Here is a 72,089-nt window from a genome sequence, read left to right as displayed (position 1 = left end):
GAGACTGCTACTTGAACGTGGAATGCCAGTGAAAGCACTCATCCAGGAGGTGGCAACACGTTGGAACTCAACCTTCTACATGCTTGAGCGTCTGTATGAGCAGTATACGGTACTCGATCACTATTTCTTGACAGAGGCTACATCTCAGAAGGAGGACCTGCGGATGAGTAAGGCGCAATGGGCCATAGTTAAAAGCCTGACAGACATGCTTCGTCCTTTTGAGTTCTTCACGCGTGCAGTCAGCCAGGAGGACTGTAATTTGGGAAAAGCTATCCCATTGTTGTGCATACTGGAGCACCAACTGATGGCGGTTTCTTCTGAGTTTCAAAAAGATGAAAAAAAAAAAACCCATTTCATTTTGTCTGAGAAATTATTACATCGCCTACGTGGTGATGAACGTCTTAAAAACATCAACTCAGATCAGCATTACATTTGTGCTACTATTCTGGATCCACGCTACAAAAAGGCGCTGGCAGACAACGCATTCTTTCCTTTCGCTGATGCAGATGTTCAAAAGTACAAACATTGGTTAGCCTGGTCAGCCAAGAGGTTTGAAAAAGAACGGCAGGTTATTGAAGGAGAAGCCAGTACATCAGCATCAGAATCAGCAGGCCATCCGCAGTCACAAGAATCCACTTCTGCACCTGTGGCTGGGGCACAAGTGACCTCTCAGCCGTTAAAGACACCGGCAACTGGATCATCTGCACCACACACAATGACAACACTAACAGTGGCTGGGGAGGAGGATTGGCTAAGTTTGATGGGGTATGGTTCTCGAAAAAATGTCACAGCCAGCACAGCAAAAAGTAAGCAAAGTGGAGGAACAGTTGATGACCTTGAGTCGATGGTGCAGGACTATCTGAATGACTCAACAGTGGTCTTTCTTAATGAGGAGCCATTGCAGTATTGGCATGGCAAAAAACAATTGTGGCCACAGCTCTACAACCTGGCTATAAACTATTTGTCTTGCCCACTCGCAAGTGTGTCTTCTGAACGTGTTTTCAGTGCTGCTGGTGGCATTGTAACTCCCAAACGGAGCCGCCTCTCGCCCAAAAATGTGGAGCGGCTGACAATGATCAAGATGAATCAGCACCTCATACCACCAGATTACAAAGTACGAGAAAGCACGCCGCATGAAGACGAGGAGGACAGCAACGTAGATGAGGGGATTTTTTCTCTGTTCGGTGCCACTGACCTCATCCAGCCTGAATTCGCAGAGTATGATGACGAAATCTTGTTCTTATTCCCTGACACCGAGCCCTGAAAATGAGACAATCAATCAAGAACTTTCTTTTTCGTCCTTATTCACTTTTATTCCTGTGTGCTTTGTGTCTCTCTTTCTTTGTTTTGCACAGTTAATTTAATTCAAACTTTAATCACCTAATCCCAAAAACAAGACCATCATCAGAACTGTCTTCACTTGTTTGCTTATTGATTTGAAGGTGCCGCAGTCTACATTCCTCAGGTTCACAAGTTCTGAAGAACATGCTCCTCTATCCTCCTCCTCCAGACTGCGATTTCCCTCCAAGCAGAGTGCTGGATTACGCACAATGAAGAAAGACTCAGCACTTGTGGGGGTGTTGTACTTCTTTGCGGGTGAGTTGACGGTTTTGGGCCCATTGCTGTGAAGCTCTAATAATGGACAAAAGTGTTTTGGACCAAATATGAGGTGGAAATTTCTTGCCGTTTTTGCTGACTTGCTTGCCTTTGAGGTGCTCTTTGGCGGGGTTCCGGGGGTTTGTGTGTAATTTTTGGTGTCTGTCGAAGCACTGCTGCGACAGTCTAATCTTGATTGCATTTGCTTTTCAGGAAATCCGTGGTGGAAAACAGGAGTTATGATGATTGATGATGATGACGACCTAGCTGCACAGCGCCGCGTTTGGACCGAAGGCCGAGAGACATTGTAAGTATGAGATTTAGCTTTTCCGCTGTTTGGGGGTGTTGTGTCGGGTGTTTTTTTGCGGGTGGGTTGGCGGGTCTTGCCTGGGGCATTCCTGGGAAGGTCTAATACCGGATACAAGTGTTTTGGACAAAATCCATAAGGAACAGCCTTTTTTTTGCCATTTCTTCAGACATCTTGCTCAATGTAGCGTTTTGGGGGGCTTCCTGCTGTTCGTGGGTGGGTTGCGGCCGGGGTCTCTGTCGAAGCACTGCTGCGACAGTCTAATCTTGATTGCATTTGCTTTTCAGGAAATCCGTGGTGGAAAACAGGAGTTATGATGATTGATGATGACCTAGCTGCACAGCGCGTTACTTTGGACCGAAGGCCGAGAGATATTGTAAGTATGAGATTTAGCTTTTTCGCTGTTTGGGGGTGTTGTCGCGTGTTTTTTTGCGGGTGGGTTGGCGGGTCTTGGCTGGGGCATTCCTGGGAAGGTCTAATGCCGGATAGAAGTGTTTTGGACAAAATCCTTAAGGAAAAGCCTTTTTTTTGCCATTTCTTCAGACATCTTGCTCAATGTAGCGTTTTGGGGGGCTTCCTGCTGTTCGTGGGTGGGTTGCGGCCGGGGTCTCTGTCGAAGCACTGCTGCGACAGTCTAATCTTGATTGCATTTGCTTTTCAGGAAATCCGTGGTGGAAAACAGGAGTTATGATGATTGATGATGACCTAGCTGCACAGCGCGTTACTTTGGACCGAAGGCCGAGAGATATTGTAAGTATGAGATTTAGCTTTTTCGCTGTTTGGGGGTGTTGTCGCGTGTTTTTTTGCGGGTGGGTTGGCGGGTCTTGCCTGGGGCATTCCTGGGAAGGTCTAATACCGGCTAGAAGTTTGTTGGACAAAATCCATAAGGAAACACCAGTTTTGGCACTTTTTGTAAGTTAGGGTTCGTTAGGGTTAGCCCTAGCAGCAGGATTGCATGTGTTTAGGGGGGTTCTATTGCAACGCGGTTCTGTTGTTGTAGAGCACTGTTGGAGCGATGCTGGCTATGGATACTTTTGCTTGCAGGCAAGTGGTTTGAATACAATCCACGGTCTGTATTTGGGTCTACTGTTACTTTCAAAGTACGTTTTGTAACCATTTTTCTGCTAGGCATCGTTTTTGGAGATATGATTGGGTTCTTCTACATTTTTGCGACTGGCTTTAGTAAGGGTCTTGGTGGGAGCATTGCTGGGAAGGTCAAATTTTGTTCTAAAACACAGTAGTACACCCACCTTGAGGGGAAAGATCCGCTATAATATTTTGGCCATACTTATTGATCCTTAAAAAGGTGACTCAGACAGAGCACGCAATTTCAAAAATATTGTACTGTCTATTAGGGAAATCAAAGTGTCACTTTTTGAACCACACAGCGTACATACCTTTTATTTATTTATCAGTGGTATAGTAATAGCACTTCCTGTTTTCCGTTCAATAATTACAGGCCGGGTTTCAGTCAACATCCGCCAGGCAGGCAGTGGACAGGGTGTCTCTTCTGTCAGTGGTCACCACCACATTGATGGACGAAGCGTCAGCTGGAATGGAGGAGTGCCGCCAATAAGAGGAATTGTTTGCTGCATGCAACTTACTTACCAATTTCAACAGGACAACTCCAACAACATACGCAATACAGATACAGTATCCATTGTTGTCTTTTATTCTATGAGTGTGACTGCATGTGCTTACCTTTAGTTTGTAACCAAAGCTTGTCTGTAAACTTTGTATCTTCAATTATTGTTTGTCCATGCTCTGCTTTTTTTTTCTTCTCTCAACAAAACCTACCCAAAAAGAAACCCCCATTCCCATCCATTTTACAAACCCTAACCCTCTTCCCCCGGGCTGTGTTGTTTTGCTTGATGTCTGACTAAAATGACATCAATAATTCCACACACTTGCTGGGGAGGATAAGGTGATAGCAGCAACAGGCTGGTGAAGGAATACGAGGATATCTTCTAGACTTACTCAGCTTCAGTACTATATCTTCTAGTAGTAGTAGCCAATGTCAAATAAATTCAACGCAAGTACTAGTTATACTTGCAATACTTTACCATTTGTTAGGCTACATTATGGCACTGTTCTAGTGTACTGTCACCTGCTATTTTCTCGATCGTACCGTAACCGTTGTAATGCTACAGTAAGGAGTACAAACAAGGTTTCGTTTTCTTTTTTCCCATAGGCATGCAACTGCCACTGTGTCACACCACTAGTACCACCGCAATGAGGAAATGTCACCCGCCCAGGAATGACAACGTTAATCCCCATTTCACCTGGAGCCAGCCCTGGGCCTAGCCCTAATTTCTAACACAAATTACAGGTAAGATAAGCGTTTGTTGGGAGGTAGTATAATGGAGTATTATTTCGGAGTAGACAAGAGATTGACGGTTGTACTACTAAAGTCCTACGACTGTTCAGGAAAACAAAGTTACTGTTACACCCCCGCCCCCCACCCACCAGACTGAAAAGCAGTAAAAAACAGGTATGGTCAGATAAAGTTGAAAAATATATTTATTTATCCCTAACAAAATAATCTCCCTCACCCACCCTAACCCCAACGATTGTCTCTGAAACGTCCCAAAACGATCCCAACTCCCAAATCCCACCCCCCAAAAGTCTATAAAAAAAGGGCAAGGGACACTCCACTACTGGAGGGTGCTGGTGCATGATGCGGCATGGGCATCATACTCCTTGCGGAGGGTGGCAAGCTCGGAGCGGAGGCCCTTAACCAAGGTCTTATACCTCAGGACCTCCTGCTCCAGGTTGGACATGCGGACTCGTAGGCGGCGTTGGCGTTCCTTGCAGCTCCTGTGGGGGGCAGCTGGTATTTCGGTTGCTTGGCGGTGGCGGTCGGCTTTCTTAGCCCGGCTCGGTCCCGCTGGCTTAGTCACGGAGGAGGATGCAGTGGTCACAGTCGAAGATGTTGCCCCGCTCGACTGCGTGTCCTCCTCCTCCTCCAGGGCCACCAGCCGCCGATACTCGGCGACTGTGGCCTCCAGCCTCCGTTGCCGGGCCAATCTAGCCTGCTCCCTCCTTGTTGTTGATTTGGAAGGAGCAACTATATGAAGAAAGAAAGACATAGTCTGTAACCAATGCTCCTTATTAATAACACAAAGTGATTGAGCCGAAAGTTGGGTCACAGAGTACAAGTAGCAAATTGAAAGCACAGTACATAACTATTGAGGACAGTATCTATGTAACCTCCCACTTCTGCATCCTTGCTCTAACAGTAGTGGTAGTTTAATGAACTAATTCTACGACCACTATGGACTTCCATTACAGTCGACTATGACAGTACACCAGTCTTATTCTTCTTCTTCTCTCTTGTTTAGGGAAATGGGTACGTTATCTTATGCAAGCCGGCAGAATGACATGGACACAGCACAGTGAAGTTGCACCCGAGAAAAAAAGTTGCACACCATGATGATGGAGACAGACTTGCGTTACTGTACCGGTCCAGTACATGCAGGTGGTGAAGCTATTACTTTTCTATTACGGGTGGCACTGAGAATACTCTGTTACAAGGGCTACTGCTTAATTAATTTACCTTTCACCCTACAGTGCAAATGAGTACTAGAAAAGGAAACTGAAGAAGCTAACTAATTTGATTATCTATCACTTCACATGGGACGTATTTAATGACAGATGAGATGACTTTAGGTGCTTTGCTTAATATTGAGTGAACAGTGATACACCCACACATGAATGACGTACTACAAGTAAACTAAAGTTATTAAGAGAGGTACGGAGTGTCCACCGTAATAACCAGATATATGCTGTGAATGCAAACGCAATACAAAGTACTGCTACTATTCATGGTAGTATTGGACACATTTACAATTTCTTTTCCTTGCCTTCCCTGCACTGGGACGGACGTGCGGGTGCGGTGGTACATGCTCTTCAAGGTAACACTTACTTCACCTGGCGACCATCTACTCTCTCTAGATACACATGTGCTATGTAAGAGTCAGAGAATACCATGCTCCAGGCATCCATTCAGTCAAAGTATACGCACACATACAGTTTCTGTTTCACCCACCCAGGCTGCTGTCCTTCCACCCATCCTTGCTTCATCATTGACCCAGCCATGCACCATACCATATTCTTTCCTTCCCAGCCACCTCTGGGTCCAAGCAAACACATATCGTTCTTCTTTGCCAGCCATCATACAAGTTCGCGTCCCACTTACTTACACCCTTCTTTCGCTTTTCGTTCATCCCATCCATCACGTTCGTCTAAGAACTTATTGGGATTCTTCTCACCAAAAACTTCACAGCTAAGTCGAAGTACATTTCGAGGAGGCTACTACCTGGTTGATTTGTAATTGTAATACACCCGTTCAGAAAGCACACTATGCAGTCTTCAATCTCAATAAGTAAGGAATATATAGCTTACCTGTTTCCGCCACCACCGTTTGATCCCCCACAGGAACGGCCACCAGCTCTTCTAACGCCGCCTCCTCCCCAGAGGCCTCCGAGTCCAAGTCCAACACAGCCACCTCCGCGCTGGCCCCGTCACCAGATGTTACACCTACAAAGTACATTTAAGAATGTTAGAATACACCACTCACTACTATATAATATTTGGTCTAGGAGAAATGTTAAAAAAACAGAATACAATGTAATAATTTGTGACTGTCTACTCCATAGTAAAAATGTCCCATTTTCCAGGGAAGGCTGTTGTCTTGCTGCACTTTTATGCACAACTGATGAATGCTTGCTTTTGATTTTTAACACGCACCACTTTTTCTCCTAACAGACAGAAGCTTGACTCCTGAGTCCTAAGAACACGACCAGGATCAAGTTCAAACTAGGTGAGAGTTCGGCTCGACCACAAGAAATGTGTCCAATTAATCGTCAGCACTAACCACTTTTCCGTTTACAGTTAAATAGTTTTATGACAAAGTAGATTTTAATAAATGTGTTTACTTTTAATAAAGCTTTTACACTTAAATAGACTCTGTGGTTTTTGTTCCTCTAGACTAGAGTGGATGAGCTAAAGGTTTTGGAATTTTTGCAAGCATGAGTGCCTCTGACACTTCTTGACTGTGCTGTGACTCCGTACTACTCTCTTGTCCTGCGTACGATAATCTAGAGATCATTGGGGATCTATAATCGGTGACTTCGGGAGCTGAATGACTCTGCCACACTATCTAGTCAGTAAGGAGACAGTGCATAGAGGTATTGCTGAATATAATGGGAGTCCAATGGAATTGCCAAATGTCCAATCTTAGTTAGCTACACAGACAGACTAATAAGAATAGTCTAGTAATACCACAGGGAGTCATATTCGAGGCAGGATAAGAATTTATATCCAGTCTACAAGAAGATCAAAGACGATTTAGAAAAAATCGAATGAGGAACGCTAGGAAAAAATAGGTACTGTTTATTAAAATGTAAACTTACTGGGGCCAGCAAAGGAGCCCTCGCCTGCCCGATCCTGGCCTGCATCCTCAGCACCCTCCTCCTGTGTCCTCTTGCCCTTGGGGGGAGCTGATGTACAACATGAAAGAAAGAAAAACCAGAAAACATGGATGAGATTTTTCAACCAAATCAAACATTTCAAAAGAACAATAACAACATATTTTGGAAAAATAGCAAATAGATAGACAACTATTCCACGGGATCTATCTCATGTGGTATACTACGTTATTCGTATTGCCTGATTTGCGGAACGTTGACTTAGAAAGTTCCTATGTAACTCAATAAACAGACTACTAAAGAGGTTTGCCTAGGCCTGGCACTGCAGGCAGCAGTGCGCAACACGTGACAGACAAAGTCCATCCTGCTTGCAGATCAGTGAATACTCAAACTATCAATCCACCCGCCACCACCGCCACTATTTCTTCTGATAGCCATGTGACTGTCTAAAGGAAGGACTGGACTTCAGTCTGTTGGGGCTGATTTATAAGTCCCTTGCGGAAGTTGCGGCTGATTTTCCTCCATTGTTGCGTGCCTTTTCTGACGCAGCGGCAGAACAAAAGACTCGCCATGGTGTTGGTGCGGCGTATATATTAAAAAAAAAAAACACATATGGGCATATGGGCGATGTATCACGTTGTAAAGCCCTGCGCCATCAGGGGGCGTTCCGGCGCAAGGGAGGGCGTACCTGCGCAGGAACGAATCCTAAAAGTGGCTGAGGGAAATCTACAAGATGTCAATCAGTCATTTTTAGGACAATGATGCATGACTCAAACCCTGCGCGCTTGAAGCCGACGTACGGCTTGATGCAGCATTGGGGAGATAGGGTACCCCAGAGCATTGCTGGAGCTGCGCCATCGTTGGCACGCAACTCCAGCAATGCGCTGCCTTTACGGCACAGATGCGTAAGGCTTCTGTGACGTTTTGGGCCAATGGGTGGTGGTGGCATGGCACACAATTACTGCCGCATCCCTGCTACTTTGCAGGGATGCGCCGGTAATTGAAAATATGACCCTTACTGTCTAGCATTACGCAGTTCTTTTCTTTACAGTACACTCATACATAATTTCTCAGGCCAATGAAATGCTTCTGAACACAACATACAAAACAAAGAAGCATAGTAGCAAGCAAGGCTACTGAGAAGGAGAGCAGTGCACCTGAAAATGAAATGCATAGAAGATTTTGAAATATAATTTACCTCAATGTAATCGGCAGCATTATTGCTCTTGGTAAAGAACAAAGATTTGCAAATAACAGAGCAGGATAAAACAGAGTAGTAAATGTACTACTACTACTACTCACCAAGCCCGGGGACCTCTACGCCGAGCGCGTCCAGCAAGTCCCGCTCCCGGTCCATGACATCGGTCCAGCGGTGGGTGGCCTGGTTATATGTGCGCCGGACCCCAGAGATCTTGTACATGGCCCGGCACACCTTCTCCCACCGCTGGCGGCGCTCCCGGATGCCATAGCCGGTCGCGATCTTGCCGCCTCCCAGGATCGTCTTGGGGAGGCGGCGCTGGACGTGGAAGATCAGTGCCGCCACTTCCTCCGCGCTGAAGATCTCCCTCGGGACCACTTGCTCCCCCCTTAAACGCCCGCACGGGAGCCGGGCACGGGGTGCGGGACCCTTCCCCTTCTCAGGGTGCTTCCCGGCTCCCTTTACCATGGTCTGGGCAGAAATAAACTTAAATGATAAAGAAGAAATAGAATAGTGAAGAAGAAAAGAAAAGAGTTTAAAAAAGTAGTTTAAAAGTAAATAAAAGCTGCAGAAAACACAAAAATATAGAGCTAGAAAAATAGAGGGTTAGATAATAAGTAAAATTAGATCAAAAAAACTTCAAACAAGCAAAGGATGGCAGAGATTGAGAGAGGATACAGAAAGCATGCCCAGAACCATAGCAATGAATGAGAAACAAGATGGCCGCGCCCGTTCACGACCGCGTGGGTAAGTTCGCGCGAGATTTTCCTTGCGAGTACGCGCGAAATTGTACTAGCGAGCAGCACACTTTGCGAGATTACACATAGCGGGCGGAAACGGAATTACGTCACGCCAACAAGATGGCCGCGCCCGTGTACGACCGATAGGGTAACTTGGCAAACGAATAGCTAGAAGCGCCTCGCGAACACGCGCAAGATCACGCGAACATACACGTCGCAACAAAAACAATTTTGTATTCGCACGTATTCGCGGCTTCCGAAATCGATCTCGCACGGATTCGCGCCCCAAATAACGCGCGAAATTGCAAAAAAAACGATTTTAGCTAAAATGAAAGCAATGAGCAGGTGCAAAAGTTCAAACTTAACATTAGTAACATTCAAGGTAGTGCTTCCTGATGGGCCCCTCCAGAGTTTGCAACAATTCTATGACCCTGCTATGACCCAAACAGCAGGCTCATAGAATAGCACCATAAAGGTCCTGTAAAAAAAAAATTTCACTGCAACAAAAAGCAAATTACAGATAAGGAAGGAAGCAGGTGCCAGCCAGACTGGAACTTTCAAAATTACTGACACATTAATGAAACACAAATTAATTGATGGCAGTTGAAGAAGGGCAGGTGTGCTTGCTTTTTTCAACCACCATAATCTACAGTGATAAATAAACCTAATAGGTGCCAGTGAGGATGTACTAGAGGGTGGCATGGGTGTCCCAGAGGGTGGCAGTGGTGAAACAGAGGGTGCTGTGAACCTGTGATGATAAACCAGACGTAGAAACAACATAGTCGCGGCCGTTGCAAGCCGAAAAGTAAGTTCGCAATTGCGAACTTGTCCCAAAATCGGCGCGAACACGCGCCAACACAAAAAACGGAAAAATCCGCAAATCCGCTAGAGTTCGCGGATCTTCGCGGATTGCGAATCCGTAAATCCGCAATTTCGCGTACGCGAGATCCGCTAGATCCGCCCATGCTTAGTCTTACTCACTCGCCAGTGTCTCTCTAATTGCTTGCAGGAAGATTTTTCCTGCCTTAATTCTGTAGAGTACCACTGTGCTGAAATTCGCCTTGGGGTCGAGCCAAGGTTATTTTTTATTGGAATTGTCAGGTCTAAGGCTTTCACAAAAGCCTTGTTAAAGGAGGCCAACATTTTTGATACTTCTAGTTCGTTTGTTTGTGGTTCCATATAGAACACTTTATCAAAGGCCTCAAACGAAAGATTGCGCCAGGGTCTATGGGCTAAATGTTTCCTGCTAGCAGTCTGAGGTATGATTTTTGAGCGAAGGCTAGGGATGGAAAACTTTATCATAGAGTGGTCCTTCCAGGTAAGGGGCCAAAGAGAGTCACAGGTCAGATGGTCAACGTTGGAGAAGATTAAGTCCAAAGTATGGCCCGCCAAGTGTGTTGGGCCCTTAACTCTTTGGGTAAGACCAAGCTGCTCCAGACCAGAAAGGAGTTTGTTTACCTCCTGTGTTGTGTGTGATTCACAATGAAAATTAATATCTCCCAGCATCAAGAATTTATTTGGCGCGAGGACGTGAATGGCTATATAGTCTACAAGTTTATCCGTGAAATCGGCTCTAGGGCCAGGGGGCCGGTAAACTAGGGCTCCATTCGAACTTTCCGTGGGTGATAAAGTAACTTTAAAAATGCCTATTTCTAAGCTCTCATTAATTAGCGTGGATAGCCAAGATATACTAAGATGGTTCTTAAAGGCGATGGCTATTCCACCTCCAGTTTTACCCACCCGATCGAGGTGAAGGAACTTATAGTTCTCTGGGATGGCTAAGTTAATGATGGGAAGGTTCGAGGAGTTCAGCCAAGTTTCCATAAGGAAACAAATCTCAGGGGAATGTGAGGTAATCAAGTCCCAAATATCGAAAGGGTGTTTGGCTAAGGAGCGCACATTACATAAGATGTAGGATGGGCACTCTATTGGATAAACTGTCAGAAGCCGAGATGGCGGTGAGTAGGATACAAACAGATCGCTCTGAAAAGAACAGTGTCTGCAAGCTACCGGGCCTTCCAGTGTACTAGGGAACTTCTTTAAACAGCTTATGTTTGAGCGTTGTTTGGCTAATTCTGCAACTCTAATGGTGTGTAATGTGTCAGAAGAATATGATATATGAGTAGGATAAGTAGATTCTACCTGATTTTGAGCAGGGTCAGTGGCCTCTGGGCTCGTGCGGGCGCGGACGGGTGCAGACGGGCTTGCCTTTGGCACGCACCGGCGCGCCCGCTACGCGCATCCGTTGTGTGGAAGCATGCCATCTTCTTTTATGTGACCGCTGAGCGCGGAAAAAGACTAGCCCGCCACCCTGTGCGACTCCCAAGATGGCCGCTCGATTCCCCCGGCAGCCTCCGTGGTCATGCGGCAACTCAGCGCCTAATCGGCTGAGTGGTAGAGGGTGAGTGCGGCAAAGATGAATGGCAGTTTGTAAAAAGGTGAGCAAATTGCAAAACAATACAGAGTTAAACGTACAGAGTACAGAGTACGACAGCTCCCGGCTTCGCCTCAGGAGTATTCTCAGGTCTCACCTAGAGATGTTAGGGTTGCCTAAATGGGTGTGATTGACTACATGGTCCATTGCTTCCTGAGAGGGTAGTCAGGAGGACCTGGAGCCTGTATTAATGGCCCGGATGCCTGCCAAAAAGAGGAAGGACAAGGGGCATAGGAAACCCGCTTCTGGGTCCAGAAGGAGGCTGAGGGCGACACCCCAGAACCCACAGAGGAGGACTTGTTGTACTGCGAATCCTACCTGAGCTGACCAACTGATAGACATAACGGGGTCCCACCAGTGAGGAACTCTGCAGAGCGCAGATAGAGTGCCCTACTCTGGTGAGCTTACAGCAGCAGGCTTACACCCAGTGCAGCTGACGGCACCGCTGTTGATCACCTGATCTATTAGGAGAATGGTCTCCTCTATAGCAAGCCTAAGGTTCCTGAGCCCTGTGCAATCCAATTGTTGATGGTCCTTCAGTGCTACAGGGACTTGCTACTGGAGCTGTGTTATGATGTTCTCCTGGTAGGCCATATAGGGCAGGAAAGGACCTTTGGAAGGCTTGTCACCCACTTTTATTGGCCCTGGATGAAGATTGCCTCAGATGAATTCTGCAGATCATGCCATACCTTCCAGGCCAGTGACAAGTCAGGAGGGAAATGCAAGTCTCTCCTGTAGCCATTTATTGTCATTGGCACTCCCTTCAAAAGGGTGTGCATCAACATTGTCGGGCCTCTGGACCCCTAGATAGCCCTGGGTAACAGGATCATCCTTGTGTTGGTGGACCATGCCACCCCATACCTGAGGGCTATTTCTTTGAGGACAGTGACTGCACCCGCAGTGGCCAGGGCACTGATGGGGATATTTTACCCGAGCGGGGTTCCCCAAAGAGGTAGTATCTGACTGGCGTACCAACTTCATATCTACATACATAAAGTCCATGTGGAAGGGTTGTGGGGTAACCTTTAAGTTTTCCAACCCTACCATCCCCAAAGTAACGGGATTGCTCAGAGGTTCAACAAGACTCTGAAAGGCATGAACATAGGCCTATCAGAGCCCTTGAGGTAATAGCGGAATGTCGTCTTGCATTGCCTTCTGTTTGCTTACAGGGAGTTACCAGAGAAGGGGATTGTATTCACCCTGTGTGAGAGACTCTGTGTCTGGTAAAGGAGGGTTTGGAGCATGCTTCTAGAAAAGCCCCCCAGGATGTGGTCAGCTACATGCTGGCACAATGTACCCAGAAGAAGGTCTTCTGAAAGTAGGCTAAGTAGAATCTAGAATCCAGCCAGGAGGCCACAATACAGTGGCATGACTAGAAAGCCACTCTGGTTGTGTTTCAGACTGTCCACAACGTTTGGGTGATGGAGCCTGTAGAGCCAAAGGCCCTACAAGACCACTGGTTTGAGCCCTGTGAGGTGAATGGATGCAAGACTGAGGTCACCTCAAGGAGGACCTCAAGACTCCCAGGAACACTTTAGGAGTTTCGCATGTCATTCATTTTAAACCCCACTTTGAGAGATCCAAGGTAACCATGTTGCTGGTCACGGATGTGGAGGAGGAGAATGAACTGGTCTCCAGCCTATTTTCTTTCACAAAGCAGGATGGGTCAGTGGTGGTAGTCAGCCTCTTCCCTACCCTGACCCTAGAGCAACAGAGGGACTGCCTGCAACTGTTGGTGCAAATTGCCTCTCTTTTCTCCCTTACCCCAGGACTAACTTCATGGTGTTCCCATGAAATGAATGCTGGGGACAGTATGCCTATGATGAGTAAAATCTATAGGCTATCTGATTGGGTGTAAACCAGGATAAAGGAGGAAGTCTAAAAAATGCTAGCGCTAGGGGTCATTGAGCCCTTATTTGGCCCAGTCCAGTGGTGTTGGTGTCCAAGGCAGCCCCTCCAGTTACCACCCCTGAATTTAGGTTCTGCTTGGATTAACGGGAATTCAGTGCGGCCACCAAGTCTGATAATGAGCTCATAGATCAGTTGGGAGCTGCTGAGTTTCTCAGCATTTTGACTTAACATCTGGGTACTGGCAGATTGCCTTGACCCAGGGAGCCAACGAGGGGTCTGTGTTCTAGAGCGCAGAAGGTCACTTTTAGTTCCAGGTGATGCCCTCTGGTTTGAAGAGCGCCCCTACCACCTTTCAGAGGTTGGTCAAGCAGGTCCTGGCTGAACTGGAGAACTTCAGTGTCACCTACCTAGATGACATTGTGGTATTCTGTTCTATCTGGGAAGAACACCTGTGCTACCCTAGAATACGCTTCAGATTCTGCAGAGAGCATGCCTAGCTATCACTACCAGTCAGTTCCAGGTAGAGAATGGTTCAGTAGTCTGCACATTACCTCCAAGTGGGAGGAGGTAAGGTGTAGACCCTCTTGGCCAAAAGCTGCAGTACCTCCAGGCCAAAAGCCAAACCATTCTGGCTTTGGACACCCCTGCGCCAAAAAATAAAACACAAGATAGAGGTTAGGCCCTTCCTGGGCCTCACTGGGTACTACAAGAGGTTTGTTAAGAGGTATGGCACCATTTATGTCACCTTTACAGAACTGACCTACAAGAAACAGGCCAGACAGCTGATCTAAACTTTTAATACCCTAGAGAAGGTTATGTACACATCACCCATGCTCAAGGCCCCTGAAATCTGTAGGGAATTCATTGTGCAAACAGATGAATTAGAGTATGGCATAGGGATTGACCTCTCATAGCTCAATGAAGAGGGTCTGCATCAACCTGTAGTTTCATTAGCAGGAAGTTACTTCCCAGGGAACAGAGGTGGTGTGCAATAGAAAGGGAAGCCTTTGAAGTGGTCTGGGCATTGAAGAAGTTGAGAACATACCTGTTTGGTGCTCACATCCAGGTTCAGACACACCACAGACCTCTGAGATTGCTAATGCAGATGAAGGGTGATAATCCCAAACTGTTTAGGTGGTCGATTTCCCTACAGGGGATTGACTTTACACTGCAACACTGACCTGGAACAGACCACACCAATAGTGATGGTTTCTCCAGGTTTTTCCGCCTTAGTGATGGCAACTCCTAAGAGATTGGGTAGTCCTACCCACTTTCAGCTGGGGGAACACGTGTTAGACCTGACATCCTTGGTGTGATTCTACCCTAAATTTATACCTTCAATCCTCCTGTTTTGCTGACTGCGTTTTTGCTAGCTTCAGGACTCTGCACATTTTACCACTGCTAACCAGTGCTTGTGTTCTATGCTTTTAACATGTTAGAATTTGCTTACACCCAATTGGCTCATTTAATTTACCTGTAAGTCTCTAATAAAGTGGTACTGCATTAACTCAGGGCCTAAACATTAAATACTACTAGTGGGCCGGCAGAACAGATTGCATTACACAAATAAATAGCCCTTTATATAGGTCTCCTGCCTGCCATTGCAACCTGGTAATGTAGTTTTAAACTGACATTTCAGCCTGGCAAAATTAACCTTTTTCCAAGCTTACACCTTCCTTTTTAATACATATACCATTTCTTACATCAGGCAAATGAGGGAACACCCTCTTTAGGATACACTGGCCCAAAATGTACAAAAGTGGTCATGCAGGCATATGTGGCCCCTTCTGTAATACCAAAGTGGCCTGGGTCAGCAGAAAGCCGGGTGCACATGCCTAATGCAACAACGGGTCACTGGCACGGTACTAACCTATCTAACATTTTGCCTCTCATATGGGTACTCGGGTAACCCTCTTGTTCTTCAGAAATCTCAAAACATGTATATTTTTTGTTTGCAGTTAACAAGACAATTATCCTGTTAACTGGTATGTTGGTCATTGTCCACTAAACTAGCTTCTTGCAGTCGGGGAGTTCACCAAAAAACATAGATTCCTATACATGCACGGTGAGATTTTAAATAGATTCTTTGAGACTGTTGTAAGTTTTTCTAATAATATTTTCTGGAATCCCTTGAAGGATAACATGTTCCGTTAATTGGTACTGTTATCCAGTAAGTGTTTGTCATGAAATATTCATGTGGCAGCGTGCTTTGCAGATTTCTGTAAGAAGTGAGTTTATATTGTCTTCTGGCAAACTGAAAATGAATGTATGGTAATTGGTATGGAGCAGTCCAAATTTAGATTATTTGTTTCGAACCAGAAGGTCAGGGCACTCAGAGCCTGCACCAGTTAGTTTTATATTTAATAGTTTGGGCAAGAATGGTTGTGCAAAGAGCTGGGAACCTGACCTTCCTAGTCCCCACAATTTTGGAAAACCAAAACCACAAGGTACAGGATGACTCAGCACACACCTAAGGTCAAACAAAGTATGGGTGACAGGAAATACAATACAAAATCCTGATTAGTAATTAACGAGCAAGAAAGAATCTCCCAAATGAATAGAATGAGTCTTCAAGTTATTTGAAAAAATATCCTTCTTTTATTCCTTTATATAGTTTTTCTTCAACAGACTTTGTTCGTTTTAGAAACACAATACTGAGTTAATAGCCAACCCGGCGGGTTTTCGTCCCAACGGGACTTCTTCAAGGCTGTTTGTGTTTTTTCACTCCACAACAGTAGTGCACAACGTCAAATCATAGCACATCAAGTTGCATTGCTGCAAGTAAAATTCTTGGTGAAATTTAATAGCACGCCACTGTTATGAATTGTGAATGTTCGTGCATTGGCGGGTATTGGTCGCCCAACGTTCTTATTAAAAAGAGCACCACTCTCGTAAGTTGTGTGTGCTGTTACACCTAAAGGGTATAGTCGCCCCAAATTGGTGCAAGTGCAAATTAGCGTGTGGTCCGAAGTCCGGGTCTGAAGGATAGCTTGATTGCTCTTGCCCGGATTTTTCACTTAATCCTTGTTCAATTAAGCACTACTTTCAAACTAATGACCATTGCGGGCCCCCAAGGACTCCGGGGGGTGGGGGGTGCACATGGGGGTACCTATGGTACCCCCCAGCAGTTCCATGCACAGCATGGCAGGCACCGCACGGTGCCTGCCATGCTGTGCATGGAAGTGCACAGTATGCCTTCCTGCCATTGTGGCGGGCGGTGCTGAGTTCACAGCCCACCACAATGGTTGGAATGCTGGATGCACCCACCACTGTGGTGGGTGCATCCTAATGCTGGCCACGGGACCCCTGCCCTTATGGCGGGCGGTCCAGATTATCATCCTAATGGCCCCCATAGTTTTCTTCTGCAGATGTTCGTAAAATTGAGGTCCTTGGGCTGATGGTAAGTAAACTTCTAATTAGAATTTCTTACTGTTCTCTAGATGTGTGGATGTGACAGGACTTTATAATATTTTAAGAGATCCTTTGAGGTGTGCTCAGTCATCCTATATCAGTCATCCTGTGTTGAAAATTGTTGGTTGCCAATCACTATGCCTGTGCGTTAGACCTGACATCCTTGGCATGGTATTCTCCCAAATGTTTTGCCTGCTCTCCTTGATTTTTGGCCGAACTTATTTTTGTTGGCTTTAGGACTCTGTGCACTTTACATCTGCTAACCAGTGCTAAAGTGTTTGCGCTCGCTCCTTCAAATATGGTAAAATTGGACTATACCTAATAGGCACATTTAATTTACTTGTAAGTCCCTAGTAAATTGTACCCAGGGCCTGTAAACTAAAATGTATCAGGGGCCTGCAGCACTCATTGTGCCACTCTATAAAGTAGCCCTTTAAAACATGCCTCAGGCCTGCCACTGCAGCCTGTATTGGATTTTTAAACTGCCATTGCGACCTTGCAAAATAAACTGAAGGTAGGCCCTAACGGTTACTAGGACAGGGTGCATGGTACTCTAGAAGTAGGACATGTGGGTTGATGTTTTACATGTCCTGGCAGTGAAAGCCTCCTAACGTAATTTTTCACTGTTGTAAGGCCTATATTTCTGATTAACTAACACTGGTTTACCTTATTACATTTAATAAGTGCTAACTTTAGATTGGGAGCAGATAGAGAAGTACCAATTACACTCAAATGAATTATAATTGTAAATCTTCCCTAATAGTAAAGTCGGATTTTAAGTTACTATTCTCAAAAATCCACTTTTAGAAAGCTGACATTTTGGCACATAAACCAAATGTACCTTTCTGCCAGTGTCCAGGGTCACAAAACTGTGAATGGCTGTCCTGTGGTGTTTTGTGTATTCCTCACATACATAGTCACATTAAGGCCTTGGGCGATTCAGAGTGTCGCTGGTGTTGTAGGGTGCTCTATACAGGAGTTGCTGTCCACCTAAACTTGGGAACTGCTTAGAGTTCTCTGCTTTTTTTGCATAATTTATGCAGCACTCTGAGTCTGAAAGGGTTTTGGTTTGAAATACATATATGTAGTATGACAATGACACATATTTATTTTACATTATATTAATTGCAATTGTTTTATTATTTTTTATAAAACATATTTAGTATATTAAATAGCATATGTAAAAAAAACACACATATTTATATTTATAACAAAATACAAACACCAAGACTAAAACTCCCCAAAAAATACAAACAATTCAATACCAAAATATAATAATTGATTTCACGATTATATAAAATAGTTAAATATTAGAATCCCCATAAGCACATTTACAAAAGTATTTCAATCTGTCTGATTTGTGTATTTGTAAATTAATGTGTAGTATTTAGTAGTGTGTGTGTGTGTGTGTGTAATTAAGGCACTTCACCTTTTTCAAAGACAAAGCACTGCTTAGACAATCATTTATTAGGAGTCATTATTGCGTGCAGGCGAATGTGATTACTAGCACACACTACATTCCCCGAGTAGGCCTTGGACTGCTCTGCTTCATACCCTGACAGTGTCAAGAGCTAGAATGGGGTTCTTGATTCCCAGTGAGGAGAAATTATGGACCTATTACTTGCCTACCCTGAGACCTAGCGGAACGAATAACCACTTTTTTTTACACATTCCCTTTTCTGTGATCTACTTTCCTGTAAAAATGAATAGTTAATCAAAAGTTTGATACTTTTGACAATATAAGTGTTTTCAGCTAATATGGCTGCCTAGATTTGCGCAGCTCACACTCACATATAACTTTTTTATTTAATACCTGTTAAATATATGTCATAATTGTTATTCTCACAAATAGAAACATTCTACGGAGGATGGGCAAAACGTAAACTGTTCACTGAAAATGATTGTAACGGTCCATAGTCTGGAATATGCTTTTATTTACCCGTTTAGCTCACGCGATATTCCCTTGCTATTGAAAGTTATTGTATATATTTATAGTCTTTTCTGTCAAAAGAGGTCTTTTTCTTATTTCTTGGGTGCAGTAGTTTAGCCAAATTAAATAAATTACTCGAGGACGGATAAAATTATAACACTTGGTTTAATGCCTTTCGTCTAGACGAAGAAATACACTTATATAACTTTTGTTTTAGGAACATTATTGCAAATTCACCCGTAAAAGTTTACCGAAGAGAATCCGTTATAGCACGGCAGGGTGTGTTGCAACAAGCAGGTGTATGCGTATGCATCCTATCGGCTAAACTCGACTATGTTTCCTCTAAGCCAGCATTTCCTCTGGTGCTCCCCAGGGGTAACCTTCAAGTTCAGAGCACATGGTGGTTTCACAGATACGAGTTTTTTCCCGACTCCCATGAGAACGCCGTTCCTGATCTGACAGGCTATAATTATTGAATGCTGTCCGGGGAAAGCTGCTGCGTGCAGGGGGCCCACAGAGAGAGAGAGCGTCATTAACACGGGTCTATCGGTGCAGGAGTAGCTGACATTATTAATTAGCAAAGTGCAGCGCATCTTTTACAGTCTGACCCAAGACAACAAGTAAACATATGGTTCTTGCTCATTTCAAGGAAATTGTTAAGACTCATTAATTAATGCCAGAGAGATGTAATAAAGGGCCTTCGTGCTGTAAAATGAAGGTGTGGGGTGCGCGCCATGAAATTCAGTGGTTTGAAGCCAGTACGGCCGCTCAACCTTCCGAGGTCAGTTCAGAAGAACAGAAAGGTAGCAAAGTCAGGGGGCAGAGTGCCAGCGAGCTCTGAGAACGCTGCCCAGGCCTTGGGGTGATTTATCCTACGAGATGTTGCAGTATGAGATTCATTGCTTGTATTACACCATCCTGCTGAAAGTGGTTAATTGAAACCCCTCAATGGGCGGGGGTGAGTGGAGGATCAATCAGATTAAGTGTTCTGAGAAGGAAATGCTGTCATATCAGCTGATCCGAATATGTAATGACAGTTCAGACTACCCACAATATATTTGAAAGTTCCTTCCTGGACATCAAAATGTTTGAAATAATGTTTGAAAGGTGCATGAGTAAATCCATTTGATGGAGCAACCATCCTTAGGATTAAAAAATGTCGCCTCCTCCTTATGTTAGCAGGAATCGGCGTCACAGCGTTTCCTGTCGTTGCATCGAAATGTTGCAGCAGGGCCTTTTTGAAATTAAAGAAAGCTATGCCCTACCCCTCCCCCCACCAACACTTTTTCTCAAGGATTTTCTTTGACAACATTTTGTTTGTGACAGAACTGAGTTTGTGCTCCTTTGTTCAATTAGGAAATATGCAGAAAATGTGGTAACAATTATAAAAGCGTTACGTAATGTAGCTAAAGAAGCGTATGACTTAAATAATGCATTTTAATATAAGGCACATTATTAACAGAATTAAAAATATGGCCTAACCTTGTGTAATGAGAAGCCCCACTGAGCATACAACAAAGCCAGGCAGGCCCTGCCTTATCATCGTTGCAGCAGAATTGGAAGGGCTGAGGTTCCTGCTGCAAGCAGGAGGCTGACGGTTGGGTTGACTGAAGCTGAACTTCCAAGTCATGACCTGCCATTTCTCACTGAGGCTGGGGAGAGCTAGCATTCAAGTCACCCTTGATGCCATGCAGGGTTTCTCAATCGAATGGGCATAGTTGCCCGTTGGCTTGAGAGGCTAAATGCGTGGATTGCCGCAGGACCGCTGGCTCTCTCTGTGCACACCTTCCCTGATTACCAGGAACATGGATAGCATCAGTGTGACAAACACCGGTTGTCTTGGTGTCACCAGTCAACTTGTAGAAGGACTTAATATGAACGTGAAGGCAACATGTAGGCCCCATGATACATTAGACCAGGCGGATATATCAGACTCTCTCGCTCCCCGCACTGCCATGCAGGATGATCAACTCCTGACAAATCCTAAAGTGACCATCAGGGGACATGTCTGGAGCTCTGCAAAGGACAGAAACTTATAACCAGACATCTCTCTGAAGTTGCAGCAGAATCTTGTTAGTCACATGGGCGTCACTTTTAGTTATCGTGGTACCTAGTTAATTCCAAAATAGGCCGGAGAAAGATACCTAGACACTGTCATTTAATTTCATTGCTGGCGCAATGAATGGCTGAATGTTTGACCGAAGGTTAAACCTGCTTTTGTTTTAAAAGATATTTTAATATTCAGCTTTTTTCCATTTCTCACATGGGTACCTCTGTGTCATCAGGTTTCAGTGCTCAATTACAGGTCAACATGCTACATTGAAGTTGCAAATATTTGAAATGTTACTCAACATGTTCGCCCACAAATATGCTATGAGAAAAAAATGCTATTATTGTCCTCTGTATCAGGAAATTGTTTGACAGGAACTTGCTTTGAGATATGAGCATCAGTCATGCCAGCCTCTCACAGTCAGTGTGTGGAACAGAAAAAGCCCATGGCCTTTAGTTCTCATTTCTTTTAGTGCTTCCCTCTTTCTTAATTCCATGCTACGGCTTAAATTCATAGACATGTTCTATTATTTTTTTAATCACAAGCTCTCTAAATTATTGCTTGCAATTAAAATCAGGACATATATAAATCAATGTGCCTTTTTACTTTTAGTGTTGTCATTGATTTGAATGATGTTGATAACTTGGAAGCCTTGTTTCTGCTCATTGGCCATCCCTCATTTATATCCCATCACTCAGATCCTGCTCTGCCTAGAAACCTGCCATTGTTGGATTTGTTTTCCTCCTTACTTTTACATGCTCCAATCATGCCTTTTGTAACACTGTCCTACTGCCTCTCTCTTATGCTTAGCAACTAGGTGTGTGCTCCGCCGCTAACACATGGGTCCCCAATTTCCCATTGTGTGATACCCAGCCAGATGGAAATGGGTGGAAGCAGCCATTGCCAAAGATGCTCTGTTTGCACTGTCATTCGCTCTATTAATGCTAGAATACCAGAAGTTTAATTTTCTTTTTATGGGAGACAAGCTAGACACAGCTTTCCAATTTGAATAAAAACGCAAAAGTGTCTCGGATACCAAAAATGTTTCACTCACTCTTAAGGGCAGTTAAAATGACATAAGGATGTTAAAACAAGCATTAGAAATGCAATCGGGCTCGGATTTATTTGAGTTTGAGCTAATGGCATTGTAAATGCCAATGTCTTTTTGCCATGTGTTATGGAGTGTGTGCATGTGGTGTGTAGTGGAAGTATGTTGGTTGAATTGTAATTTTACCAATGGTGGCATGCTGTGCTTTATATGAATATGTTTAAAAGTAAAGTGTACCATACTGCGATTGCTTGGTGGAAAAGTGCACTGCCGGCTGGAGGTGTGTGTGCCTGGTGGAAGGGTGCACTGACGGCTGGTGGGTGTGTGCTTGGTAAAAGCGTGCACAGATGGATGATGGCTGTTGGTGTTTGTGCATGGTGAAAGCATTCATTGACGGCTGGGGGTGTGTTGTTGTGTGTGTTGTTTTCTGTGTGCTGGTGAGTGTGTGCTGGTGAGTCTGTGGGGGTGAGCCTGGGGAGTGAGTGTGGTGGTGAGTGTGTTGTGTTGAGTGGTGACAAGTGTGTGGTGTTGAGAGACTGAGGTGTGTGGTTTGTGTGTGCGTTATGTGTGTGTGGTGTATGTGTGTGTGGTGTTTTCTGCACACTCACACACTGCCCCGTAACATTCACACACTGCTCACCCGCACACTCCCAATGTCACCCTGCATAGTCACACACTGTCACATAGTCACACACTCAGCAGCACACAGCACTCAACAACACTCTGCCCTCAACAGCACTCTGCCCTCAACAGCACTCTGCAATCAACAGCACTCAACAGCACTCTGCCCTCAACAGTACACAGCACTCTGCCCTCAACAGCACACAGCACTCTGCCCTCAACAGCACACAGCACTCTGCCCTCAACAGCACACAGCACTCGGCCCTCAACAGCACACAGCACTCTGCCCTCAACAGCACACAGCACTCAACAGCACACAGCACTCAACAGCACACAGCACTCAACAGCACACAGCACTCTGCCCTCAACAGCACTCTGCCCTCAACAGCACTCTGCCCTCAACAGCACTCTGCCCTCAACAGCACTCTGCCCTCAACAGCACACAGCACTCAACAGCACACAGCACTCAACAGCACACAGCACTCAACAGGAGTCCTGCTTCTCTGACGTCACAAAAGGGTCAGGAGCCATGCTGCTCTGACATGAGAAGGAGGGGCAGGAGTCATGCTGCTCTGATGTCACAGAAGGGCCAGGAGTCATGCTGCTCTGATGTCACAAAAGGGCCAGGAGTCATGCTGCTCTGACGTCACAGAAGGGCCAAGAGTCATGCTGCTCTAATGTCACAGAAGAACCAGGAGTCCTGCTTCTTTGACGTCACAAAAGGGCCAGGAGTCATGCTGCTCTGACATCAGAGAAGGAGGGCCAGGAGCCATGCTGCTCTGACGTCGCAGAAGGGCCAGGGGTCATGCTGCTCTGGTGTCACAAAAGGGCCAGGAGTCATGCTGCTCTGACGTCACAGAAGGGCCAGGAGTCATGCTGCTTTGATGTCACAGAAGGACCAGGAGTCCTGCTTCTCTGGCGTCACAAAAGGGCCAGGAGCCATGCTGCTCTGACATGAGAAGGAGGGGCAGGAGTCATGCTGCTCTGATGTCACAGAAGGGCCAGGAGTCATGATGCTCTGATGTCACAAAAGGGCCAGGAGTCATGCTGCTCTGACGTCACAGAAGGGCCAAGAGTCATGCTGCTCTAATGTCACAGAAGAACCAGGAGTCCTGCTTCTCTGACGTCACAAAAGGGCCAGGAGTCATGCTGCTCTGACGCCACAGAAGGGCCAGGAGTCATGCTGCTCTGACGTCAGAGAAGGGAAGAACAGGGAGTCGGACTCGGTGGTCACGCGAATGGCTCTCACCCAATGAGACTATTACAGACAATCTTTCATTACAGATTTCATGCATTCCAATAGTGTTCATGCTAATTAATAATTGTGTCAAAAGTGATTCTGGAGCGCGGACTCCCCTGCCCTCGTGGCTGTTCTGATGGTATGCGCAGCCGGCCGCCTGTTGAATTTTGACCTTGCCCCTCGCACCCCCCTCACCCCGCCCCTAGCGCCGCCCTTTTCCCAGACCCTGAGCCCTGCCGCTGGGAGTCCCGTAGAATCTGGTTTTATAAGTTGGGACCACATTCCCGAGCTTCATCCCATGGTGACAAATTGTGGGGGCCCGCAGTGGGTCCCCTGGCAGCCTGCCCATGCCAGCGGGGTGGGGCAGAGCTCTGGGGGGAGTTAGGGCCTGCGCGGAGGCCCGCACACGCATTTTACCGCAAGCGCCTTTTCAAAGGCGGACACTGGTAGATAAACGCGGCGCTGTTACTCATTATCTCTTAACGAGACCCGAGGCCCCCGTAAAAAACACACCACATCTGGCTCTCTTCCCCGCGTGTCCATTCTTATTTTCTGTAAATGTCTTTTTTATTTATTTATTTCCATGTTCTGCCGGACCACATGTCGTGGGCTGCGTGCCAGCCGGCGCTCTCATGGGTTCCCACGCACTTATTACAGTACAGACACTTTCACAAGTACTAATAAGAGAAAAACTGCTTTCTGCACCATTCATTTGGCTTGCGAAATTACTCAAAGCGTTCGGCAGCAGCGCGGCAGCAGGCGAAACAAACTGATAAACTGCAAAAAATACATCATGCGGATATGCCTTGGGAAATGTGTTACGTATTTAACACATTTTTACAAATAAAACTCTGTATGTGAATACAGTTGTTGTTTAAATAAACGGTTCCAGGTATTTTTCACCATTTATGGAACATATTAATTTTGTATCCGACTCTGTGGTCTTTCTCATGGGAAAAGTTGAAAAAATAATGCGCTCTGTTACGCGTTCACTGGTGAAACCCAACGTGGTGCTCTAGGCGTCGCACATTAGTGTGCTTCGTTTGTTAGCTTTGTGCAAAACTTTAGTTTAAAACAGTTCTGTTTTCGTATTTTGCTGCTTACACGAGCAGCAAAAGTAATGTGCTCGATTTTTGCACGTGTGCAGAACTTTACGTAGCGTGTTAGTTTCCCCACAAACGGCCAGGCATATTGTTACATTCAAACGAAAAGTTCGTTCTAAACGGCTTTAGACATGCATTTGCTTCTTTCTGCGAACTTTCTGCGAAAGTACACTTTTGTTAGATTAGGGACGTTAGGCGCAAGGACAGGAGAGAGACCCACTGATTTATCCAGGATCACGCGCTTTTGGAGACGCAACACCCTGATTACAACTCGGGCCTCCTGGTTTAAAAGGTGATTTATGGGTTTGTTTTTTTGCAATCTTGCACGCATTTAGGTCAAGGGCATTAGAGCGATTTACATGAGCACAGATTCAATGTCGTCATGTTATGTTTTTAGGGCTCGGACCAGTTAAGTTTCATGAGGACACAACACTCACCTTTAAAGTTGCTGGGGACGGCCGCCGGTGCAATCTGCAGACTCCAGAGTTCACAGGAGAGGAGGGGCTGGGGCCGGGAGGAGCAGCTCATGCTCGCAGTCCGCAGTCGCAGGCTCCGCTCAGCTAGAAAGGAATTTGAAAAGGAGGACGTGGGGGGGGGGTCCCTCGTCGCCCCTGCCTACACCCAGAACACACAGGCCATGCTTCCCGACTCAGAGGGGGTGGGAGGGGCGCTGAGGAGAGAGGGAGGACATCTGCGAGCTTACCGTGTCACTGTTCTGTTGCATGCAATGGTGTACGCGCTCGCACCATCTGGCTTGCATTACACGGGCACTCTGACAGCTCGTAATTAAGATTAATCACTCTGCCATGCTCGTTCTCGCACACAAAATGCCACATCGGGCACGCGTACATTACTTACAGCCTATCACTTCAAGGCTACTACATACACAGCACAGGGAAGACGAATCACTGACCAGATGACAGAAAACGCTAAGGAATGTGTGGAATTCCTCTCACCAAGGCCCTAGGAGATACTTCTTCTTTTTTTTCTCCTTTAACATTAGTTCTCGAAACTCCTCCCAGTTTCACTGGGGAGGAGTCCGAGCCCTAAAAACGAGAACATTATGGGTAAAGCTCATCTATTCAGAAATCGTTAGAGTACAAATGAATATCTAAAGCAAGCATTCGCAAATCCAATAGGTCTCGCCCTTATAATAGAAGTACTAAACTATTGGCTTTGCCACTGCGTGTTTGTAAAAATGTTTTAAAAACCCAATAATAAATAAAAAATCAGTACACTAGAGGCAAATCAAATACCCACGAATGTAGCAAAATGCAAACCGGAGTGAATTCTCTCTCTTATTCTGAATTCTTATGATTAACATGGACGTACAAAATATTACAGACATGGAACAGAATGCCCATCAATTTAAATCGGTTCCGGAAATAAAAATAAATACCAAATGACAGGCAGTAAAACGAAAAGGACATTTAACAGAACTGCAGTTATTTAAAGTTTGACTCAGAAGTCCATTACTTGGACCATAAACCTGAAGTACATTGTTAAATTGGCTGTAGGGGAGGTCTTTACGGAAATTAGGTACTTGTCTAGTTGACTGTGGAGATTAAATAATATATACAACTGCAAATACAAATCACCGTAATGAGGGGGTGTTTCTATTTGTTCTTGATTTTCGAGACATAGAATCACCCCTTGAGGTAACTCATGATGCCTCAGTGTATGAAGTGCTCTGCATGGGCCCCTCTGCTTTGTAAATCACCACATGTGCAGTTACTCCTGTCATTGCAGACCTAATGCTAATTTCTTGCTTTGTTTATTCAGTGACTCATTCGTCTGTCTAGCTGGCCACCTAATCTTTCATAAAACCTATCTATAGAGCTGATTACAATGGCGGATGGACTTCAGTCCGTCCGCCAATGTATCGGGGAGTGGGACTGCCCGCCTATGAGGCAGCGGGCTGATTACAATGCGACCGCCTCCACATGGTAGCACTTCCCATATTTTACATTGGGGGGATGATGCTGGCTTCAGCACCCGCCGCAATGTAAAAACAGCACATTTCACACTTTCCTGCACTACGTGGCAGGCACCATGCGGAGCCTGTCACATGGTGCAGTGAAATGTTGGGGGGGCACCATAGGTGCCCTCTTCCCAAAGAAAGGGCCCAGGGTGAAGGGGGGCCGCTACGGGCTCACAATGTCTAGCCCCTCCAGCCTTTCCATGGCGGGTGAAGCACCATGGATAGGCTGGCGGGGATGGACTATCGTAATCCCCACGGCAGTGCCTGGTAGGCACCACCGCCATTTCAGGGATTGGGAGGCCTCCGCAGCACTGGTAAGCTCAATGAGCCCGTTGGATGCGTGGGTTCACCACCATCGTAATCAGCCCCTATCTCTCAGTCCACCTATCCATCCCTTCATTACCTCCTTCTCCGTTTTCCTCACCACACTAATGACATAATGAGCTTTAGCCTTCCACAGAAATTCCAAAAGTTAAAGTCAGCATACCAGCATCTCATTCCTCCAATATGGCTGACGCTGTCATCCACAAATGACATAAAAGGAATGGTCACCAAAGCAACAAGAAAGATGAAGACCCACAAAAAACAGAGCAGGAAGGGATGGGAAACTATACTGTGGCGAGGAAGACAAGCGCTTAGAGTAATGCAGATGACCGGTAAGTAACCCGGGTATTCGTTCATCTCATTCATTCAGCCATCCATTACAATACAAAATAACCCTAACAATAAGAGCTGTTTCTATGGTTGCAAACACATACTACCATGATAGGAATGTCAGGGCACGCCTGGATGTGAGAACATGCTGTGAGTAATGTGAAGAGGTCTCTGGTAGGGAGCAGGAGTATGTGATGCTACGAGTGGATGGTCTGCGCAAAAAGGTTATGACAGTCAATATAATTACATGGATTTGGTGAGATTGACGCAAAAAAAGAAACATTTGTGAGATGCAAAAAAAAAAAAGTATCAAATAAAAAGAGAAATTGGGATTAAAGGAGCAGGGTAGTGATGCCAGCACTGGTTGGTTTAACTGTAGTGACATTTCAACCAGGTGCAATTTGGCAATAATTATTTTCCTTTTGCCAAGAATCATTGTCATATAATTCAATTAATACATCTCAACCGAGGCCAACGCTGTTTTGATATTCCTGTTTAGCGGCATGTCGCACAACAGTGTGTTGAAACGTGCCAACTTAATTCAAGACACAGTTAAACAGATCGCAAGAACCATTAGAATTGTCTTTTTAAATTACAGATTTTGTCTGGGTGGGCGTAGCTGTCGGAAGTAATCGGTAGGAAACAATCAGTGTTATGAATGTGTTTTAGTTTCTTATTTCTTATGAACATATTTGCTTGAGAAATAAAATAGAGCTAATAAACGTGATGCATATAACACATTCTCTTTTTTTTACAGTACAGTATCACTCATCTGTTAAGTATGTATTACTGTGAGACCGGATTGCCATAATTAAGATCATGAATAAAATGCAAATTGGTAACCCCATGTGAATCATAAAAGAGACTTAGAACAATGGATAACAGAAGGTATGGCTCGTACCCAACGGGGACACTCCTTTTTACAGTGTGCATGTTTTTAGGAAGATCACGACTGCGTTGCTGCTCTCAGCTTGGTGGCACTGTTTACTTGAGCCTTTGCAAGCTCACTTACATTAGTATATCTTGCCTCTAGCACACTCGCGGGATTATTTGTTTACCATATTATAATTACTCATCAGATCAGCCCTCAGTGTTGGCAGTTGTGAGCACACGCCGCGACTTTGCCCGCTATGTGTGCTACCGTTGTGTGCCCATTTTGCCGTTCAGGGAAGGGAAGGGAGAAAAAAAGAGGCAGCAGTTTGCTGCCCTGACTCGGAGTTTGTATATGCCATAGGCACAGAGGACAGACTACATTCCGAGGCTGAAAGCGCTGACGGAATGTCCTTTTCAGGAAAGAGATAATTGTTATGGCTAGAGGTAGTGTTCTTGTACAAACATTGCAAAATGAACAATTAATGGACGCAATGCTAAATGTCAAACATTCACCCAGTACAGAGATTTTGGCCAAATTCCAATTTTATTTGCACCTCATGCCATTCCAATTTAGACCCAGCCATATACAAATCAGTCTTGACCATTCTCCCCATGGGAACAGTCCACCTGAACTTGCATTAAAACAATGGATTAAACTCAGATCTATTGACTATGGGTGAATGTTTGTATTGTTCAGCATTCCTTCCATCATCTGTTCTTTTTGCTGTTGTCGCCCTAATTGGGAAGGGTATGCCCAGATGTGGGTCCCGTGCTCACTGTGCCACTGGATTCAAGCTAGCCTAAATGATGATGAGGGGTGATAAACACTGAAACCAGTCCCAGGATGCTTGTTTCAGGTCCATGGATGACCTTACTTGCCAGTTTGGGCTGGATGTTTCCCATGAGGACCAGGATCAAGACTGATTTGCACATGCCTTGGTCCAAACTGTAGTGGTTTGGTGGGCAAAAAAAACGGATAAAACCCAGATATGTTGACCTGGGGGGAATGTTTGCATTGTTGAGAATTCTGTACATTATCTTTTTTTTTATTGTGTCCCTTTAAGTGGGAAGGGTATGCCCAGACATGGGTCCGATGCTCATTGCGCCACTGGATTCGAGCTAGCCTGGCTGATGAGGGGTTATACCCCGAAACCGGTCAGAGAATTCTTGTTTCCGGGCTAGGAAGGACCTGGCTTGGCAGATCGGCTGGACTGTTCCCATGAGGAGCAGGGGCAAAACTGATTGGCATATGGCTGGGTCCAAATTGGGGTGGCGTGTTGGGTGAAGAAAGATGTATTAAACCCAGATATTTTGACTGCGGGTGATATTTGCATTTTTCAACATTCCGTCCATCATCTGTTCTTTTTGCTTTTGTCACCCTGGGAAGGGTATGCCCAGACATGGGTTCCATGCTCACTGCACCACTGTATTCAAGATAGTCAAGCTGATAAAAGATGATGTCCCAAAACTGGTCTCAGGATGCTTATTTCCAGTCCAGGGAGGACCTGGGTTGGCTAATCGGGCTGGACTGCTCCCATGAGTAGGGTCAAGACTGATTTGTATATGGCTGGATCCAAACTAGGGTGATGTGGTGGGCAAAAATATGATGAGTTAAACCCAGAACTGTTGACTGGGGTTGAATGTTTGTATTGTTCAGCATTCCATCCATCATCTGTTCTTTTTGCTCTTGTACAAACATTGGCAAAGCTAATAGTGCTCGCCTGTGCCAATGCCTTTTGGGGATGCTGGTACTCAACCTTTTGACTTCTGTGGAAGCCCACTTAAGCATTGGTGAAATCCAAGGTCCCTCAGCCCCCAAAATCAATCTTGGAATTCAGGAACCCCCCCCATTGTGTCATAACTAGAATCCGCGACACTGGTTTAAGGAATTTCAATGATTTGATCCTCAAAGAATCTACAAAAAACAGAAACATGTATTCACCAAACAAATACACAACTGATTTAACATTTAATATAATTTACCATGTAAAGAAAAAAAAATGTTCATTTTAATGGAAGTTCGAGCTTTTCTATGTTCAATTGAGACGACACATCGTCCATTCTATATTTAGTTTGATGCATTTGCACTGCTCCACAAATCACTCCGAGGACACCAACTGAATTTTTAGACTCTAATTGCTAATTCCTTCAAATCTGCTTAGCATTTTACAGTTATACATTTTGCTTCTTTTTTTGCATACACGTTATTAATCTGTTTACATTATTTAATTTTCTAAAAAGTAGTGGACTCTCTTAGTGGGCATCATGGACCCCTCACAGGTTAAGATGCTATGCAGATAGCTTGTCCAAAATTGCAGAGTCATTTTGTAAAACCATTTAAACCTATGGGTCTTTATGCCTATACATACTAATGGAGTAGTATTGCCTAATAGTGATTAGCTTCTTAGCAAATCTCTATTTGATAATATTAAGGAATCGCTAAATCGTTGGTGATTCCTTACATACATAGCATTCTGCGATTACCAAATAGCTTTTAGGTAAAAATCGCTATTTGGGAATCGCAAAATGCTTTTTTGGTACATCTGACCCATATTATCTTATATAAAGAGACAAAGCAGGAAAGCTTGAGGACATTGTCCTGAATCAAATAAAGAAAGTGAATAAAGAAAGAACATATATTAAAAGAATGAAAGGCCAAAAAGATGAAAATATTTCAGGCAGAGAAAGCGTCTTTATAAAAAAAAATTGTTTTATAGCAAACTCACTCTTTCTTTTTCAAGTAATTACTCCTGCAATGTTGTCTGGCATTCCACAATATAAACAGACCTGAGTATCGGAAATGCTAATTTAAAATTCTGTTCTTAAATTAGCATGCAGTCCTCCTAAGGTAAACTGACAGAGTGTTGACTTATCACTGGAATGTACTTTTCCTGCTGAAAGCTACTTCTTTAGACATTTTGATATTCAGTGAAGGAATGAAGGTGACAGTAGTAAATTGTGATAAATAGACTACAGTACATTTATTTAATCTGGCATTTAACCCTATGCGCCTGAAACATCTATCAGTATATATCACCCCAAACATCCCTAATTTCCACTTAAAACTCTGAAAAATCTGTCCCTTGGCTGATTTCCCTTGGTAAGTGGCATCTACATCCACAACTATTTCAATCTCTCCTTTAACGCGAGAAGATGTAACATAATAATAATAATAATAATGAGGCTATTTGTGAAGCTCTTGGTCGTGCCTAACGGTGGGTCCCAGCGCAGCGGGAGAGTGACCAGATCAAGAGATATAATGCCATATGGAGGCAGAGGTCTGCCCAGCACCTTGTGACTCTGGGCAATAGCTTGCTTAATCTTCCCGACGGCCCCCAGCGCTGGAAAAATTATGGGTAGCTGTGCGCTTTACAAATACAGGATTATCATTACGTTATGTGCCTTTTAGAGAGTGACACAGATGGGGGAGGTGGTGTTGTCAGGATTGGAGGGGTGCATCTGTCTCCTACTACCCTTGTACTTCAAAGTGGGTTGTCTCAGTGCACCCACAAATGACTTCAAGCTAGTCTATTATCAGCCCTCGAAGCCAGGGCAGGGGAAGGAAGGAAATTCCAGAACCAGATGTAGGAGGAAGTCTAGACGTTTCTCCCACTTTAAAACGGGCAGCGAGTATAATTATTTAACTCTCAGACTAACTCTTCAGACCTGTAGAAGACTCAGAAGAAGGACTGCTCTGGTGCCCTGCTGCTGAAAGGACTGTCCTACTGCCCTGCTGCAAGAAGCACTGCCCTGCTGCCCTGCTGCCCTGATGCCCTGCTGCCTGATGAAGAAAGACTGAACCTGCTCCTTGAAGGCAGCTCCATCGGATTAACTCCAAGGGCTGTCTGACTCGCTTCCTGTTCTGAGCTTGAGGCATAACAAGCTCGAGAGCCCCACCATGCATCTACCCAGCTTCTCAGACTCAACTGTCCTAGACCCTGCATTGGCATTAGAGTTTACTCCTCCTGGCCAACTGTCTGTTCCCTCAGAGATGACACAGTGTGATGCATCTCGATGCAGGCCCTCACTTTGCAGCCTCTTGTAGCTCCTCTTCGGCAGCCTCATCGAAATGATGCAGTGCGACGCTACTCAACACTCACATTGCAGCTACCGATTGGTGGCCCCACTGGAACCAACACAACTTGATGCAGCACGACACAGGATCTTGCAGCTAGAGGCTGCATAATGCCTTACTACTTAGCGGTAATCCTCATTACTCCGGGTCCCGTTGTCCTCGTCCCATTGTTAACAAAGTGGAGATAATTATCTCCTGACAGAAAAAAGAGCAGAGGAATGCTGGGACCCTAAACCCAGCCCCTTCCACTGGGAGTACATAGCAGTACTTACCCAGCATTCCACCTGAACCACCAAGCCCCCAACAGGAAGGCCGGCCGTATGAGAGGGAGGGCAGGGCATAATGAATGGGACGAGGACAACGGGACCCAGAGTAATGAAGATTACCAGTAAATAATAGAGCATTACCCCAGGTACCTCCCCGTCCTCTTCCCATTCATAACAAAGTGGAGAATGCCAAAGCAGAAAACCCAGCCTGCCAAAATCTTAAACACACCCCGGAAACCACACCAAAGGCAGCATCTACACAGACCCCGGAAACCCAGACAGGCACCCAGCCAGGGAGCAACCGACCAGAATAAGCAGAGGGCAGATGCACCAAAGAAAAAAAAGAAAAGACCCAAGCCAGGGACAAGGGCACCAACAAAAAGCAACAAAGCAGGTAGGGCCAAGGACCACCACAAGACGAAACCAGTCACAGGAGCGGCAAGTGAAGTGACCAGGCAAGGAACCCGGACACACCGTGGATGAGCCAGGAACCCCTATTGTCAGCCCCAAAGGCGCAACAGAAGATGCCAACCGGCAGGCTCAGGAGGACTCCCAACCAGAACAGACACAGCCAGGAAAGGGAACTCCCGCCAGCGAAGCCCAGGAGAACAACCCAGCACCGGAGAAAAACAGCCAAACCACCATGCGGCACGCAGCCGGGGGGGGGGTGGGCCTGCAAACACAGAATAAACCCCCCCCCCCAGTCCCACAAAGAGATGAACAGCATGCAGAAAGAGCATAGGAAGGCATCATTGCCTTCATAAGCGACTGAGAGCTCACAGTCAGAGAAACAACCAGGCAGACAGCCAGGATTTGACCACAAAACCAGTGGCAGAAGAGTCTGTGACTGTAACAATAAGTCCACAGCGACCCACCAGAGGCAACATGAGGGCAAAGATGAAAACAGCCAATGCCACGTGGAACACACCCGGGGGAACCGAGAAAGAGGAACAAGCCCCACTCCCCAGCCCCAGAAGCCCAAGGTGCCCCACCAGGACACATACCAGGGAAGGGAACACAGCCAAGGGCCAAACAGACGGAAAAACAGAGCAGGAAGCGAACACAGCCAAGAGGCCAAACAGAAGGAAAAACAGAGAAGGAAGAAACGGAGCCCCAGAAAGCACCGCCGTCCACTAAAGCCACCAAAAAGTCAGGAGGAGCACCAGTACAGAGCAGCAGCCAGCAGACAGCACAGGGAGGAAGCTGACACTGTCATGTCACGTGGCACCCACCGGGGGGGGGGGGGCAGGACCCAGGCCAAGCCCCTCCTCCAACCAGCCCATGGTGCACCACCAGGAACCACTCCAGGGCAGTAGGAAGCAGCTCCACTAGTGTGAGGAACAAGGAGTGTTCAATGATGAAGAAAGGAGAGACTGCTACAAGGGGGGGGGGAGAGACCGAGGGGGGTGCCAGGAGACAGGAACAAGCCCCCCCACCCCCAGCCCACCCAGGGCACCCGACCACCAGCTACACCAGGGCAAGAGGGAAGCAGCGCAGAGACACATCCCAAAAATAGAGAGAGTCCGCTACGCAGTATTCACCTGGGGGGGGGGGGAGTGTTTCGATAGGAACAAGTACCCCCCCCTCCACCGTCAGCCAGCCAAGTTTCCCGCCAGACAAGACATCGTATGCAGGAAGGCAGGGGAACCAGCGATCGTCGCGGCGTTTCTCCCACCTGGCCAGGCCACAGCAAGACATGCCCAGTAACCTGGAAGGAACCGTGAGGCCGGCACACCAGCCACAGAGGGCCGGCCGGCATGCAAGAGCCGGTCAGGAACAAGCAAGCCTTCCAGCAAACCCAGCAGGCTGAGATGCAGACCAGCAGATTCTTCCCCCGCACAGCCAGGCAGCCAGATGGGGAGAAGAAGAAGAAACACCACTCCAGCCCAGCAGGAGCAGCACCAGCACCTAATCCCAATCCTGTCGACAGAAAAAAGAACAGGCATAATGCTGGGTAATTCTGCTTATATACTCCCAGGGGAGGGGAGGGGGTTAGGGTCCCAGCATTCCTCTGCTCTTTTTTTTCTGTCCGGAGATGATTATCTAAAAGCCCACATTTGTAAAGCGCACAATCACCCGTAAGGGTCTCTAGGCGCTGGGGGGCCGTCGGGAAGATTAAGCGAGCTATTGCCCAGAGTCACATGGTGCTGGGCTAACCTGCCGCCGGAGCCGGGGATCGAACCGTGGTCCCCAGATTCCAGCGTCAGTCGCCCTGGCCGCGGCGCCACACCTCTTCCTCTACACTTTGTTATGAATGAGACTAGGACAGGAGGGACCTGGGGGGTAATAGTGCATTCAGTGTTGTAATAAAATTCATGTTGCAAACCATTGCAAAGTTAAAGACTCCCCAAAAGAGGTGGAAACCCATTTTTTGATTGCACAGCTTCCCGTTTGCTGCCGTGTGTTGCAAGGGCTCATGTGGCATATAGTTGTCTGGGGAACCATTGCTTGCTCTCTTGATGTAGTCCCAAATTGTATTTTTTTTTTAAAGCAGCACCAGTTAATTAAAGGAACACAGGAAAGGTGGTTTGTTGTCATTGCAGGCCACTGCCCTGATGTTGGTAGCTAATCACATAGGGGTTCAAAATAATGACCTGACTAAATAAAATTCGTCAGGTAGGTCAATCTGCAAACCCCCCACCCCCTCTGAGGATGGAGATTTTGTGACTTAACTAATTTGTACATAGGTTGTCTCACAAAATTACATATAGCTTTCAAAAGCTGGTTTGAAATTTGCACTCACAATTTGCAACCTGCATGTAGGAACATCAGTTTGTAATTTGTTGTTGACTTAGTGATTACATGTCACACTTCCTTCCCTATTCGTCTTAATGTTCGTGCCCTTTTCTCAAGTTTTTATTTTGTTATGGCTTCTGTGTTGGGCACTGATTTAATCTTATCGCCTATCAATTAGTAAGCTGGCACATCCTGTCACCAAAGCACATTGCAGAAATCAAATTTTTCGGAAGAGTGCTTTCCAGTATGACAATCTCCTCATTGTTAGTCGATGTCCCTGCATGCGTTATATACAGACAAAGTGATGGATGGCTCTCCTTTGATGGCGCATTTCAATCCAGTTAGTATTGATCAGGGATACCTGATCCTGATCCATTAAGAGTCTGGGCCACATTTTAGTGGTGGCCTCATAAAATATGCACACCGTGGAACAAGACGTGTAGATGGGAACTCATTGTTCGTATTAAAAGGTGAACCAATATGTGCTGTCTGCAGATTTCTATTTTTTAACCGCAGGTGACAAGAACCCTTTCATGCTTAAAGTCTGCTATTGAAATGCGCTCTAGGAGTTATTTATTCAGGTAATAAAACTGAAGAGTGAGCTGCATTCCCAATCCCCAGTGGACTTTATTTTTTTCTAAATGATAATAGTACAAACTGAATATATTTGAATACACAAATATTGTTTTTCTCAAAGCTAGCACTATTCTTTAATCTTTCCATATTCTATCTGTGCTTGCTGTCAAGGGCAATGACATTAGCGAGGGCCTGAAACTGTGCGAGTAAATGCTCCGCCAGCTGTTTTCCTGGATTTCTTTACACTCGGAATATAAATGAGACTTCTTTAAAGTACACGGATAGTTAACAACTCATTTGAGCAATACATCATGCAGGTTTGCTCGTTGGGAAAGAAGCTATGGTTTTACATGGAAATGGGCCAAACTTGTTTGTACAGACACATATGTATTAAACATTCATACCGTGCTGCATCGAACAAATAGAATGCTTCCACTTTTGATAGTGAAATATATTCACACATTGCTGTTCATGCAACAATACTGTTTGTCTTTGAGTTACGCTAGCTTTGCAAGTCTTGTTTACTTCAGATGTACATTTTAAACTTCCTTCTGTTTTTGTTTTTTTTGGGATATGCAAACATGTGAACTGTTAATATGTGCATATCGAGTGTCAAATGGTTCTTTTTTTGAGTACGGAAATGCAATCACGGATTCCATTAAGGAGTGGCACCGTTTTTTTTTTGGCGCAAGTGGGACAATGCTGAATGGCTGGGTGGAAGGAATTGTGTGGATTTCTGCAGATTCCAAAAGTTTCCATCACAGAAATATAAGGAAAATGCATGATTTCAGGCAAAATTTGAAGTTTTCCAGGCATTGTGAGTAAGAAAACCTCATGGGATCCATGCAAGGCACATTATCCTGCAATCCCTAGTTGCCCAGTTTTTAAAAATGACTGTGGATGGTAGTTTTCCATGGGTGATGGCCGAGCACTCCCCAAATTCCATAGCTACCCCTTTCGCTAATCTCTCCATGTAGCGCTGCAGGGCTTTTTGTGTCAAGGTCTCTTGGCCCACTCATATAAGTGAGGTACAATTTTTATCGCAAGACTTGGGGAAATGCTGTGTGGTAGGAAGTTTGTAGCTTCTGTAGGCTTCAGAAGTTTTCTTCACAGAAATGTGAGGAAAATGTGTTTTTATAGTCTAAGTTTGAGGTGTGCAGGGCATTGTGGGTAAGAAAATTGTGTGGGATCTATGAGAAGCACACCACCCTAGACTCCCCCTATGCTTAGTTTTCAGAAATGTCTTGATCTGGAAGGTTTTTTCATGTGGCAACTTAGCCAAGCCCAAAATGTGCAGCCATTAATCATTTTGGGGTCCAACACACTCTCCTGGCCCATAAGTAAAAACGACACCCAAAATAATTACCTTTCCTCTCGCTTGCCATTGGGATGGGATGCTTTAGAGCAGAATTCTGTTGAGGCTTTAGGGGTGAGGGTGGAGTGTGATGCTAGAATAGGCCAGACACACCACATTATTCTATTAAAAAATATATATTCCGGCCATACAGTGGGCTTCCTGCCCCCGAGAAGGGAAGGGGGGAGGTGAAGGACATATTTACCCCATCTGCTCTCAGGGGTAGAAACACAGATGCCCTATTTATTGGGGTGGGGCATGGTGATGCCCATATTGGACCCACCAATATTTGTAAAGAAAAACCCTTTCCCTGGTGTCAAGTGGCCTTTCTGCTCCCTCGATGGGGCAGTTCAGGGGTGATTAACCCCATCCCAGGTGGGGCAGAGAGGCTGACACAATTAATTGTGCTTAGGGAAGCACAAACTTTTGCCTTTTTGCCTAAGGGGCTGTTCCCACCATCCGTGCCGGATAGTTGGTGGATCCATGCCTGGGGATCGCTTTTCTGTAGCAATCCCCAAGCAGGAATCCACTTTGCAGGGATAGCATTGGAAAGGGAAGATTCCGGCGATACCTCTCCCAAAGGAATCAGTGGTTAAGGGGCTGAGATATGCCCCAGAGCACTGATTCACTCTGATTTAGTGAAAGTAAAACAAGCCCATCAGCTTGTTCTACTTTCACTTTTCTGTAATGACATCAGCGCGCCCTGCGCGCAGATTGTTGTTGCGGGGGAAACAAACCAATCAGGCTGCTCAGGAAACTCTTCCAGAAAAATAAGAAAGGACTCCCTCTGCTTCAGAGCACCAGAGGGGGCTTTTACGTACCTCCTCAGTGTCAGTCAATGGCCAACACCCACACAGAGGCGGTAGTTTGGCCATTGGACATTGGCAGATGACTGCCATTAAAAGATTGAACAACCTTCATAATTGGGTGTGCCATGTAGGTGCTGATGCATATGTTGCAATTTTGTGCTGTGAAGTGTTGTACATATTTATTTAACAACTTCATTTAAATTATTCCAGGAATTTACACATTCTGTTGTGCATTCATAGTCTAATAATTTGACAAACACACATTACATATAATGCCATTTTTTTAAGACAAAAATAACATTGCATGGCACCGTGCTATATTTATATTAGAAATATTCTGCTGGAAACATTAACAATTGCCTCGCCTCGCTACTGATTGTGTTCACTAACTAAAATTCTCAGTACAGCAATTCCTTCAGAGGCAGAATGATCCCAACAACCTGTACTAGTTCAGAAGGTTGGGGCACATGCCAAACATCTCTTTTGACATACATCTGAAAAAAGGTGTCCCGATTTTTTTCAAATTTGGCCATTTTATTTCTAAGTATTGCCCTTAATCTTGTCCATCAGAGGGGCATTGCAGGCAGGTCAGCTGCATTCCATTTCTGGGAAATCTAGCATTGTCAATCTAGTTGCTGGCAGTAAATGCGTTCTATTTTGTCTGGTGGGCATTAACAAGGGATATTGTCCCTTCTCATTTACATGACCGGGTAGAGGGATCAACAGATTAATTTGTACCTGGATGTTAGAAATGTCTTTACAAGATGATAGAACCTCCCTCAGAAATTCTGAATTCAATCATATTCCCGCCATATGTGTATAACCTTTTTTCCTTCAATCCCACCCAACACATCAGATCCTCCATGGATCGCTTTTAAGAGTGACAGGTACCATCCTACCATGATTTTAAATGAGCATGCCTAATATTGAGTACAGATAAAGGATTGTTCTGCTCTTTGCCAGGTTATTATATATTCACGTTTGGAAATTCCATTATCCAGACCTTTGGCACATTTTGTTTGGCATATGTTTGATATTGAGATGTGGTGCGTTTTTCTAGTACCCTGTATAGTCGAAATATTGCTCATAATGTGTCTCCCTCCCGATACATATCCTCTATTTTAGTGGTGTCTCTCAACCCATGCTGATTGTTCACTGGCTGAAAGCAAAATTTATGTCAGATGATAGACATTGTTCGATCTCAATTGAAAGTCATTTGTGCACTGTTCTCTGCTTTTGAGATGGCCTCCTCTAAACAGAACAGCAGACCAAGTCGCAGTGCACCATCCTCCATCCTCCATCCAACCCTGACAGCCCCTATATAACATACCTGGCGCCGTCTAGGGGTTCTTGCAGGAGGAAATCGCCTGTTTTAGGACAACTCTGCACTTCTCCAGTTCCAGTTGGCAACAGGGTTTATCTTTGTTCGGGGAGGATCAGGTTAATGCTAGAGCTAATTACATTGCTAAAATATATTGCTCTATATCTGGTAAGTCTCCATCTGAGCCGGTTATTCATAATAGTCTGACTTAGAAATTCCTGGTGGCTTACTATTCCAGATGAAACTCCAAATCTTCTTCAGGAATTTTTTTGCGTGTCTGTGGGAAGATTATAAGCAGTGTCCTATAGAGGTAAAGCCACCTAGGCTTGAAATTAATCTTGACACAGTTGTTCTTTCCTATCCAAGAAATCTTGATCTCCCCCTATCTGCGAAGGTCTTTGTATAGTGTATCATGTAATGTTGCTTCGAAGTGTCACAAATAATAAATTACGAGGTACAGCACAACACTCAATTTTCCCATCATTTTTACTAGTGGCTCAACACTGCACAAATACAATGGGATGTACTGTGACCGACAACCAATTTTTACATCACATCCATTAAATCAATCTCCTCAATCAACCTTAATAAATGCACTGCTCATATGACCAATATGCACAAACTGATTGCAATTGTGACCCCACGTCTGGTGGAAATACACTTTCATTTAGAGTTGTCTCCAAATACAGGAGTCTTCTCCTTGGTGGTATCTCTACTGACCCCTGTACTGTTTAGCTGAATTGCTACACCAGACACATTTCTTGCAGGGAACAGCTTGCCACTCAGGTTAAGCTATCTAGTGTGAATCAACCGTTTCCTTATTGAATGCAATTTACCTCTCTGGATCATTCATTCTGGGCAGACATAGACCTCAACCATAGGTCGAATCCTGACTGTGACCTCTCTCTTTCTTCCCTACGGGGTGCTGGTGGAATTTCCTGCTAGAGATATTTAACATTTTCATAGGAAGTCTTGATGCATAATCAGTGCATAAGAAATATAATGCATTGAGAGCACAACCATGCTGTGTCTTCATTTGGTTGAAGAGCAAACACTATACAAAATCTTCTAAAAATCAGTACTTAATTTTGTAAAAGAATAAGTTCCGGGTCCCAAACATAATTCCCAAAGCCCTCGTCCAACGCTAATAAATGTGAGCAGGCCAAAACCAGTAGTGCCTGTTTAATCCACCACCAGACTCTCCCTACCCCTTTATCTCTTGCGGGTTGCAGGTTTTCTCCTTTCGTCATGTTTTTCTATCTTTTCTTACTTCTTTTTACCTTTTGTTTATTTTTCTCTGTCTTGCTATAATGAGGAAAAATACGTGCCACTCCCCAAAAGCGAGTGCCTGTGATCCCCACCTGCAACCACTGGCTTAAATGAAACCCTCGTGCTATCCCTTCAATATTATTTTACTTAATTATTTGAGGACTTGCTGATCCCAATCCCTATGCCCTGCTGTTTTCCTATTTTGTGGCAGCATCTTGTTTTATGTAAATGTTTCAGCTGCAAATAATATGACTGGGCCTTCGCTGTATAATTATCTTTAACATTTATTATACCCATAATAAATGCATCCCCTCATACCACACGTTAAACAACTGGTAGTACTGTATTATGTGGCTGATCTAACGAGAGCCATTAAGATGAACAATGAAAACACCAATTAGCTAAGCGGGGAGACTGTTCAGTTTCACAGTCTGTGTATAAAAGACAAATGCCAACAACGTAATTATATACAGATATCTCTTAAAAATGCTGTGATCAGTTGGTGCTGCGACATCCTTTGTAGCTGAATGTTAGATCTGGTAGTTTATTTTTCACATAAAATAAACATACATGAAACTGAATATATGGAAAAAGACTGGTAATGCACAGTTAGCCCTTACCGTCTGCTTTTAGCAACACTACATCTTGTTAAGTACACTGTTTCTTTTGATTATTTAAACTGAAACCAGTGACAAGACCAGTAATGATAACAAATGGTCTGTCTACATACTAACTGGCCAATGGCTATCCATCTTACTGCAATCCATTGTGAAGGCTGTAATGGGCAGCCAATGAATGCACGCATCGATGAAATCTTAGGGGAACCACAGTGCACACAAAAGACACTTAAAACGTTACTTTCGTTTAATTGGTTTGTGGATTTTAAAGAAATCCTATGGCAACAGCGAATAAATATATTACAAATGTGATTATCAATGACTTGGCTTTATGAATGAATTGCTGTCCATGCTCAAGGTAATTTGTTTAATAATGTTAAATATTTCCTTTACCATTAAAATTCATGTATTGTAAAATTACGTTGATTTACACAGTTAAAATGCAATAAAATAGCAATAATATCGATATCATAACTAAATATAAAAATACCATATATAAGAATTTAAAATCTGATCATTCATAGAGATAATTCTAATCTAATGACAGACACAAAACCACCCAAGAGACAAACAGGACAAATACAAAGAAGCAAGGCTATATATAACAAAAAGCCACTAACAATTGTAACTTATATGAACATAGCACTAATTAGGTGCAATTATAAAGTTATCATTTAAAATACATTTCAATGTCCACGTTAAAAGCTGTGGATATACATCTCACCAACAACTGTTTCTACAAATATTAGAAGAGCCAGACTAATTTGAATGCAAGGTGAGCCTTTTAATGATTACTCTTTTCCTAGTCTTCTCATGATGAAGGAATAAAAACATATTTCGAATCCTACTGAAAAACGAAGAGGCTTTCTCTTGCCATTCTTTAATATTCACTGTTATCAGTAGTAGTAATAGTAAACCACAAGTAATAATGGCATTATTTTTGTTATAAAACCTGAGTTCAACCCCTGATAACTATAGAATAGAGCAGATAAGCTTCACTTATGAAAATGTTTAAAACATTTAGAAGGACCACAACAGTTAAAAAGTCCAAAATGCAAAACAATAAAAACTCCACTCCATTAAAAAATAGAGAATATTTTAATAAACAAAAATGACAACAAAACGACAAAATACAATGAGGGGTACCAGAAATATCTAATTTGTTTTAAGGAAAATTAAAATTTGGCTTTAAAAATACAAAGCACCAACCATGAGCAACTGGTCGTACTAGACCGGGACAAAGGTAAAGTTTAAGGCTGACCCTGATAGAGCACGTGTTGGATACAAGTCCTAGGCAGGTCCTGGTCGAGGAGTTAGTTACCTTCTGATTTACAAGATTTTGGAGAAGAGAAAGTCCTCTCCAGGGCAAGGCAACAGGCTGGATCAGAAGACGGGGTAATTGATGACAGGGTGCCAGGGACATTGTCTTGGCGAAGCCATTGATAAAGTCTGGAAAAACTCAGAGCGAGAAAAGTCTAGAGTTTGCGCTCAGGAGCCATAGAAATCAATCGGACGCTGCTCAGTATTGGGCCCTTTGGAGCAGACTTAGAGCCTGATTTAGATCTTGGCAACAGGTTAGTCCGTCACAGCGGTGACGGATATCCTGTCTGCCATAATCTAAATCCCACAGGATATAATGGGATTTATATTTCAGCGGACAGGATATGCGTCAACCACGCCTACAAATCCCTCCACAATATCTGACCCAAATACCTCAACTTCCACGTACCCAAGAGGTACCTCCGCTACGCCGGCCTCGCCCTGACAGAAACCCCTTGCATCCGCAAGAATAGAGCAGGCGGAAGAGCCTTCTCCAACGTCGCAGCCAAGGCCTGGGACGAACTCCCAGTATTTTGTATTTGTAATTGAATTTATAGGGCGCGCAGCTACCCACAAGGGGTCTCCCGGCGCCAGTAATGATTACGCATCGCAGTTGTTATTGGGAGAAAAGCCAGGTTTTAAGGTCTTTTTGGAATTTTAACAGAGATGGTTCTTGTTTCAGTGTAGCCGGGAGAGAATTCCACAACCTGGGAGCAACACAGGAGAAGGAGCGTCCGCCCATTCTCGCCAGTTTAAATCGCGGAATCAGAAAATTGCCATGAGCTGATGATCTGAGGGTATGGGGTGGAGAGTATTGTTGGACAAGGGCCTGGAGGTAACCTGGGGCCGACCCTTGCTTGATTTTATGCATAAAGCAAAGGGCCTTGAATTTGACACGATTGGCGATACGGAGCCAGTGAAGGTCTCCAAGAAAGGGGGAGATTGGAGATTTCCACGGGACCTTACAGAGGAGTCGGGCGGCAGAATTCTGCACAAGCTGAAGTCTTCTCTGAAGCTCCAAGGTAACTCCTAGGTAGAGCACATTGCAGTAGTCCAGGCGAGAGGTGATTAGAGCCTGGACCACCGAGCGTTTTGTCCAAACTGGGAGCATCCATAAGATTTTACGGAGCCACCCCAGGATGGAGAAGCAAGTGGCTGCCACCTTAACCACTTGATGCCGCATGGAGAGCGAATCGTCCGGGACAAAGCCAAGGTTACGAACCTGGGTCACTGGAAGGGGTGGTGGGCCCATTTCTGACGGCCAGTGTGCAGGGCTCCAGAGGTGTTTTTGCCTGCCCAGAATGAGCACCTCCGTCTTATCTCCGTTCAGTTTCAGGAGGTTCGCCTGCATCCATTCTGCCACTCGGCTGAGTCCAAGTTTGAGAACAGAGGGAGTGTTAGCCGCGGCCGAGGAGAGGGAAAAAAGGATCTGAGTGTCATCTGGGTATGAGTAAAGGGAGAGACCAGAGTCTTCCACGATGGTTGCTAGGGGTCTCACGTAAATATTAAAGAGCATAGGGCTCAGTGAAGACCCCTGCGGGACTCCATACGCAGATGAACGGACAGAGGAGGACGAACCGGAAGAGCGCCAGTCAACATCAGGCGCTCCCCTACCATGCACACCTTGACGAAGAATCTTAAGACCTGGCTGTTCGACTGAACGGCACTACACACTCCCCACCCCCACCAGGACCTTGAGACCCTCAGGGGTGAGAAGCACGCTTGATAAAACCCTGATTGATTGATTGAACCCCTCTGCCAAGACCTAAATCAGGCCCTTAGTCTCTTTTCTGGAGATATGTGGGCACATGCATCATCATTTCAATTTGCGATTCTTTAATTGCGGAAAATAAGGAATCACAATTAAAGAATCGCAAATTGAAATTCATTATGATTTTCGCATTTTTTTTGCGAATCGGTAAAAATCGCAATTTTTACCGATTCACACGGTTTTTGCGATTTCTTGTTTGCGAATTCTCAATTTGCGAAATCGGAAATTGTGAATTCGCAAAATGCTGAATAGCAATGACATCACACCCAGGAAGCCAGGAGACTGATTACACACACCTGTACCCTTTTTTTTTTCCAATGAAGCCAGGAGACTGCTTACACACACCTGTACCCATTATTACCAAGGAAGCCAGGAGACTAATTACACACACCTATACAATTTTTTGAGGTAGAAGAGTGGCAGTTGGCATTTGGAGCTCTTCTTTGAGCAACTGGAGCAGGGTTTTTTGTCTTCAGCAGAAGGGGAAATGGCCTCAGAAAAGGCTGGAGAAGACCTGCAGGCCACGAAAAGAAAAATTAAATTTAGTGACCAGGAGCTGGAAATACTGATTGAGGAGGTCACTATGAGGCAGGACCAGCTTTTTGGGAGGCAATCTTTAAAGGTGCCTGAGGCAGTTAAGAGAAAGCTGTGGCTTGCCATACAAGCCAAAGTAAATGCTGTGGGGGTGGCCCACCGTGACATTAATAATTTACAGAAACGCTGGTATGACCTGCGCAGTCGTGCTAAGGAAAGAATTGCAAACCGAATTAAGGCAGCAAAAAAGACTGGTGGTAGAACACCCAGGGATAGACCTAACACCCCCCTTGAGGACATGGTAGAAGGAACCCTTACAACTGAAGCAGTTATTGGAGTCATAGATATTGACACCTCAGAGCAAGCTGGCCCATCTCAAGGTAAGAATTCATACATGTGTTTCTCTTTAAAATGTGAGTGAAAGAGACCCTTAGTGATGTCCAATCATATTATTAAAAATTCCTTACACTTACTACTTTCTGTTTGTAATGCAGCAGTAATTATTAACACTTAGACTGAATGAAGCAATGCATCATGGGTTTTGTAGTCCAAGTACAAGTACAGTTTGAATTAATTAGAAATAAAATACTTAAATCAATAAAAAACATCAACACTGTTAGAATAGGAGACTAGCCATGCAACATGTGCTTTTTATTTTAAATGTAATTAAGTTCATGCTGCAAAAAGTGCACAATTTAAAAGTAACATACTATTTGCACTATTTTAATCATAGATGCAGAACAGGACACTAATACAAATGAATGGGCAGAGTTAGATATTCAGGAATGTCAGAACACAAATGAAATACATTCTGCAACTTCTTCACCCACTATTCTGCCAAGAAGTCAAAGAAACAGAGTGCTTCAACTGCAGCAGTCTGATAGTGATGAAGAACCAAATGTCCATGTCCAAGAACAACAGACTGCTCAAACACAAGCAAGCCTACACACACACCAGAGTAGGCGGAATAGGATACATCAGTTTTATAGGCGAAGGGCACGTCCATCGCAAAATAGACCAGAAGGTGAAGAAGACGGCAATGCCAGTGTTGTAGAGTTGAAACTCCTTAAAGTCCAGCGCCTACAAGGCAAAGATATACATGTTATAAAGGACAAACTTGTTCACAGTAGTCATGATATTGGTAAAATAAACAACAGTCTCAAGCATATGACAAATGTAATTGAGAAAGCTCATACAGCATCATCTGAGAAATTAGACCGTATTGCAACAGCAATTGAAGCAATGGGTACAGCAATACAGGCACAGCAAGTAGGAAATGCTAGTAGGCATATTAGGTCAATTAAGAGCATGCAGGGGTACACCAGGGCAATACATCGTCTTTCCAGCACTACTTCTCAGCTAACCAAGCACACAGTTGCCATGCAAAAAGAGATGACACAATGTTGTGGAGCTATTACAAGAGGACTGATGAAACTCAATAATGTTGTTGAAAACATGCAAAATGAAAAATTAACTGGGAGCATACTACATGTTGAGCGTTTTGAAGAATGCGCAAATGTCAGTAGCCAAGTTACACCTGCTGTAGCTGGTGGACGCAGTAGCTCAAGAAAGCAAGACATTGGAAGCAGCATAACCAAGGGTGATGGGAGAATTGCGGGCAAAGCATTAGGGGTGCGAGGCCACAAAAAGTAGTATGTCACTTCTAAAAATACATGGCTGAGATTTGGAGGATGTCTGAAGTTCAAAGCATTCCTAAGACTTTAAAAAATATTTTGCCAAAAAATAAAGTATCAGAAAAATGCATGCAGTTAGATGCCCTTAGTACCCTGAGTCCTTGAAATACATTTTAAAAATAAAATGATTAAAGTTATTCACAAGGTTAAGTTGCGTAGATCTGTTAAAAGTAATGTTGAGTTATCTCTGCCCTTCTTCTTCTCCCCTCTGCTGCATCTGGGTCACGTAATCTTGGTTGGGGTTGTTGAGGCTGGTTGTCAATATGAGGGAGTAAATCCACAACCTCCAGTTCTAGGCCTCTCCTAATGGCTAAGTTGTGCAACATGGCACATGCTGCAACTATTTTACAGCAAATATCAGGACGATATTGTAATGCTCCGCCTGTCTTATGTAGTATGCGAAACCTAGATTTCAGAACACCAAAAGTTCTCTCTATTACATTTCGGGTTGCTATGTGCGCATGGTTGTACTGCTGTTCTTTACGGGTTGCCGGAGTAAGATAGGGAGTGAGTATGAATGACCTCACAGCGTATGCACTGTCACCTATGGAATATGGTAATGTAAGATACCAAAAATTAGTAAAATGGGACGGAATGGCACAGAGATTAGTAACAATGGAATGAAATATATTTACCCAGCAAATATCCATCTCCAAATTCTCCAGCAAGCAGTCTTGTGTGGATGGCACTATGTCTAAATATGTAGGAATCATGGGCACTTCCAGGGTAACTTGCAACTAAGTCAGTGATGATATTTCTTGAATTGCAAATTGCTTGAATGGTAAGAGAATGGTAACATTTCCGTTTGCGGTAAATGTACTCATTTTCAGATGGAGGACAAATGGGAACATGTGTGCCATCTACACAGCCAATAACATGGGGAAAATGTGCCATGTTGTAGAAATCTAACTTTGTTTGAAGCAATTCCTGTTGTGTGCTTGGAAATGTAATGTGATGCCTTATCCTTTGCAACATGGCATTGAGGAAAGCATTAACAAAACGTGAAAGGGAACTCTGGGACACACCACCAGCAATGGCTATGAAAACCTGGAAGGACCCAGAGGCAAGGAGGTGTAGGGAAAACAATACCTGAACATGGGTAGGTATGGCTTGTGTCCTGCATGTATGTCTCTGCAAGATTGGGTCCAATTCATCTATCAAATCTAAAACTGAGTCAGCATTTAACCTATACTTATCATAGATTTCTGCCTCTGTCTGCCTTAGTAAGGTGATGCGCACTCTGAAAATTCTCTCATGTACCATCCTCCTCCTCCTTGCTGCTGCTCTCAACCTCAACCTACGTGCCACGACAAAGAGTGCTGCCATTGTGAAACAGTCTTTGATGCATTCTGGAGCACCTTAAATACACTCATGATGAGTAACACCTGCATTGTATTTTTTTGAAAAATTTACCACCAGGTCTGACTTGTTCTAAAAATAAGAATTCCAATTTGCGATTTCTTAAGGATTCGCAATTTGCGATTTTTAATGCGTGCAATATTTTTCAAATTTTCTGCGATTCCTTATTTTTGTGAGTTTTTTTAGAAATCGCAAAAAGGTTTGCGATTCCTAAATTTGCCAAAGTACATGATGAACCTGATGCATCCCAGAGGTTGAAATTGCATTCGCAAACGGCCGAATTTTGCGATTCGCACCATTTGCGAATGCAATTTCATTTGATGCATGTGCCCGATGATTCCTTCAGCGGGGCAAGATCGCAGGCTATAGCTGGAGAGGGTTGAATGCCATCGGGTGCAGCTCAGAATCAATGCGCTAAATTAGATTTACTGCAGCAGAAAAGAATATAGTGGGTGCTGCGGCAAAGCCAGGCTCACCAGCAATGCCCTCTCAACAAATCGGCTTGGCATGTTGGTCCCAGTCTTCTGTCAGTTCTCGAGGCAAAAATCCTTGAATAAAGGTTCTAAGTCCCAACTTTTAGGGTTTGCCAGGGGAAGGTCACTCTCACACTTATCTAAGGGCCCCAGGACCTTAGGGACATCACTCAGAGGTTAGGACTCACTCCAGTAGAAGTCTCCAGCATGATCTGACATAGGTCATTTGAAACTGTCAGTTGGGCTCCTTCAAGAAAGTGGGCTTCTCGCAGCTTTTTGCATCCCTGTAGTCTTACAGAAGTTCAGCTAACTGACACTTGGAGTCCACTTCTTAGTCCTGGGTAGAAGTGGGAGTAGGTCCAGCACTTAGGATGATCCATAGAGATCACAACAGCAGTTGCAGTCCTTCTTCTGTCTACCACAGGTCCTGTAATGTTCTGAACAGGGCACCTGGGGTGCCACATTTATGCCTGTGAGTGGGGAATTCTCCTGGTCACTCCCTAACCAATGGAGTAAAAGTGCCCAGTATTGACCCTACCCACTTTTTCAGCACTTCCTGTTTCTTTTACTGTGCCCCTCACTACCTAATACCGACATGGTAGAACCTTTAATCCCCTGTGCAATGTTGTCAGAGGTGTGGCTATGATAATGGGCAAACCCTCCTTAGTGGACACTCCAAACCAGCTCTGGGGTAGCTCCCCCTCCCACTGGGCTATCTAGCTATAAAAGCAAAGGGAGGGAGGCCTAGGTGTGAGTGACATCTGCCAGCCACAAGGTGAGCTTCCTTTGAAGCTCAGGTACAGGCTGGGCACAGGTGAGGCCCATCCTGCTCAGGCAGGAATGCATCTGCCCACACCTAGGCCCTATGTCCACTTTCTGGGAGCAATCCGCATCTCAAAACTGGAGCCATCAACAGTCAGGTGGTACAAAATGTTTGATTTGCCATTTCTTGTTGGCTGTTTTAAAACTGCAAAACCAGTCTGCAGGGGCAGGCCTGGAGACATGCTAGCAATATCACTTTAGTGGTGGCACAATATGTGCTGCAGTCCACTATTGACAATTAACTTATTTACTATGTACTAGGCAGTAAGTTAAATATGTGAATCAGGAGTGTAGTCGATTTCTAAATGTTTAGGTGTCAGAAACATACATCGGGCCCTAGTCAGCAGTGCCCAAGTGCTCAGACTCATTAACCAGCAGCATCAGTGCAAAAAATGGGGGTGACCATACAAACAGAGGCATTTTCTTATATTTTATAGCTTAAGGCTTGGAACCTTGGCTTTCCATCCTTCATGAGTCCAGTCAGAAGTACTAGTGCTGCACAGTCTCTGCATTGGCAACCGGCTCTGTGAACGAAACTGGTAGTCATCAATTTTTCACAATGCCTCTCTGGTGTTTTATTTTTGGAGTGTGCAATATACTGATCTAACCTGAAGGAGCACTGTATGTTGAAGGGGAAAGGTTTGTCTGTTCTTTCACACTGCTGTTTATAAATAGATGCCACCTTGTTCTATTTTTTCACTTGGCAAATGTCCTAATGACTCTGTTCCTCGGTCCTACTCTTCCACATTATTGAACCTACCCCTCGCCCCCACATTTCACTGGCTTTAACACCATGCCCTTGCCCTCTACATTGCCCTTTACTCAGTCATGCATTCATCCATCCACCTTGCTATCCATCGACACACTGAATCACTCACTTCTTCATTCATCCAATTTTTGGCGCACTCAGTCATCTACCCATTCATCCAGTTATTGAATCACTCTTCCATTCGTCCATCTGCAATTAAAGAAGCAGCAGTTTCATTTTTATAGCCAGACCAGTTGGCTTTGCCAGTGGGTCTCAGAATGGCTCATTGAAGTAAGATTTAATTAATCCCCTCATTCGGGGAAGAGGTTATAAGGAAAGTGTACAATCTGCCTCAAAAACAACTCAGTTAATGCGTTTCCCTTCCTAGCAGGGTAAATCGAAAAGGAGGCCAGCTGATCACTAGCTAAGTAAGCCACCGTGCTAACTGCCGTTCTGTCAGAATAACCAATCGATATGTCGTTACAGCTTCTTTCAAACCTCTCCTCTTTTACAAGTGTTGCAGTCACGATCGAATATACTTAGCTAGTGATATTGACAGTTCTTTCTTAAAGTACTTGCACCCTGCTAGGCCAACTAGCAGCACCAGATATCTTTTAAGTTGCTGTCTTCTGGCTGATTTCGCACATCCCTGGTGAGAGAGAGTAGGTTCTTCCGAAAATGTGTTGAGAACACAACTGGTAGCATATTTTAATCTCTCTCGAACGCTGCTCACTTAAGGATAACGCTGTTCTGTAAGGCCTGCCCATTGGGTAGTTCTGAAAGTTTGCCTGACTAGTGCAGATTAGCTTTGTGTAGCTGTCTGCCCTCAACCACACTTTACGAATCTCTTCACCGAGGTTCGTCATCTGTGTGTTTTACTGAATGATACTCAAGTCGAGAAAATACACTATCGGTAAAAGTTCAATGCAGCTGATGTGTTTGCCTGAGGAATACTATATTCCCACAAGATGCTCTTCTAGCTGTGGGGAGGGAGGAAGGGGTTTCCTGCAAAATAAAAGTCAGCACATCAAGAAATGTAAATATGTCACGAGAAATATTAATAAAGGCTTCTTTTTCCAATATTCAAAGGTTATAACAGCACGTTTGGCAGACATACAATGTATAACATTGCCATTCCCCCACTATTACACATCCTGTAGCTGAGTTTACCAATGAGACTGTATATATTACATGTGTATGCGTACTGGCACAGTATCTACCAATGTTTACTTAAACTAAGACATTAAAAAGCTTTATTGGCACAATCTAATGGTTTTTGGGCATGGAATTGCTATTTAATTGCTCGGGAGTGTTACATTCATGGACATTCTTTTCCAACAGGGTCATAGTTATAACATGTATCTGACACTTTTCAATAATGTATTCAATTATGCCCTCCTCCTCTACTTAAAATACTCCTCAGAGTTTTACATTTTGTTTATTTTTACAGTCTGCACCAACTGAGTTTAATGCGTTATCCATTGGTTCAGAGCCTAGTCACTGCTTCCACACTTTTCATTTACTAATGCTGTTAGTTTATGCTGCACTCTAATAATACTATAACTGATTAACCGCGGCGGCAATTACGCCGCGGTGCGGCGGTTTAGCGGAGTGGGCAGGCCGCGTTGGCCAACGGACGTCCGCAGCACTACGGCAGTAGTGCTCGCCATGGCCGTTGGCCGACAGAAGCATCGAAGGGGTTTACGATGCTGCATATGTCTCATATGTACATGACGTCCATGATAACCAGCAAGATGGCTTAGCGAGTTAAGAACTTGCAGCTTGCATTTGGAGTGGTGCGCGCATGACAGGTTTGAGTCCCAGCAGGGTCAACTCAGTCTGTTAGTATTTCTAGGTCTATACATCAATCACCACTGAACTATGTAATAATAACTCCTGTTTATCTACGGCCTCAATGGAATAAAATAAGTAGTCCAAAAATCGGATGCTCGCCTAAAAATATAAATGGCCCTCAGTTGCTCAGTAGTTACTGTTGACGAAAATTAGAATGCTAGTGTTGTAAACGATATATTGATGTACGGCTCGCTTTATAGTCCTGTGAAGAAATTTGCGTACTTTAGATCTTGGCGTATAGCTTACTTCATCACAATGGTGATGGATATCCCGTCTGCCGAAATATAAATTCCATTATATCCATTGGGATTTATATATTTTGTTAAAAAATTATTTCTTTATTAAATGAAACTTCCAATCATTGCATGTATTAAGTTACAAAGCAGGTGACCTTAGAACATCAGATGCACAGCATTTTATACAGGAATATACTCATTCAATCAAATCAGATGTTAATGATTATTCCTAGACATTTCCATTTGAACCGTCAGAGATAAACATAAATCCCCTCGATATATATTCCACCCACTCCATTTATTGTCCCATTTCTTAGGGCAGGGAGTTATATTCTGACGTGATATCAGTCACTGTTGTGACTGAGTAACCCGGTCGCCAAGATCTAAATCAGGCCCTTATAATTATTTGCTTTTCAAGGGGATCTTTTGAGCAATTTTGATGTTTAGTTTTTATAATGTTTGTGTATACATATGTATTGAAACTACTGTGACCAAGGTTAATGTGTTAAAGTGAATTGAATATGAACTTTATTCTTTACAATGCTATAAATCGCAAAAACTGCTATACAAGACAGAAGTTATTATCGTGGTTATTGTTGAAAGGATGTCTTAATTATACCAACTATTGCTCAATTAAATGCATGTTCTGGATGTTGGAGGTGACTGCAGTAAATAAACTTACCGTCTGAGACTTGTTTAAGGAATCCAGGCAAAACACTAAGGGTGGGCGTAGTTCGCGAAGTAGCGTTACGCGAAGCTACGCGAAGTGCACTTCGCACTACGCGAACTTCACGTAGCACTACGCGAGCTGCGTAGTAGCATGTTCGCACTGTGCAAGATGCGTATTTAATGATTGCACAGTGCGGACAAGCATCCGGCACTGTGCAAGCATTGAAAACGGCATCTTGCACAGTGCGAGCTGTAGTTTTCTGCTGCTCGAGTAGATTATTACTCGAGCGGCAGCTTTCTCAACGCGAGCAGATAGTTTCTCATTGAGAGCGGTCGCGAGCATGCGCAACCACTCACAATGAGAAACCTGACCTCCTCGCGTTGAGAATCTCGCCGGGATGTCATTTTGCTTGCTCGCGGTCGCGAACATGACGTTCAGGACCGCGAACAAGCAAAAAATGACCGCTGCACTACGCTACGCTGCACTACGCATGTTCGCACTGTGCTACGTGCAGCTCGCGTAGTGCGAAGTTGCGAAAACTTCACAAACTCCGCGAGCGTAGCGTAGTGCTTCGCCCAGGGTTACAAAACACAAACCTGATAGGATACATATTCAGGCATTTATTTCTTGCCATTGGTTTCTGTACTCCAAAATGTTGCCTTGCAACAATTTTCTAAGCGTTGCATTGCACTTACATTTAATTATTGATTTATTAAGTATTGCCTTGAGATTTGAGCATGCTGAGCCATTCTCAATGTGTTTCCATGGGTTCACCTCCCTTTCTAACAGGTGCAGTGGAGGAAGCCTCCTAACTAAAGTGGTAGGTCGGCCGCAGGAGGAGGCAGAGGAATTGGAAGGGTGGGGGAATAATAAAAAAGTTTTAAAAAAATTAAAAGAGTTATCTGCCACTCTGCTCCACTCGTCTCGTCGGACCAAAAGGGGTTGGGCCCTCAGGGCACAGGCTCCACACCCAATCCACATGCTCCTTTCATAGCATGAGAGCAGAGCCAGGATTGGTCTGAGCATCCTTATTTGCCGCTCATGCAGTGACTTGGAGCCTGTGGCTTTTCTCCAACCCGGCTGTGTAACACATCTGGGTTGGAGAAACATGAGTGCTCATTGTGTTTAACCAGCCTATCACAGCCGGCCAAACACACATGCGCACTTATAAGTGCACGCTATCCCTCGTCCCTGACATGCCTGGCCCGCCCAATACTTATTGGGGTTCAGACAGAGAGCATAAATAACATGATAATAACATTGTGTTATTATCATTTTATTTATCACCTGCTGGCACTAGCTGTGGGGCAATGCTCCTCCTCCATTACGGAGGAGCCGCCCCTGAACAGGAATTCTGCACGTCTTGACACATTTGATAATTACTTACAGAATAATGGATGACAAAGTGTTGCAAGAAGTAGCAACGATACATAAGTTAATATTAAATGATATTATCACATATGTGTTTGCCGCTATACCAAGAAGTAGTGGTCCAATCAGACTGTTGAAGTTCAGAGTTATTAGGCAAGGGAACTGGGTTGTAGAGTGCCTGGGAACTCGAGAGTGAGCTAGTGATGTCTTTAAAAGTCTTTTAAGCTCTTCGAGGGAAGAGGTGGTTCTGAGCTGTTAAAGAAGAGGAATCTGACTTACAAAGGAAGAAGCCCTTGCAAGTTTTCACAAAGGCTTGGTACTGCCAGAATGTGGTGTTTTACTGAGCGTGCGGAGGGAGTTGGGGGTGACCCTGACAAGCTTATAGAGGGAAAGATGGACTATGCTAAGCATGGCTGGAAATACCAGGGTAACTTGTTTTGTACTATGCCTAGTATTTAGTAGAACAACACAGTGATTCGTGCCCTTACTCTGTTGTGGGTATAAGGTGTTATAGATAGCATAGGAGGCAGGAAGCATCGTTGATAGTCTGGTTCTGGGTGGATAATGTTGATTGTAGGAACCGTATTACCTACAGCAACAGTAATTAAATTGAGTTGTTTAGAGACATTGCTGCATGGAAGGGGAGGAGCTCGTGGAGTGTCTGGATACTGAACATCTTAAACCTGGCAGCTCGTCGTCAAAAAGGCCGTCAAAGCCCAGCTAGCACACTTCATTGAAGCCAACATCCTAGACACCTCTCAATCTGGATTCCACAGCAACCACAGCACCGAGACTGCCCTCCTCACCGTCACACATGACATCCGCATCCTCCTCGACCAAGGCCTAACGGCAGCCCTCATCCTCTTGGACCTATCAGCAGCCTTCAACACCATCTCCCACCACACACTAGCCACCAGACTCCACAATGCCAGAATCAGAGGAAGGGCCCTATACTGGCTACACTCATTCCTCACAAGCAGAACACAGATAATAAGACTCCCGCCCTTCCTCTCAGAACCGATAGAGATGCTGTACCCCAAGGTTCCTCCCTCAGCCCCACCCTTTTCAATGTCTGAATGGTCCCCCTTGCAACCATCATCAGAATCCATGGGCTCAACATTGTCTTGTACGCCGATGACACCCAGCTCATCCTCTCACTCACCAAGGAACCCAACATTACCAGGCGCAACTTCCAAGAAGGGATTACAGCTGGATGACAGCTGTTGCAACCTTGATGAAGAACAGCTGCCTGAAACTCAACTCGGAGAAAACAGAATTCCTCATCCTCCGCTCCACCCCCTCCACTTGGAATGACACCTGGTGGTCTCCCACCCTTGGAAACCCACCCACCCTGACGGACCATGCATGTAACCATGGAATCATACTGGACTTTTCGCTCACTATGAATCACCAGATCAATGCTGTCTCCTCCACATGCTTCAACAGCCTTTGCATACTACGCAAGAGATTCAAGTGAATCCCCTCCGACTTCAAGAAAAACTATCAATCACACACTCGTCAACAGCAAACTCGACTTACGGCAATGTCCTGTATGCTGGAGTCAACAAAAAACTCTACAAACTCCAGACCATCCAGAACGCCACAGCCAGACTTATCCTCAATATCCCACGGCACAACCACATCAACCAACACCTCCGCGAGCTCCACTGTTTTCCCGTCAAAAGAATACTGACTTTCAAGCTGCTCACTCATGCCTACAAGGCCTTTCACAACATCCGACCTTAATACCTCAACGACCGCCTCTCCTTCCATGCCCCCAAGAGAAACCTCCACTCAGCCGACCTCTCCCTAGCCACCGTCCCACGCTTCTACAGGACTAGAGCGAGTGGAAGGTTCTTCCCCTACTTTACTACCAGGACCTGGAAAGATCTCCTTTTCACCTTTGATGAAGCCCGACACTTAACCACTTCAGGAATGACCTTAAGACCTGGTTCTTCGACTGACCCCAACAGAGCTGCTCACACCTATCCCTCAGCACCTTGATACCCTAACGGGTAAGTAGTGCACTCTACAAAACCCTGATTGACTGATTTACCTATGGTGGTGAAGTTACTGAAGGACTTCATATTATGACTTGAATTTAATAGCAATACTAAGTTCCTGGTAGAGAGGTACACCAGGGTGTCAGGTGGGAAAGTGATGGGAGAGCCTACCGCCTTGGAAGCGGAAAAGGAAGGATGCAAATAATTTCTGACTAGGCAGAGTGTTAGATTGGAAAGAGCTGGCCAGTGTCTGGTAACTGCAAGACAGTCATTGTTTTGTCTCAAGGAAAGAAGTGTGCCTAATTGAGACCTAGAAGAAATGGGTGATGTCAGAAAACAGGTTGTATAAGAATATATCTACTAAAATTTGGAGAATGATGGCAGTCAAACGGACTGCCGGTGAAAGTGAGAAACAGTAAAAGACATGAGAAATAAAATAAATAGGGAGAAAACAAATCATATGCATTAGTGTATATGCTTAGGGAGTCAATCGTTGCAAGCAACACATGGGACTCAGTGCAGCAGATGTAGATGAGAGTTGAAGAATAATCAGATTGGAGGAGGCATGGCTCTGGTGTGAAGGTCTGTGGAAGTTGTGGATGTGCCAGTGAGTTGTTTTATTGGGCGCAACTGTGGAAAAACAGATTGAAAATGATTTACTACACCTTACCTTAAGTAGGCTAGATAGGGGTGATCAATATCAGCCATTGAAGGGTTTGTAAGAAGAAGGAAGGAGGGATTGGCAGACGTTTATTCAGCAGAGGTAGAATAACCGTAGATTTGAAGAATTCCAGCAAGAAGCCAGAAGAGGGAAGAGACTGAAGAGGAATGAAACGCAGATCAGAAAACTGGACAAAAGAGCTAGAGGGGTTTATCCATTTAGTGTTGAGGGGTCAGATACAGAACAGGATGGATGATCTGAAATATAGAGTATAATTTAAAATGCGAGGAAGAGGAATTATGTTAAATTGATCAGAGTTGATAGGGAGGAGACATGAAATGCACAATGTTAGAAGAGGAGAGGTGAGAAGAGTGTTCAAGGTGATTCGAATTTGCTGCCCAACAACTGAGCCTTTCTGACTTTGATAAATTGAGTAGCATTAAGTTGGTTAAAGTTATTATCTGTTAATAGTAAAAAGTGTGATAGTAAGCAGCATGTGATACATGGGATTCTGCAATTCCTGTTTAAACACCTATTTCTCATTTCTTAATAATTGACACCTTGTGACACACCCAGTCGCTAATTATGATGTAAAGACATCAGAATCCAACTGTAATATGTTTATATCGTCGAGTTCTGAATTCATAATGCCTGCTGCCAGAGCCATCAACTGAGGTGAAATGCAGGTCAGGTCACGGAACAGCTGTTTAAAGTAACATAAGTGTAATGTTGCTTTTCTTTCTTCTGCTCTATTTTTCTAGCTTTCAATGACCAGCTGGAAGAACATGTTTATGTTTTTCACGTCTTAGATTATTATAGAAAAGTTAGAATCTTTTTGCATGCTTCTACGCATTCTGAGCTACTGCAGCTTTTTTTTCTTTATAACAGACTTGTATTGAGGTGTTTCTAATATCTTTTTGTAACAAATATTTAAAAGATTTTGATGAGTTTAATTTTGCGTTAGATGTCCTATTTTTATTCTCAATGCTTGCAAACATGCTTTCCCTTTCATATGAAAGAACTATGCACCAAGGTTTTAAGAGGTTTGTGGGAAAGGTGAAGGTGTGACCATGAATTATATGGGATAAAATACCCCCGTTGTACATGATAAGGATATTGCAAGTCACCCCAGAGTTCCTGAACTTTATAAAGGAACTCGGCCTTTGGCCCTGTTCCTCTTTATGGTTATGGAACTCCTCTATGACTTGCAATATCCTTATAATGTACGGCAGAGGGCACTTTATCTTTTATATTCAAAACCATACATTATCATTGTTATCAGTAAAAGTGGAATGGGTCAAAATGTGGTTCATTAGCTGTAAAGGGCAAGGGGCTGTTACCAAACAGGGGGGAGCAGCCTTTACTCTATGGGTGTTGGTCAATTAGTCTGCCCAAGACTCAAAGTTAAGCCACCCTGCTTTACCTATTGACTTTATAGTATGTTCAAAAGGTATAGTTTTGTAAGAGCTTTGTGAAGGGCAAGTGGTTGAGTTGTGATTTTGCAGATGAATTGTGAGCAATCTAGAACTTGTAGTCTGCTCTTTAAGGCAGTTGGCCTCCAGTTTTGCCATTTCTGGTTGATGGGGTACATGGATCTCTATGAATCCATTATTCCCAGATGCACTCTTAAAATATTTCATCCATTTCATATAACTTACGTCCAAGATTCCATCTTTAGGTTCGGATTGTTTTCAAACAGAGGCACTAATTCTGTATTGAAGTGTTTCATAGGACTAGCATTAACTGTATGGGTAGAAAGCAGAAATATAGTTAAGATTTTAAAGTCGTTATACAACGTCTTTCGTACAACGTTTGAATGTAACAGTGTGCGAGGTAGAAAATCACAATATGTCTTAAACTGTCACTGATCTTTTATTTCTAGCTCCTGCTATTATATTATATCACATTTACTTTTTCTCCTTTGCTGAGAAAGCTGCTCAACCCACCTAATTATCTCACACAGACTTTGTGATATTGCCAAAAGTCAATGAAACTTTTAAAGTGCATTGATTATACCACGTTAGAATACTATAGATATTTTATTAAAGTCTGTCAAGGCCTGGAACAGGTATATTCTAAGTCCAATCACCTTATTTTACATTTGATGGTGTGCGTGACTATCTAATCTCAAAGATTCCAAGTAGAAGTACGCTAGATTTCTTATTCAGACCAACAAAACATCAACAAAAACAGCAACTTTTTATTATATATATTGAAACAGGTATGATTGATTCACACCTTTTCTTTTTTATATGTTTTGAGGCAGGCAAGATTAATTCACAGTTTTTAATTCATGAAATTTTGGTAACCAGTGCGTTCTTTTATAGCAACCGTGTGACAGTAGCAATGGTATCCGCTACAGCCCTGAAATGTACCTTTCTTTAAATCTCTGATACTTTGAAGGAATATTTACATTTTATGCATTTTGCAAGTTTTAAAGTGTCTTTGAAGTCTTTGTATAACCCTGCTGTCAGATCAAAGCTGTGGTGCACTGTAGAGGTAAAATGTACAAGAGCTACATAGACACTTTGTCACATAGGTCATCCTTTCTGGATTTGAAGATGTATTTGTTTGGCAAAAAACCTTTATGAACCTGTACAGCTACCTGGCCAAAAACATTAATGCACCTGTACTGGAGTGTATGTTTATTCATGAATGAATGAATGTGAAAAGCACCCTTTTAAGGTTAGGGATTTTATCTATTTGCCATTGGTTTCACCATTCTTTTACATGTGTATGCTAGTTTTATCACAAAATAAAAAGAAGACAGCTAGAATTTGCACATACACAACAAGACATACAAAGCAAACTTTAATTGACAAAAATGCATCTAATTCAACAGGCAAACAGCATAATTAAAGTATATTTATTTAACAAGCTGCAGATTCTAAATTACATTTATTGAAAGTAGAGAAACATGTGTGGTATACACTGAAACAGATGGTTTCTTCCTTTAGACAACATCCAAAGCAGCTTTATATCAGTTCCACAATCTGGGCACCTCCGGTTAACGTGTTGAGGGTAGTTGTCCAATGATCTAGAATTGACACTTCAAGTAACCCATAAAGATACTAATTTATAATGCAAAAATATGTTATCATTGTGGCTTCATTGTAAAGGCACGTGTTCATTGAATGTGTGGCTGAAGATACACATGTCATGCTCCTACCAACTGGTGTTGGCTTGGATGATTGCAACTTTTTTTCTTTGAAGAAGTATTTTGAGACACAAGGTCCCAATGACTACTCTTCTTGTCTTGGAAGCATATGGTCACTGACTCCATTGCTATATTGTTTTCCCCCACTATTGGATTTAGACGTGAGTCAGTGTGCCCCCAGTCTTAACGAGTTGCAGCCTCAGTGTTCGTTGCCTTCTGTCCTGTGTGAGAACAGTCTTCGATGTGTTTTCTTCAACTGTGCTGATTCTTTTTCTCAAGTCCATTGTCATGGTGCAACCTTTTCTCTCAGCCCTTGGCCCTTCAGGCCACAGCGTGCTCCTGACTACCTTTTGGAGAACGAGTACTTGAGGTAATGTAATGGACGCCTTTCAAGATAAGCCACTCTACAGAACCCTGGGATGATCTTTACACCATCTGCAATCTTTGTGTTTCACCAAAGCATGACAGGAGAGCCAACTGGTATTTTCCAGCAAAAAGAGTCTGTGCTTTAGTCTGTAATCTCTATAAGACCTGAGGCCTAATTTAATGTTTGCCTGAAGTATTACAGTGAGTAAGCTAGGCAGACGATATTACCTTCACCACTCTTATGGACAACAGTTTACCAAAATTTACAGATGACTGCCAGCCCATCAGCGATCATCTCTTTTGTTGTGTTGCATTTTCATTTAATTACTGTTGAGTATTCCTTACTTTACACATTTTTCTATGTTAAGCACGTCTACTTTGTGCCAAATAACCGGAGGGTTAAGCATAGATGTATTTAGGGACTATCAGGGTTCCCCCTGACAAGGATTGTGATTATTATTTGAGGAAGGTTTATACCCCCCTCAATTAATACTCCAATTTCGGACAAATATGTTGTGACAAAGTGCATTATTTGTTTGAGTAAATGGTAGTCCACCACGAGTAATAATGTCACTATTCCTGTTAGGTCCAGTTAATTTTTCAATAATATAAAACTGAGCCATGCAACCCCAAGGTACCTATGGCACAGAGCAGACATGCTTTACTTAAGAAAAAGTGTAAAGCATTTAGAAGTACCAAAACAGTAAAAACAAATGTCAAAAATCCCACTCTAATTTACAACAGACAAGAATTGAATGAACAAAATGACACTAAAACTACAAAAATGCAAAAAGAGGAACCCAAGATATGAAGTTTTAAACAAAAATAGCAACAAAGGGCCAGATGTAGGTGTCAAAATACCGGTCGGAATCGATACCGGTTTTCGGCCGTTTCCGACCGGTATTTTGACATTGGTATGTAGGGGCACTGAAAACATACAGATTCGGTAATTTTACCGAATCGGTAATTTTACCAAATCGGTAAAATTACCGATCGGTAAAATTACCGAATCTGTATTTTCCTATGTAGGTAGCACTTCTAACAGTGCTACAGGGCCTTTAGAATTCGTTATTTACCATGTAATATCAATTGCATGGTAAATAACGAATTCTTGGGTACATGCACATTTGTGCATGTACACCTGTGCCACATGGCGCACAAGCCAGTTACAGGGGTGCAACAGGGTGTCAAAGTGACACCCTGTCCCCCTTGTAAATTCGGTATTTTTACCGATTCGGTAATTACCGAATCGGTAACTGCCATTGAATCCTATGGGCTTCAAGGCCCATAGGAATCAATGGCAAATTCCGATTCTGTATTTACAGAATCGGTAAATACCGAATCATACCGATTCGGTATTTGTTACCGAATTTCTACCTACATTTGAATTACCGATTCATGAATACCGAATCGGTAAAATTCGGTATTTATGAATCGGTAATTCACATTTACCTACATCTAGGCCAAAGTGTTAAACACTAACAGTGGCCACCTGGTTGCACTTGACAAGAACCTAGGTGTGATTTAAGGCTGACCGCGATGGAGCGCTGGTCGAATACAGAAATCAGTTTTATCCCGGTCTCAGTCTCTGATATTGACATCCAAGATTTTAACAACTCAGAAGTAGTTTTTAATACAGTATCTTAAATCAGCCACTGGTACAATTACACCCAGTTTGGGAGAGTTCTACGAGACTCCTATGATTAACTCAAGTGACGTTACAATTTACCCACCAAAGTCAACACTGGACTCTTCCTGTTCTTTACTTGAGACTGTGTGGGAAGTGCTACGTTATTAGTCTACTAAAATGGAAGTTTAGGTGCCCCAACACATAGCATAGCAAGTAGGCTCTCCTAAATGGATATTAAGTTAAGTTGCCTATCTATACCTGAAACAAGGTGGCCTATCAACATTATGTCACATAAATCATCATTTAATGCTTCGAAGGGTAATGCATCGACTGTTAACCGTTCATTACTAATGTCAGGACCCTGTACTGAAATTTTGCAGGAGTGGAACCCATAATAGAGTGGGCTCTTGTATATACCTGCAAGGTAAGTTTTCTTTGGAAGCTGCTGGATGAGACTGCATTTATATAGACATTTGTTGATGATGCCGATTTGGTTAGTTATCAATTATCTGGCCCCCATGAGTCAGATCTTTATAATACTTACTTGCCATTAATAACTGTTTTTTCAACCTTTTTAATTATAAGAAAATATGTGTTTTCATCAGTTTACAAGTTTCTTCTCAGGTCATGTTTCCTTGTTGTTAGTTTAGAGTTATTGAAGCTCTAATGTACAATGTTTAAGTTAAACTACAACAAATATGAAATAGAGAATAATTGACTGTTCCCCTAGTCTATCATGACTAGATAAAAGCAAATGGTGCCCACTGCTTCTGAGAACTATTTTCACTAAAAAGTTTACATTTCAGTAACACTGGATTACTTTGGTATTTTTGTTGTTCAAGTATAATTGTATTAATTAAAATGTACTCTATTTTTCTTAACTTGGTTTGGGATTTTTCTTTTGTTGTGTTTTTGCCTTATTACTGTGTAAGTCATACATACGTACTTTACACATTGCAACAAGATTAAGCCTCACTGCTTCTTGCCAAGCTCCCAGTGGGTTAAGCACAGGTTTATTTAGTGACTTTTGTGGTGCACCCTGACAAAGACTGTGATTACTATTTGTAGTGGGTCCTCACCCCTTTCAAACAATACTCCAGTTTCTTACAGCTGTGAACATATCATAGCCAGAATGTCAAACACCAAATTATTGCTAGGAAAGTATATGTAGGTAAATATAGATTTACTATTTAAGTCCACATCTATGTACCTTGAAGATCTGTTCAATGTGAAGGTACATATCTGTGGACTTTAGTATAATACATCTATACTTGGTTATCTTCATGATATTAGGACAGTTGATATTCTGGCTATTATAATTTAGTAGATCGATATTTGAAACTTGACAGTCTTGTAATATACCGTACTGGTATCTATTACTCTTCTGATATTGTGTTTTCAGTTTCTATTAAGAACTTCCTTACGTTTCCTCTTCTAAGAGGAATTAAATATACAGGAATTCCTTGCTCTCTTTTTTCTGCCACCATCTACATCTACTGATGCCAGTCTCGTTTGTTTTATTAGTGACAAATACTTTGTTAATTCCCCTGCCCTCTTCCCCTTGCATGGGTCTTCTTTATGGCTCCTTCTTTTCGTCTATGTATTGCATCCTCAATTGATTTAATCTGTCCTCTTCTGTTTTCCTGCCTCTACACTCTTTTTAATCATTTCTCTCTTGTGACATATTTTCCTTCTGTTCCCTAAATCCGGATGTGCTCATTATCAAAAGCCGTCCACAATGCATATGCTTTATGCTGCTAGAAACCAATCTCGCTTAATTTATTTTCATTCTTCAATTCTGGAGAAAATGTATTCTCAGTGAGTCACTCTCCATTTTAATGATGGTTAAATTCAGTTTAGCCGATATCTTATAGACAGTGCAATCAATGCGTGGTATACATTTTGCAGACTATGAAGTGCATTTTAACATTCATTTTTCAAATATTTCTCATATGTTTAAGAGACACAGCCGCTTTTAACAAAATAACAAGGGTGAGCAGAGGAGAAGTAGAACAGGAATTAGAATTTCGATTCAGTATGTAGTTTCAGTGTCACATAGATTACCGCCTTTTAATATCGATAATATAAATTCTGCCAGAGATAAATTTGTATTTACTTTCCCAAAACGCTTCTTTATTTTAGATAATGATATGTACCCCACTTATCCACACATGAATTATACATCCAGATAGCTATCCTAGGTGCATTGTCTAATTTGGCTAAATTATGCTCCACAAAGTGTTTTTACTGCCCATTAAATCTTCTGCTTTTAATAGACCCTCGAAAATGTCTGTACATAAATAAGCAGTGTTCACCCACCTTTTCTGCCTCTTTTTATTGATCCGGTTGATTAATGTGGGCGGCTTTATGTAACTCACTTATCTACATAGGCATAGGCCAGAAAGGAAGATTAAGTTGCATGTGGGTCCCGCCATCAGTTTATTAGATCAGATGAGAAATTGTAAATATTATCTTTAAGATAATAAGATGTTTTAAACAAGAACCTGGAAAGTTTTAGTGTTGTGAGATTTAAATCATAAGTAAACCTTGGCAAGAATTGAAAAAAGCCAATATGCTTGCAATTTGTGTCGCGAAACCATTTTAATTTAGCATAACTCTACTTGACAGATGACAAGTGGGTATAAATAGTGAAGGCTTCTTTACCCTAAAGAATAGTATCATGACTGGTGAAGGTGGCAGCATGATCAGCAGTGAATGGTGCCCTCCTACAAACACACTTACAACAGGCCCACAAAAGTAGCATATGTGCAGTATTCCTCAAACATCCATAACAGGTACAACATGCGTAGCAGCAGTGCACTCTTGACCAACATGAACTGCAGTTTATCAGCTGTGCATGATTTCTCACACATTTACACAGGCACAAAAACACAATAGGTGCTGTATGTGCCACAGCTGTGCAAAGCTACCTCACTTACTCCACCCTCACCATGACTCGCCAGATCAACGCCGTCGCCTCCACTTGCTCCAACTCCCTCTGCATCCTCCGCAAGACCTTCAAGTGTATCCCCCAAATGCAGAAAGACCGTCACCCACGCACTCATTACCAGTAGACTGGACTACGGTAACGCCCTCTATGCCGGAATCAACAAAACCCTGCTACACAAGCTCCAAACCATCCAGAACACTGCCGCCAGACTCGTCCTCGTAACCCCTCGACACGAGCACATGACCCAGCACCTACGAGACCTTCATTGGCTCCCCATCAAGAACAGAGTAACCTTCAAGCTGCGCACCCAGGCCTACAAATCCCTCCACAACATCAGACCCAAATACCTCAACAAAAGAGTCTCCTTTCACGTACCCGTAACCGGCAGCTCCTCTGGGAATGACGCATACAGCTCCCTAGCCACAGCAGAGATCTTTGCATATTGTAGGAACTGGCCCCTACCTAGTAGAAATGTATTTTCTGCTTCCTCCCTCATCATGAACTGCTCATCAATGTATAAATCTCCCATCGTGTGGCATCCACCCTCCTTCTATTTATTAACATTCATCGTTTGCTCTATCAGTTTAAAGGGTTTACTACCCACAGTGGTTTCTCTGGGGTGTAGGACGCCCTCTTAACTACCTTCTGTACCACTAGCTCCCAGAACACAGCAACATGTCTTATTATAGATGGGAGTGACTCAGGTACTCTAGATCCCAGCTTGAAAAGCTCCGGGAGAGGAGTCCCCCGTGTGTGCCCGCCACCAGCCGCTTCTCCCAATTATCCTGTTCGTCGAACCACTGTACTGCGTGTTGGAGTTGTGCAGCCATATAATAAAATTCTATTTGCGAGACCTCCAGCCCACCCTGTCCCCATCCCCACTGTAAAGTGCTCAACTTTATCCTTTCCCTTTCCTTTTTTGTCCTCACATCAATTCCATTATCAAGCTTTCAAGCTGAGAAAAATGCTTGTACAGGACTCGATATATAGAATTTTATAAGGTATAGAGGCCTCGCAGAAGAATTAACCTTTTAGTCAATTCCACTCTTCCCATTAAAGACAGTGGAAGCTCCTTCCAGAAGGTGACAGATTTTTTAATGCCTTCCACACTCTTCCCTATGTTATTATGCAGGTATGCCGTGCTTGTGTGTGTTATTCTGATCTCCAACTTCCTTACTCCATCTAATACCCATCTCATCCCCACATTGGGGAGTTTGTTCTCATGTTTCCCTCTTAAGTTCCCCATAGGGAATAGTTTGGATTTCCCTGGGTTAAGTCGTAGTCCAGACCCTGCACCAAATCTCTCCAATTCTGTGATGAGCACCGGTACAGCTTTTTCAGGGCGCGCAGGTATACCAACGTATCATCGGCATGCATCGAAACCACATGATGCACATCTCCCAATCGGACTCCCCTACCTCTCCAATGCCGTTCATAAATTAATTTCCAAGGGTGCCATCGCAATGGCGAACAGGAGCAGGGACAAGGGGATTCCCTATCAGGTATCCCTTTTTAATACCAAACTTTTTGAAACCTGACCCCGGAGATGGACCCTTGCTGTCGGTCTGTTGAATATTATTTCCATCCATTGTATAAATGGCCTTCCCAGACCCATCTTCTTCAGCACCTCCCACATGCAATCCCACTCCACCGAATCAAAAGCCTGTTGTATGTCTAACAGGACCAGTGCCCAATTTAAATTTGATAGCTGTGGAGCATGCCATACATGCGCCAGGCGCCACAAATTATGTGTGGTATTCTGTTTAGAGATAAACCCAGCTTGGTCTGGGTGGATCAGTCGGGGCATATACGGCAATAAACGGGATGTTAATATCCCACTCAGTATTTTGGCATCTATATTTAAGAGGGAGATAGTCCTCTAGGAACCCTGGGATAGAGGGTCCCTGTCCGGCTTAGGCTCCCTACCTCCAACATGGTGTTGGTAGTATTTTACAGTCCTGGGCTTCATTAAACACCTCCAATAGGTGATCTGCCTACAACGGAGCATATTTCTGGTAGAACTCCGCTGGGTGCCCGTCTCCAGTTTTATCTCAGTTTTTGAATAGATGCAAGAATTTCCTCTTTTAACATTGGTGCCCCTAGGGCTTCCACGTGTTTTTCTTTCTAATAAAGTGAGCACTATACGTGTGATTGGACCCAACGTACACTCGTGCAAGTAGATTCCAATTGTGATGCGAATTCCCCCCAGGATCGCCCCTTGTGTTTGTAGTATGACCCAATTACTATTTTGTAGTTGCAATATTGGTATTTGTTCCTTTTCCTTTCTAATTAATCTTGTGAGTAGTGCCCCTGACTTGTCTCCCTGCATGTGTAACCTTTGTCTATATGAAGTGTATGTGAATTTTTCTAGTCTGACCCTTGCCTCCAGGATTTCTCCTCATACCTGATTCCATTCAGTCATTTGTGCCGGTATCGTATGCATGGTGCTCTCTAATTTCTGCAATAGGCTCTCAAGTGTCAAAATGTCGCTACTCAACTGTTGTTTTACCCCGAATGTGGTCTTCATGCATACCCCTCTTATGACCACCTTCATGGCTTTCCATTCAGTTGATCTGGCAGCTGTCGACCCCCAGTTCTCTTTGAAGTAGTGTTGCAGATCCTTGGAAACTGTACTTGCATAGGGAGGGTCCATTAGTGCGTCTACCTGGAGCCTCCAAGTGGTATGGCCGGACGGCCCGCTCCGATCTTCAGGATGAGCAACAGTGGTGCATGGTCAGATATGTAGCAGGGAAGGTATGAAATTCCCTCCGTCTCCGCAGAAAACCCAGGTGTAAGACAGCAATGGGCAATGCGACTAAATGTATTTGCCGCTGGGGTGTGGCAGGAAAACACTCTCTTCAATGGGTTCCTACCCCTCCACTCATCCCTGAGTTGCATACCCTGCATTAGCATTTCTAATGATCGCAGCATACAGGGTTCAGTGATGGCTCGAGAAGGCTTTCTATCTAAAGTCGCATCAAAGACGCAATTGAAATCCCCCACAAGAATAATCTCTGTCCCCATGTATGTTGTTGCCGCTTTAAGGATAGTGGGAAAAAAGTCAGGGAAATCCGAATTTGGGGCATAAACGTTAATAATACACAATTCCTTGTCCTCCCATTTGCCATGTAGTATTACATATCTCACTTCAGGGTCCAGGAAATGATTCAAGTGCTAAAAGGGGACTCCTGGGGCCACCCACACTAGGGCTCCTAGTGCAAATCCGAGTACGAAGTAGCATAGAGCTGCCCTCTCCATTGTTTGCGTGTGCTAGTGATAGTTCCCCCCCATATGTGCGTCTCTTGTAATTCTGCTTTCGCTATGCTATATCTCTTCAAAAACGCATGCACTCTATGTCATTTATCCATACCTGCCATACCTCTAATGTTCCAGTTGAGTATTTTCAAAGTTTGTGCAGCCATTGATATCAGTCTGTTTGATTATCTCTACCAGATCTTGTCTTTCCCATTCCTCTCCGCCCTCCAGCCCAGTTGTGCATGGCCTAATAACATATTTCCCCATGACCTTGTGCTGATCCCTGTAACCAATAAAATGTTTAGAACTGAACTGTCCCATTCTCCCCCCTCCCCTTGGGCAATCGCGTGATTTCCACTGTTAGTATTACATCCAGTGCAAAATTCTACACATACCGCCCCACACCTCCCTCCTCCCTCCACCCGTTCCCTGAACGTCTTTTCGGACCAGAACATGAATGTCTGTGGTCCAGCTCTGCTCTGTCCTCGAATTAAGCTTTGGTTAGTTATACAGAAAGTGGTGCTGTGCTAGAGATCTGAACCCGCCAAAGGAGCGAGATTACTCTCAAGTGTCCTTTGTTGGCCCAAACTCTGGTGGGGGGCATTGCTGCCCGTGGCCGTCCCCTCGAGCCCCTACTTTATGTAAAGTAAAGAAAGTTCTTAATAAGGATTCTCTTATATAATGCCCTTATTATCACTCACTCCATGTTTATATGTTGGCACCCCATTGTATGTTACATCTACTGTCACTTATCTGTGCAGCCGCCTCTTAGGATTTGGGCTATCTTCATTCTTGTCCACTGCCCTGTTCTCCAATGTCTGTTTCTGGGTCTTGTGTCACCTCTATGCACTCTGGCACTGTCTCTGTGTCAGATGCTTGCAATGTGCTCTCCTGGACGACTTATTCCGGCCTGGGCCCCTTGATGGGTTTGTCCCGTGCTGCCTTTTGGACTGCTTTCGTTCTGGCTTCGATGTCATCGTAGGTTGTTTTCCTGAGGACTCCGCTCCCCTTGCATCCAGCCACTCACTGGTGTCCCTTGCCAAATAGAAGTATAAAATGTGTCCTTCATTTTCAACTCTTAATTTCGCAGGAAACATGAGACTGTATTTCAGGTTTAGATCACGTAACCTTCTTTTGACAACAATGTAGGATTTCCTCTGCTTTTGTACTCTATGGGTGTAATCTGGATATATTGAAATGGAATGTCCCTCGAAGACGAACTGACCCCGATTGCGCGACATTTGTAGAAGGAGGTCTCTGTCCCTGTGATTAATTTTTTTTTCAATGATGGCCCTAGGTGGTGCCATGGGTTTTGAAGGGGGGACCAGCGCCCTGCGCGCGCGCTCAATATAAAAAAACTTTGAGAGTTTCTTGGGGACAATTTCCTTAGTGATCCAATGCTCCAGGATGAGCTCCATGGAGGGGCCCTCCAATTTTTGAGGAAATCCTCTAAATCTTACATTATGTCTTCTCGATCTTCCCTCAACATCCTCCGCCCACTCGTCCAATGTTATTACCTGTTTTTTAGTTCAACCACCGTGGCACTGCGAGACTTTATTTCTGTTTGCAGTGTGTTCACGTCCTTTTCAGTGGTGGCCACCCTATCCGAGACTTTCCTCAGGTCATTTCTCAGTAAATTAACCTCTATTGCCACCGCATCTATTCTGTTGACCATATCATCTCTGGTCATTTGAATGGCATGGATCATGTCCAACAATGTGGGGGAACCCTCTCCATTCCTCTCCGCGGGTGTCTGATCATCATTAATATTACTTACTCTTCCTTTTTGTTACAGTCCATTCACCAATGGCTGAGCATAATTAGAGATTTTATTCATTTGTGCCTTGGGGGCCTTGTCCTTCCCCATGTTTTTTATTTATTTATTTCATTTATTTTAAAGGTTTTATATAGCGCTGGCTAGACCCGGAGGTGTCAGAGCACTTTACATGGGCATCAGATAATAGTTACAGGTTACATCGTTACAAAGGTTACACAGTTATTAGAGCATGGCAACATAGTTACTTGTAAGGTCGAGATAAAACAATAAGCACAAATACGTAAGGGGAAAAGCAGGCAAGTGGAAAGATTCAGGGGAGGGGTAATGAGGGGGGAAAAAGAAGAGGAGGGTGATGGACACAGCATGGAAAGAGGAGGGGAAGGGCGACGGGGACACAAACCGATAGACGAGTCAAAGCAACGTCCAAAGTCCAGTAATCTGTGATCCATGGGGAAGTGGCATCACTTCTCTATCTCTGTTGAGGGAGGTTCCCTTTACACAGTGGACTCTCTCAGAGGGGTCTCTGAGACTCCAAGGCCTACATACTGGATCCTTTCCCAAAAAGGGGAGAGGGAGTGATTTGGCAAGGGGTGCCATACCATACCTCAGCTGTGAGTGGCTCCCTTGGCGCAGTGAACTCTCCCAGCGGGTTTGCTGAGACTCCAGAGTATGAATATTGGATCTTTCCCCAACAAGGGGAGAAGGAGTGCTTAGTCAAAGGGCACAAAGGACAGGGGGCTAGGCAGACTAGCACTTCATCCACTCTCCGCTTGTTGTTAGTCTCTCTTACCCTGTTGAGAGGGATCCTGATCACAGCTTACTTCCCTGAGCAACCAGGATATTCTGTTGTTTGTGTTTTGTGGCAGTATTTACTTCGCACACCCCGTATTTCTTTAGTGGAGTGGGACGAAGGCTGCCACTGTGACTTTGCCTATTCTTTTTCCCTTTTGACTCAACCACGGGCCCAAGTTTCCTGGTTAGATTAGGCACGCTTATCTCCGGATAGTTCGTAACGTGGCGTATCACATGTTTCAGTCCCTGAGCCAGTGCGGCCAGTATCTTTTAATAGGCCTCTATTGACCCCACTGCGCTGAGATCGGATGCCACTGCGCTGTGGTCTTCCCAGGAAGCGATTACCCCCCTTATGCCTTCAATCGGGCCCATACCCAAATCCTTATAACCACCACGCCCAGTGTGCACCCGGCTCCACTTGTCCCCCACCATCCATGTTTTGAAGATTTCTCCCTGAGCTCGCTCTCTCCTCTATAGACGCACTTTTTGTTTTTCTTTCCCGCGCAGTTAATCGGATAGTGCACCACTTTCCCTCAGGGTCGCTATTACAACATAGGGTGGGGCCCTCTTGCCGCTCCTTGTTTTCCTTCCCTTTTTTTATAGGTTTCAGTTTCTCCGGGGCTTGTCGGCTGAGTTGGGTCCCATGCACGGCCACCCGTCTTCCCAGCTGATGATTCCCAGGGCTTGGGACAAAGCAGCACACGCTAAACTTCCGACTCGGCCGCCCTCCTCACTGGGAACGCAGCCTCCAGTCCCTGTGTGCGAGCGGGTCCTCTGGTTCTACTGCCACTTCCTTGGTGTTCCACCTTAGCCCTTATCGGTCCCAAGGGCGCCACCTGCATTCACCACAAATGATTACCAGGAGTTTCAGGGTAAGGTTGCAGCGCACACCGAATGTCCTCAGTGCTGCAATCCCCAGTTGTCCCGGGAACACAGGAAGCAGTTCTTTAATGTGCGCGGGCCCTTACTTCCTCAGCTGTGCCCCCAATGCGCCGTTTCAGTTCCCAGAGATCCGTGTGGAGTACCGGCTGTCTAATCGAATCCCGGCCTCACCAACGCTCCACGCCCTGCAATATTCACAAGCTCAAGATGGCGCCCTGGGTACTCAAAGTCTTCGCCTATGCTGCACCGGCATTACACTGCCTTTCCTGGTCCTC

Source organism: Lissotriton helveticus, chromosome 3_2, assembly GCF_964261635.1.
Source record: "Lissotriton helveticus chromosome 3_2, aLisHel1.1, whole genome shotgun sequence".
Lineage (NCBI taxonomy): Eukaryota > Metazoa > Chordata > Amphibia > Caudata > Salamandridae > Lissotriton > Lissotriton helveticus.
Note: the sequence above shows the minus strand (reverse complement) of the source record.